Source organism: Ursus arctos, unplaced genomic scaffold (assembly GCF_023065955.2).
Source record: "Ursus arctos isolate Adak ecotype North America unplaced genomic scaffold, UrsArc2.0 scaffold_6, whole genome shotgun sequence".
Lineage (NCBI taxonomy): Eukaryota > Metazoa > Chordata > Mammalia > Carnivora > Ursidae > Ursus > Ursus arctos.
This window is the reverse complement of record NW_026623078.1, coordinates 76,765,877-76,837,965: the sequence shown is the minus strand read 5'-3', so window position 1 is coordinate 76,837,965 and position 72,089 is coordinate 76,765,877. Positions and strand designations below refer to the sequence as shown.

Sequence of the window (72,089 nt, the reverse complement as noted above, 5' to 3'; positions counted from 1 at the left end):
ATCTACACACTGAGTATTAAAATTACGAATTTGTAAAGAGCAGTCATTTTAAGGTTGTTATAGGACTTCTAGGTTCGTTTGCCTAATTTTTTTTAGCCAGATCAGTACTCTACTCTTACTCAGGTGTGGATAATGTTTCCCCCACTGTAGAAGTCCACCACGATATTTCGTGCTGCAGTTTGGAGCGTTCAGTCCCTCTGCCGGGAGTTCCCTGCCCTTGGCACGCACCTAATAGACACGCAGGCATTCTACTAACACGACTATTGCAGATATCATCATGAAATATTGAAGTGATCATTTAGGCAGCATTTGGGCCTGGGAGGAAGGTAGTTGAGCTCGAATTTGGATGACAATTGCATAGGAAGATGTGGACACCCTGCCTGAAATAGTCTGCGTGTTCTTTCATACCTTCGGATGATCTCTGTCAATTTGTTTTTATAAATGCGGCAGCATATGCCTTTTTTTAGGCTGAAAGAATGAGAAAGGAAGGAAATTAGCATTTATTGAGCTTCCAATATTAGGCGGGTACTTTACACGTAGTAGTTACTGAATGCTTATTACAGCCCTGCGAAGTTCTGCTAGCATCATTTTACATGCTTGGAAAAGTTAAGGAACTCATGCAAAGTTATGCAACTAGTACGTGGAATAAGGAAAGCTAAGGGCAAAGAAAGGTGGGAGAATAGAATGGGGAGTACATAGGGAATGAATCAGTGCTTAGTGGGGCAAAAATGCATGTATGTGTGCATGTGTGTAAATGTGTGTGTATGTCCAAAATTTGTCCTATTTTTTTTAAAGATTTTTTATTCACCCATTTATTTGAGAGGCAGCGCAAGTGCAAATGAGGGGAGGAGCAGAGGAGGACAGAGAAGAGAGAGAGACTCTTTTTTTTTTTTTAAGATTTTATTTATTTATTTGACAGAGAGAGAGACAGCCAGCGAGAGAGGGAACACAAGCAGGGGGAGTGGGAGAGAAAGAAGCAGGCTCATAGCGGAGGAGCCTGGTGTGGGGCTCGATCCCATAACGCCGGGATCACGCCCTGAGCCGAAGGCAGACGCTTAACGACTGAGCCACCCAGGCGCCCCAAGAGAGAGAGACTCTTAAGCAGACTCCACCTGGAGCCCAATACAGGGCTCAATCTCATGACCCTGAGATCATGACCTGAGCTGAATTCAGGGGCAAACGCTTAACCGACTGAGCCACCCAGGCACCCCTAAAATTTGTCCTCTTTGATTCCTTACATATTAAATAACTGTATCACACATATTAAGCACTTTTGTTTAAACCTAAGAGCAACTCTTGTTGGTATGTTACTCTTATTAGTACCAGTTTAGAGACAAGGACTCTGAGGTTCAGTAAGGTTAAGTAACTTGCCCTGAATCACACAGCAAATAATTAGAAGATTTAATATTTAAAACCAGATCTGTCTATCTCCACGCTATTTAAAAGACATAAATCCAAAAAGGAACAATGGGTTTCATGATGATTTTGCTTTATTTATTTACTTGCAAATTGTCTTTCCCTCTCCCCACATCAAAGTAATAAATTAGGCATCACACCCATGTTACCGGTTGGTATAATCCCAATGTATAGCACAATGCCCTGATCATTGTGGTCACACAATACGTAATGTTTGAAGAAATGTATGCACCACAAGAATATAATCAAGTTAGACCGTCGCATTCAGCAGCAGTTCCTTCCAATATAATGGGTCTGCGGTATTGGACTGGATCAGAAGTTGGTAAATCACACCGAGAGCCAGGGCACCTGACATGTTTGGCTATTGTGCAGGTATAGGCAAAAGAAGGGTGTCCAATAGGGTGCAGCCAGCCCCAAAACCCCATGAGAGGGCCCTGGTGACAGTGGGAGCCCAGCTGTAAAGCACAAGGTTTCTCCCCAAAGAGAGGAGCATGAAGTGGAGAGGGTCGGTGTCTCGTCATCTGTTTCCTTTATTGGCTGCGTGACCTCTGCTCGTGACAATGAAGACGACAAGACAGTCTCGCGGTGGCCTTGATTCTGCAAACTAAGCATCCTGTGCAGAAGGACAATGTCCAGATGCATAAGAAGACTGGAAAGAGAGAGACAGAAGAGAGAGAGAGGGAGACATTTACCGAATCATTACTGCACACCAGACACTATTAAGTTAGTTCGTGTGCTATTCATGGCAGACCCATAATGCAGATATCATCTCCATTCTACTTACAGATACTCAGGTTCAGAGAGGAACTTTATCACATTGCTACCAAGTGGCGGACTTGGGTTCAAATGCAGGGCACTCTGGCTCCCCACCATAAAAAAGCTAGTTTTATTTGTAGAGAACTCTCGGTGGGAGAGCCTGGGTATTGAGCTCACATTTAAGGCTCATAACAACACTGCAAAGTAAAAATTGAAATCCCTCTTTTATGGTAAGAAATTTGAGACGCAAAGGGCTTACCAAGCTTTGTCAAAGTCACAATTATGGCTGATGCTCCCAGGATTTGAAGACTGGTATTCCTGACTCCAAAGCTTATGCACTTCCCCCACCCCCCCTCCACGCCACCCTGCCATATTCGCATTCTTGCATATAATGTATTTCAACAGAAAGATTGTTGGGACTCCTAAGTGGCTCAGTTGGTTAGGCAGCCAATTCTTGATTTCAGCTCGGGTCACATCTCAGGGTCATAGGATCGAGCCCCACATTGGGCTTTGGGCTCAGGGTGGAGTGGGCTTGGAATTCTCTCTCTCCCTCTGCCCCTCCCCCTGCTTACACACATTCTCTCTTTCTCAAATAAATAAATAAATCTTAAAAAAAAAAAAAAACAGGCAAATTGTCTTTTAAGACCACAGCTGTCCTTTCCGAAATTGCAAGTATTTCTAGCCATCTCGAAGTCTTAAAAGCCAATGCCCCAGCCTTGTGTGTGACCTCAAAGCATTTCTTTTATTAATGATGTCATAATTTACTCCATGACCCCACTTTCTTAAGTTCCAGATCTGATGAGTGAAAAAAAAAAAGATTAAAGCCACTAAGAAGCTATCATATAAGAACAGAACGACCTCTTTTCACAGTGTAACTTTGAAAAACAAAAAACAAAAAAACCTGGCATTTTAGAAATAACAAGAAAATAAGAATTATAAAGCCTAACCCACACAGAATGTTAGACAGGAATCTGGAAAACCTGTAAGGGACCTATGCAGACTTACACGGCAGGCAAGAACTAGCCTCGATGGTACGGACCCTCCGTAACACACTTAGCATACTTTCATACTTGACAAGCTGAATTATGAAGATAATAGCACTTCTCTGCAATGCCCACACTGGGCCCCAGACAAAATGCTAAGTGTTTTCCATGCTTCATCTCCTTTAATACTTACAATAACCCTAGGACAAAACTGATACTCAACAAAGTTCGCTCCTTCCTTTCACAGCTGATAAATGGGAGAGCTGGGATTTGAACTCGAGCCTGCCTGGCATCAAAGCCCTGCACTCAAAATGCATACACCTGATTCCACCAGTCACCTAAGGATTATTCAGATATTTGTCTTCCTCAGCCCTCCGATCTATTGGCCTAGCTATTAAGAGCATAATGAGTAGGGGCGCCTGGGTGGCACAGCGGTTAAGCGTCTGCCTTCGGCTCAGGGCGTGATCCCGGCGTTCTGGGATCGAGCCCCACATCAGGCTCTTCTGCTATGAGCCTGCTTCTTCCTCTCCCACTCCTCCTGCTTGTGTTCCCTCTCTCGCTGGCTGTCTCTATGTCTGTCGAATAAATAAATTAAATCTTAAAAAAAAAAAGAGCATAATGAGTATATTCTTGGGTGAGACGGACAGGCTAAGCAAGTCACCTCCTTCCACTGGACTTCAACTCCCTCATGTATAAAATGGAGGGATTTCACAAGAAATTACCAGCGTCTTCCTCAAGGCAATTCGCGTGAGAGGCACGCGGGTGAAGCAAAGTGGGCACCAATTTTCAGTCACCTGCGAATGAGCTCTACCCCAGCTCTGCCGCTCTCTACCTGTGTGACCCCGGACAAAAGAGAATGTGTACCTGCATGCCTTCATTTCCTCAGCTTTAAAACAGGAAGGAAAATACCTCACCCGCGAATTCCTGGGTTCTTAATGAAAAAATGTGTCGAAACTGCACAGGGAGTCTCCCAGGAACTCTGACCAGTGTGTGGAGTGCTTGAAGAAGCTAAGAGCAAAGGGTAAGGGAGACAGAAGGCAGACTCTTGGAGGTGAATCACCCAATGCAGGCCATTGGCACATTAAATGTACCCGGCCTCCTGCCCTGGTTTTATTTCTGCTTTCTCTAGGAAGCAGAAGGAACGGAAATACATGTCGGACAGTGTGACTTGAGTGAGGAGAAAGAAACCCTGGAGGAAGATGACGAGGAGAGGAGGCCTCTGTTCCCTCCATTTTGCCCCGCGGGGAGACCCACCCCCCTCAGGCGAAGGCTGCATCTTCCCTGAAGAAATGGTAGCTGGGAACCTACTGAGTGCCAGGCCCTGTGCTGGATGGGAAGTCAGACACAGCTCCCGCCCTGACCTCAAGGTCCTACGGGAGGAGACGGGGATATGAGCGAAACAAGTTTTCATTTTCGTGCAGTGTGAACAAGTTCTCGTGGAGAGAGAGGACGCCTGCGCGAGGCCTGCCTCTGACGGGCCCCAGGCGCAATGGCGGGTAAGCTGAGAGAAGGTGTGTTTTCTCAAATCGAAAATGCAAGACTGTGGAGCCTTTGGCTGAGAACCAGGTGAATGGCTGGCAGACTTGCATGGCGGGGTGTCGCTCTGGATGTTTGATTCAGGGAACTCCTGGGAACTCCAGAAGTCCCATGACGTCATCAGAAGCAGTTGTGGCCACACCATGTGCAAACAGGCCACGTGCGTACAGGAGGGGGGTGTGTGTTGCACGTTCACACATACACCTGTGTGAATGTGAGAACAAAGTCCAGGTGTACGTGGCGTATCTGGTAATACTTTTCTATTGGGAGACCCCACTGCTCTGGGCTCTCACTTCCTTCTCCATCCGGGTCATCTATCCCTCTGTCCTTGGCCACTGTTTGCTCCCAAAGAGTGGTTTCCTCGGCCCTTCTCCTGGAGAACCCTTCTTTGTGACTCTGGGCCCATGAGCTTATTTGCTTCGGCACACGCTTCCAACATCACATTGTCTCACCCGCTGCCAGTTTTACTATAGCTCTCTCACGCCTCCCTTTGAAAGCTCTTTCGGGCCCCTTCATTTCTTCCCACAACTGCGCCCAAAGGCTGATATGGGTGAGGAATCGTCAAGAGGAAAGGTTAGTGGTTAACAGGCACAGCTGGAAAGGTTACATTAAACAGTCTTTTATATAAAGCCCAGGCAGCTTTAGGAAAATGAAAAATGGCCCGAGGACAAAATGGCCAGGTATGTCAGCAAGCCTGCCTCCTGGGGAAGATACCCCCAAACCACGTGCAAAATGGTACCCTCTTCTCTACAGGTTAGACTAAAACCACAGTACGTAATTACACACGCAAACACATACATAGAATGCACATACATATCTTATTTTAATTGAAGTAATGCATGCATGAGGTTTAAATATACACATACACACGTATATCTAACGCATATTTCATTTTTATTAAAGTGACATATTTACGAGGTTTCTTTTTTTTTAATGTTTTTTTATTATATTATGTTAGTCACCATACAGTATGTAGGAGGTTTCAATGGACACATGCATGCACAGGTGAGAACAGAGAGCAAGGGCTCTTTGCCCCACACCCTTTACCCCCACCCAGTCCCACACAGATAAGGACTTTCAATTACTTTAGCTTTCTCTGTATTTTTCTTCTACTAGTTAATTAGCTTTAAATATGTCTATGCTGTTGTTATCATTTCGAGATACATTCAGTTGACTTCAGAGTTCTAGGATGTTTCTACCACCTTCTTCCAGATTCCCCCTGCCTTCCCTGGCCCCCTGCCCATCTTCTCTCACAGACATTTCTCCTAATTACGTTCTTGCCTGTGGAATTACGTTTTGGCATCCACTTCTCGGAAGACCTGGATTATCTTTGTTTCTTTCGTAAATCCTTCTGCGGATAAAGTCCAAATTCCAACAGAGCATACCCAGCCCTGTACAATCTATTACCAGTCAGAGCCGGCTTTAAGGTATCCCTTCACACAGGGAGTCGGGTACCCCCCGCCCCGATGGGGACCCTCTCCTCAATTCTCTGTGTTTTACATAAGCCACTTCCCTTTCTCATTTCTGGAATTCCCCCTCTTCCTTGCCCACCAGGAGAACTGCTCATTATTTAGGAATCTGCTCAACCACACTCACCTATCCCCCACCTGCAGGACAGGGACGGGGATGAGGCCCCCCTCACTCTTACTGTGCTCTGCCGATGTCCACTGTAGCCTGACCAGAGTAGGGGAGGCTCTCTGTTTTGTCCTCGACTCGCCACCTGGATGAATGGTGTTAAAAAGTAGGCAACATCCCCCATATTGCCTCCCACTCCGTCAGTTGGGAACGAAGTAAGAGGCCGTTGTGAAGAGACAGACCTCGATTTCTATTCTGGCTCTACCACTTAATTGGCTGCTTGACCTTCACTTTTTGAAGGCTGTTTCTTTCTCTGTCAAGTGAGGAAGAACACCAAGGGGGCCATTAGACCTTTATAAAGAGTATCATGCTTAATCTTTGATGTGGAGATTCCCACATATGCCCAAACTCTAAGTCAGGCGTGATGTGCAAATAAATAGGACTTGGATTTCCCCCTTGGCAGGGAGAAGAGTGAGAGTATTTTGTGTGCCAGAAGGAAAGTGAACCAAATATTTGGTGATCCAAAGAACTGTGGGCCTTATTAGTTCAGCCCCTCCAAATATTTCTGGGTGTCCTTTTCTTCCCGGCAAATGTCAGGATTGCACTTCCTTGGCCCCTTGAAGGTAGTCTGGCCATGTCATTTGCCTTGGTCAATGAAACATCAGAAGGGATGTGTGTGCCTGCTGGGCAGAAGTGTGAAGAACTAGTGTGCAATCCACAAGCTCATTCTCATTCCCACTGCTGAGCAACTGGCGATACCACAGCTGGGGGCAGCTGCTCCATCAGTCTGTTTCTAGAGCGAGGCCATTGCAGAACAGGGCTATAGCCAACCCCCGATGGACTTGTTCATCGGTGAGAAATATGTCTTTATTGTTTCCAGTCACTGGAACCATGGGGCTGTTTGTTACATGTGGTAGAAAGAGTTCTAGATGGCCCCCATACACTTTGTGCCCTGGTGTTACCCCCATGATCACGGTATCTTAGACAGGAAAAGGGCTTTTGCAGGTGCAATTAATACTAGTAAGCGGAACAGAGGGAGATTCTCAGGGCAGGTCTAGTCTAACCACACTGAGTCCTTGAAAAGCAGTTTTTCTCTGCCCTGGTGGCGGAAGTCAGAGAGATGTGAAGCAAGAGGGAGATGCGGTGAGGAGGACATTCTCTGCTGGACCTCTGGTAGGACCTAGAAGAGCCCCTTGTTGCCTAGAGCGACTCCCAGCCAACAATTCCTTGCTGGTGTTGGATTCTGCCTTCGATTTGAATGAACTTGGAAGTGAATTCTTCCCCGGCGCCCCCAGACAGGAGCCCCACCTAGCTGACACTTTGGTTTCAGCCTATGAGACCCTAAACAGAGAACAGAGGCTTGCCCAGATCTCTGACCTACAGGGGTGTGAACCAACGCATGGATGAGCTTTAAGCGGACACGAATTCATGACAACACCATAGCCTAGCTCAGCCAGACTGACACGATTCAGATTTGCAGTGAAGACCAGTGCGCTATGACATTTTTGAAGGCAGAAATTGCTCTTCCTCCAAGCCTTTGTCTCTCCAGAGCCTAGAAAAGCGTCAGACACATGATTTTTATCAGACCAAAAAAACAAGATTGATGTGATGTCTGTAGCAAAGTACCTGACGTGTACTTAATAAAAAGGTTTTTTTTTTTTTTTAATCATGTTGTAATTATCACTCATGCAAACTGGAAAGTCTATCACAGCTCTGAGAAACTGTTAGAGATGATTACTTTTTTCTCTATTCCTTCCGAATCACATAGAAACATTCGAGTAAATAAAGTGGGAATAAAAAAGCTGCCTGCTGGGGAGTCCTCGACCACTTGTGTTTCCACCTCTTCCAGAAGATTTCCCTGAATCCTCAGACGAGGTGGGAGTCTTCTTGTTACATTTGTTCAAAGAATTCTCTGTTTCTGTTTCAAAGACATTTTTCTCAACTATAATCAGATAATTATTTGTATAATTGATTGCTTAAAATCTGTCTACTCTCTTTGAGGACAGAAACCATGCCTGATTGATTGGAGTTGTTTCCCTAAGACCTCGCATAACTCCTAAGGTAAAATAAATGTTCAGTGCAAAATTCCAACAGAAAGCAGAAGCAAGCCAGGAGGAAACTGAGCCAATCTTCAGTAATATAAATGCTAGAAGGGGAAGGACTTATTGTTCCAAGGAGATGGATACAGATAGAGGAACACCTACCAGAGTGCTCAGGTATTAGGTTGTCATCCTCTGAAGAGGATCAAGCAAAAGCTAATTGCGTTTCTAGAGCACCAATCCAAATAGTTGGGGTTCAGGGGACTGAAGGACAAACATAGAAAGTCCAAATGGTAAATTCCAACCATCAGATTGGGCTGGCACAGTGAGACTCATAGGGAAGCCTGGTTGGGAACCATGTGGGCTTCCAGACCAACTCATTCCAGAGAGCATGGTGTCAAGTCTGGTTGACAACTGAGCCCTAGCACCACAGAAGCTAATTGATATGGGATCAAGGTATCAGGTATGGGTCTGGAGAAGGGAAGTAATTCAAAGACCCATAAGGTACTTGATAACCATAGACTGCCCGTACCTCGTACTGATTCTGGGTTTGGAACACTTGAAACACTTGACATGTGTTGTCATAACTCATTTGCAGAGCCACTCCTAGAGATAAGTGCTAATATGATCTTCATTTTAGAGATGAGAACCTGAAGCACAGGTTCTCAAGGTCACAAAGCCAGTGCCAAGGTCATAAGGCACTGACGTTCAAACATTGGCAGTCTGAGCTCTGAGCCCATACTCTTAACATTATGGAAGCGTGAAGTGGTAGAAGGAAATGCGTGTGTGTGTGTGTGTGTGTTGGAGGCCACAGCTAGAGTTCAAATCTGACCTACCATTTTGCAGCTGGGCCAACTTGAACAAGTTTATTAAACTCTCTGAGCATCAGTGTCTGTTTTTACAAAGTAGGCACAATTACACTTACCTCCAGAGGCAGTGATGGGGATTATCTGATGATAATCACGACAGGTGTCAGACAGAGTAGCTTCTCGATCTGTATTACATCCGCCCTTCACCTTTGGCCTCTTTTGTGATAAACGTGGCGCCAGAAAGGCTTTGATCAGCTGTGAAGGTCCTCAGGACTTGCCCCAGCTGGGAGGGTCAGAGAAAGAGAGATGTGAGAGAATCAAACTTGCCTGCCTTACTATTTCTGTGCCTGTTTGCTCTCTGCTGAATGAAGATAATAGTGCTTAGCTCACAGGGTTTTTATGAAGATCAAATGAAGTCACTTTCGTGAGCGTGCTCTACAAATGCAGTGTAAGAGCATGTCAGAGATTATTGTTCATTCCATTCTGTCTCATTCAACAGAATAAAGGCAGGAAGAATCCCAAAGCCTAAGCATTGTTAGGAGACAGATTTGTGTTTTCAATTGTTCCTCTTGGAAATTCTAAAAGTACTTTCAGCCTGAATGAGTATCGAAGCGATTTCAATTTCCCTTTAAATTCAGAGATGCCAAAACCCTGTGATTTAGGCTCCCAGAGAACACCACTGGAGCTGTCTGCCTGCTCTCAGTTTTAATCAAGTACTGGTACTTAGCTCAAGGTGATGAAATAATGTCCTCAATCGTGGTTAAGCCTTTTAGCAAGAGAGGCATGCTTCCCTATTGAGATGCCGCTATGGTTTGAAAGTCCAAATTCATTAGCATGGTTTCCAAGGCCTTTCAAGCGGGGTCTGAAACTTGTTCTGTCTCTTTCCCTCTGCTCTCCTCCTCCAGCTTCCAGTCCCAACTCTATCTCCTCTGATCTGCTTGCCATCCAATTAATACATCATTAAATTCCAAAGCTCTGAGCTTTTATTATACTTTTCCCTCTGTCTAGAATGCTTTACCCCCACCAGCTTCCCACCACCACACATACAATGTGTTTGTGCTGAAATCTTACTCACCTTTTAGATAGAACTCAAACACTCCTTGTACTGTGAAGTCTCCCTTCTCTGTCTTACTCTCAACCAAACTTTATGTCTTCCTCCAGTCTGTTTCTCTTGAAGTCATTTATGCATCCATCCATCCCTCCTTCCTTCCCTCTATCCATCCATTCCTTCTTTCCTCCCTCCATTCCTCCCTTCCTCTATCCCTCCTACTCTCCATCCCTCCCTCTGTCCATCCATCCATCATCCAACATCTAAGTGTCTTCTGTATTCTAGGCACTGTCCAAAACTTTAAAGTCCTTAAAAAAGGAAAAGGTAACAAACAAACAAAAACACTGGGTCTCGGTCTTCAAATATCCCTTTATTTAAGGTTGAAAATTTCAAAATATTATGGTTACATTGAGTAAATGCAGTAATGGTAACAGGTGAGGATGGAAAAATGTTTGTTTGTTTGTTTGTTTGTCTGTTTGTTTTTTATGGGCAAATCAAAGAAGACCTCAGATGGAAGGTGATATCCACACTTACCTGTTTCAAAAGATGAATAGGAAATGGCCATATGGGGCACCTGATAGCAGCAATTTTTATACTGTCACATGTTTACTTGTATATGTGACTTCCTACGTCTGTTATTCTGGAAGTCATTGGAGGCATAAATCATACACTGTTGTTCCTTCTTAGACCTTTGAGGAATGCCTGGAACATTGACATGAATGAATGGATAGCTACTATGGTGATGTTTTAGGAAGAGGAGAGTATTTTCTTTTTTTGGCATAAAAGAGCTCGTGATAGCAAGATAAGAAGAACGCTAATCTTAGAGGCAAGCACTATAAAACCTAATCTCATGCTACATTGTGAAGCAATATTAATTAATGCTTATTGAGCATGTAATATATTCCAAACATTTGCTGAGTATTTTTCCTGTATTGTTACGGTCAATCTACAAAACAATCTTGGCACAGAGGGATTATTATTATCTGTATTTGAAGACGGAAAAACTGGCAAAGAGGTAAAAGACCTCACCCCAAGTTACAGTTGTGACTCTGCTGAGATCCAATTCTGGTTCTGGTTCCAGAGCCGAAGTTGTTGGCCACTGCATGACCCTACCATCCATGTGGTCCTTCCTCTCCAGGGGGCCAGCCTCGGGCACCACGGGGGAAATTCCACCTTTACATCAGAGCAGGTGCAGCTCTACCTAAAAAATCGGTTCAACTTTAGGAGACACTGTGAATCACTACTTGGTACATAAAATCTCTTCCCTGGGATTTTGACTCATAGCATACTAATGGGTGGCATTCTTTTTTTTTTTTTTTTTTAAGAGAGGGACGGAAGGGGCAGAGAGAGACTCTTAAGCAGGCTCCATGCCCAGCACGGAGCCCATCTCATGAGTCTGAGATCGTGACCTGAGTCAAAATCAAGAGTCGGTTGCTTAACTGACTGAGCCACCCAGGTGCCCCTGGGTGACATATTCTGTGTTGCATTGTGGTTAAGCATTGTCACTGATGCTAGATACCCCAGAGTTCAAATAAAAACTCTTCCATGCTTCAGAGATCTCGGACCAAAAAAAATTCTTTTTAATCTATTCAGTTAACTCGGCTTACATTTCGTCGTGTATAATAATATTATAATGACACCTAACGTGTTAAAATTATATGAGATAGCATACGTTAAATGCTCAGTATGGTACCTATTGCATGGTTAAAGCTTAATAAATATTGATTAACACTCACTATTAATAGCTGATCTAGATATATATTTTTATACAAATATAAAATGCGGAAATTATAAATAGTACATAATATGCATTATACATTATGTATTATGTAATAGATATATATATATGTTTTCCTTTCATTTCCATCTCATCTTTTAGTCGCTGCAGTACAGTGTACTTATTATGAGTGTAATTTTTGGAGTCTGACTGCATTTGGTTGAATTCTGTTCTTTCCATTTATTACCTCGGTGACCTTAGACAAGTCCTCAAACATTAACAAGAATGATAAGACTAGTCTATCTCCTTGGCTGTTATGAGGATTAATTGAGACACAAATCACTAAACAAAATATCTGGAATGATCCACTTGAGATACAAAAATCAGATTGGTATTCTTAAAACAGAGAGGACAGAAGGCAATTTGTGTTACCTCCTTAATGATTTATTGATTTCTTGTAGTAGGAAAGATTGACGCATTTTTGAAAGCCTATGTATCTGGCAGAGAAGTGCCCATTGAGTAGACAAGAGAAGAGAAGGGTTGATCAAGACCACAAGGCCCCTGAGAGGAGGGGAGGCATAACCTTAGCTAGGAGGAAGCATGGAGATTCTGTTGTCACAAAGAGAAGCACAAGACGATAGAGAAATAGGTAAGGAGAGAAAAGACCTACGTGCCATGCTTACTAATTAGTATTTTATCCTGGAGATTACAGGCAGACAATAATATCCTGGTTTTCTCTACTGGCCACTCTGGAGCCCATGCCCAGACTATCCTTGGGACTCAAGAGGGCGCTGCTGCAGTGCTCCAGGTGAAAGAGAGGTGCTCACTACAGCTTGATAACTGATTGTCTCGGGTGGTGGAGCAGGGGTAGGGGAGGCCTTCGAGGTTGCTTCTAGGCCCTGCTTTGGGCAGTGGCAGATGGCTATGTCTGGATGAGCAACACTGACAGCGGGAAGATGGTGGAGATGCCTGTGGGGTACCAGTTAGAGATGTCCCCTCTGGCAATTATTTATATGGGCCAGGAGTTAAGAAGGGTCTGGCCTTGAAATAAAGACTCAGGTGAAATTAGTAAACACATTGTAATTAAAGCCATGCATCTGATGGAGTAGCCCAGAGAGAGGGCGGAAGTTGGCACGTGCGAATGGCGGCAGGAAGGGACCGGCAGAGATGAAGGAGGTGAAGACAAATTGAGAGTAGAGTCAGTTCACTGAAGCAAAGCCCCTGAGAGGGGATGACATTTACAACGCACCGAGCAGATGAGCTTTCAGGAGTGAGGAGCCAATTGTCTGCCATGACAGAAGGGAATGAGGAAGATACAGATGTGGATAGAGGTGAGATGTGCGGGTGATGTACGAAGACTGAGACGGGAAGGTTTGAAGGGTCAGAGGTTTGAGAAAAAAAATGGGTCGTTGAAATGGAAGGGTTTCAAGGCAGGGTGCAGGACTTGGTGAGAATGTTAGGGGGGAACACATTTTAATTTCGGGGTGACTGGCATGTGTGGTAGAGATGACATGAGAGAATTTAGGGTGTTTGGTCACCTGCGCCTTCTGTAGTCCATGATTTTAACAACTGTCTTGTGTTAGTATTCCGCAAGAAACAGAACCATGGGAGGGATATGGATACAGATATGGAAATCCAGGTGTAGATGGAAATTTATTTATTATAAGTTATTGGCTCACACAGTTAGGGAGACTGAGACATCTCATGATCTGGTGTCTGCAGGTTGGAGACCCAGGAAGGCCAGCAGGGATCGCTGGAAAGCCGATAGGTAGATTTTGGAGTCTGAAGGCTGGAGAACCAGGAGCGCTGAGGGCAGGAGAAGGCAGGTGTCGTCCCTCAGCTGTCAGGCTGACAGGGAGTGAAGCAACCTTCCTCCATCTTCTTGTTCTCTTCAGGCCCTTGATGGATGGGATGGTGCCCACCCACACTGGGGAGGGACCCTCTGCTCGACTCAGTCCCCCAATCCGGAAGCTAACCTCTTCCAGAAACATACTCACAGACACGCTGAGAAATAACATTTGGTCAGATATATGGCATGTTGTGGTCCAGGTGATACAGAATGTAACCATCGCGTGCCTCATGCAGCCCCCAGGAGTATCCAGCCACCATCATAGAAGCTTTGTGTGGTAATCACACCCACTTCCAGAACATCGAACCCTCATTCCTACTCACTTCCAGACTCCAGCTCCCTCTCGAAGCAGCCCTTGTGGGACATTTATAGGAAATGAGAAACAACAGAGCCATCATGTTGGCTTAATGTGGGTCTTCTTCGTTACCCCCTTAAGTAACGGGACAAGGCTTATCTAAAATTCTTCAGATTAATGCACCACTAGGTTAAGGCTCAGTCATCACAATGTAGGTAATTAGAGGAGTTTAAATCACCTTAAATCCGTATCTCTGTAAAATCAAGAAACTCTATCTTACTATGGTCTTTAATTCCATGGTCAATTAACACAAGAAATTGTACAAGTTCTCTGAGCTTTGTAATTAGCTCTGAGTCGGCGTCCCGGCTTGGCCACTAACCAGCTGCGAGACTTTGGGCAAACTACTTCATTGCAAATCCAGCATAGCTTCATTTCCTCATCAGTAAAATGGGAGTGTTGAGGTAAGCCTTGGAGTACTGTATAAAAGATCAGAAGAAAGGTATTTTAAATGTCTACATTAGTACCGAGTAACAGGTACTTCACAATACCTTCTCTTCATAAAAAGAATAAATCCTTCTATAAGGAGGTGATATACTCATTAAAAAAAAATGATGTAAATACCTTGCTTATCTGAGAGAGAAGAGAATAATATCCGCTGAGTCATCATAAAGTGGAGGAAATAGATTTTTTTCCCCTGTCCTGGAAATCAGAGTTCTGAGGAGACAAATTGAGGCTTAATGTGGTGGTTAGCCAAAAGAGAAGAGATGTCCAGCTAAGACTCTTCGGCTGGTCACAGAATCTAGCTACAGTTGGATAACATCCTCCTCTCTTTGCTGTTTCATGTTTGTTTCATTCATTACGTTATTTTTAACTTTGCATTTCACTTACGGTAAGCGATTCTTATTTTCCGTTTAAGAGGGCAATTGGTGTTTATAGTATAAAGGGAGTGTCTTAAAGAAGAATACTGAATCATAGTATTATGTGCAAGCATTCTGAAGGCAAGGCAGAAATGCCTGATGCTTGGGACGTTCTGACTCGATGAAGGAGCGGTCTGCCTGCTCTTCCAGCCTTCAGCCACCATGGTCTGCAGTCACAGGGGAGTCCTACGCCGTGCTTGCCACCTTGATGGCAGTGATTCTCAAGGGCCGTGGTACAACTCCTCAAAGTGCATTCGGAGGAGGTCTAGGATGCATTTTTGTTTGTCGCAGGAATTGGGCATAGTGACCCATCCTGGGGGCTGAGGACGCGAGGTGTGTGTTGTCAGGGACAGTCCCTCACGCAAAGAGCTGTTTTACTGTTTTACATCCCATAGGATTTTCAAAGATCCTGCTGTATAGTCATTAATAAATTGCTGATCCTGATTACAGACACTCACCGAGCATGCTTTTCATGGATTTAAGATACAATAATTGTCGAAGAATGTAACTTCCATGTAAAGTGAGAAAAGACCTTCATTTGTTATTTTTAGACTGTGGTTACCAAGGGCTGTTACCCATTGAGAAAATCACCAAGAGTAATAACTTTGTGATATCTGAGTTCCCTAAGATTCTGTGTACTTGCAGCTGTCGCATTCCCGGCCAGCCTGTGACACTGGCAACATTGGACAATTTGCTGTCTTCCAGACTGTTCACATGTCAGTAATTATATATAATACATAATAAATAATAATGAATAACTATGTATATAATAAAGCATTTATAATGTGGTAGTAGGTTTTACTTATTGAATTATAGATTTTATTTTATGGTAAACTAATTTTATTTCTTTTATGTATTACATTCAGGTATTTCTGTTGGCTTTTCTTAAAATCATCTGGAGAGCTGGGTTATATTATCTATGAATTCATGATCATTCATTATCTATTCTTCTCATGATTTTACAAGGAGGACTTACAAAATATTTTATAGTAAGTGGAAGTAGGGGGACAAACAGTGTTGGGCAGCCTGCCTCTCACATGTCTTCCCCACTTTCTCCCTGGGTGATTTCGGCAACCCTTAATTTCAGAGCCTTCATTCCTATCTGCAAGGAGGGGACTCTATGAGTGGACTGAGGGTTATATCAAACCCTAGAAGCGTTTAGCAAAGCACCAGCCACATGTTAAGCCCTCAAAATATGCCAGCCTTTCTTTATACATTGTAACTTTACATGGATTACTTATCCCTCTTAGCCTGGCTTATAAAATGGGCTATAAACATTATCTCAGAGGGTTGTTCACAGAGTCTACTGATGTAATGTTTGCAGACTCAACCCAGTGCTTGACAGATGATGGATCTTAAAATGTGAGCTTGCTTTTCTTCAGGTGTGTTAATCCTAACTGTACAGTCACATCATTCTTGTTCCTAAAATCATGGTCCTAAATAAGGTGTGAAGGACATAGAAGGCCCTCTATACGTTGATCAGATCGAGGAATAGATGACAAATAATGGGTAGGCAACTCTAATGCTGACTTTTATATTGACAGTTGTATTTCTAAAACCCCTATGATTCTTTTTGTCTATTTGCAATGGGAAGAGTAAGCTTCAGATATAAGAATCAGATTAGAGGCTTTCAGGTATACACTGTCTGCATTTTAGGTCATGCATGAATTGAAATGGCAATCCAGAAGGTAACCTCAAGATCAAATGGAAGGCATGTGCATTTTTCCACTCGAGCCTCTCCAGAGCATCTGCATTACTCACACACTTCGCTGGAGCTCGAAGCACTCTGCAAATTACAAACGTGCTTGTACTGTGAAGAGTCTCAGGTCTGCAGTAAGTAATACAATCGTTCATATCGCACAATTCACCTGTCTTTCCCCCAGAGCTGGGCACTGGTGGTGCAGAGGCTGCCCGGATGACACCAGTGCTGATTAGGGACCCCGGGAGCATAAGAAACTTCCATGATCATGTTCTCTAGACTGCCTTTTCTCCTCCTGCCTCTTCAGCCTTCAAGGCAAAATCATAAAGAGTAGCTATTGGGCACCAGGGCGGCTCAGTTGGATAGAGAGTATCTATTCTCGGCTTAGGCCTGGGTCTGAATCCTGATTCCAACATGAATTAGCCATGGAACATTGTTCAGGCTCTCATGGCTTTGATTTCCTCACCTGTGACATAGGGATCTCATACCGTTGCTGTAATTAAATGAGATTGTAAATAAGAAATGAGAGCACATGACATACAAGCCTTTACCCAAGAAGGTAAGTTATTTCCCCGAATGATTTTTTCTTTACCTTGAAATCCATCCCCTGACAAAGCCAGGAGCAACTGCTTCTTCTTAACGTGTATCTCCAAAAGTTAGCTGCACTTATGAGACGCTCAACACTGTCTTCCTGACATGAGAGTAATTTCTGTTTCTTCCCCTCAAATTGTCCGCAGTAGAGAGGAAGCTGCTCATGGTGACCATGTCTTGTATTTGTGTATTCTTGGCCCTAGAGGTTTCTGGCATATAATGAAGACAAATAAATGGTAGGTATTTTACATATGTATTGCAGACATACAAGAATAGCTAACCGACAGCAAAATTAAATATTCAAAAGAATGCGTGTTGGCCGGAAGTATTAGACATCACCTTTAATTTGCACATCAGTGGATGGTCTATTGAAATACTTTTCATACAACTAGTACCACGTTCAGACAAAAATTAATATTCGCAGTTGGTAGAGGGAGAAACTGAGAAAGGTTATGAGCAGATCGCCCGGTGGGTCTCCAGCAGCTGGTTAGCGGCTGCATCAGTTAGGATCTTTCGGCAGCGAGGGGCAGAAAATGGGATTCAAGAGATCTACAGGAGATGGGGAGTAGATGCTCATGGAAGATGCCCAGGAGCAGATCTACTTTAAAGGAGTCATGATCCTGGGTCCAAATGATATCACCAGGCTCTACTTGTCCAGGTGGAGCTCATTCACGGGTTCTGCCTGGTGACTCCAGTGGCTTCAGGCTTACCCTCATTATGGCATCTGTTCCAGCAGAAGAAACTGTTTGCTTCCCTGAGCGTGCCAACCAAAGTCAGAGAACTGAGTCTTGGTGACAGCGAACAGCCTAACTTGGGTCATTTCTCTACGCCTGCCACTTCAGTCTGTGGCTGCAGGGCTTGAATGCACTGACAACACAGCCTCTTCCAGGCCCCACGGGAAAGGTAGAGTCAGCTTTGTCTACCTCATGCATGTGGACCAAAAAAGGAGTGATTGTTCTCTCATAGTAAAATCAGAATATTACTCTCCAAATAACAGTACTCTGATAAGAAAAAATAATAAAATTCTACTCCAGTGGCAGAATCAAGAGAATTCCCTTCTCATGAGTGGAGATATATATCCAGGCTAACAGAATGGATCAGGGAAAGGACAACTGTATACACACACACACACACACACACATACACACACACACACACACATTTATGCATGTATATAAGAATATACATATATGTAAAACATGATAAGGACTGCCATTAGGCTAAGAGTATTGCCCAGAATACTTATATCACCAGTTCCTTTGAAATAAAACCTCAAAGATCAGAGCAAAAGTGCAAATAAACTGGGTATATAGGGCCAAAAGACTAACTGTTCACCAGAAAATGATCGTCTATAGTCTATAGTTTAAAAATCCATAGTCTAGGGCACCTGGGTGGCTCAGTCTGTTAAGCGTCTGCCTTTGGTTCAGGTCATGATCCCAGGGTCCTGGGATCGAGCCCTGCATCGGGCTCTCTGCTCAGCAGGGAGCCTGCTTCTCCTCTCCCTCTGCCTGCTGCTTTGCCTATTTGTGCTCTCGCTCTCTCTCTCTCTATCAGATAAATAAAATCTTTAAAAATAAAAATTAATAAAAATCCATAGTCTAAAAATGATAATCGAAGATTGTTGAGTGAGGGAAGGACACTAGTGACTACTAGGTCAATATTTATCCTTCCAGGTAAAGAAGGCTAAAGTTTCAATGTCTCACTTGTTATTATATAGTTCTAGATTCTGTTTCCCAAGTTACATTACCAGAAACCTAGTTATGAGCTATATTGCTTTTGTTTGCTGTAGACTTAAAAATTATTATTTATTAAAAGTTAATATTCTATAGAATTAAAAGTTAATATATTTATATTCATAATAGCCATTACACTGGCTTTTAATGTTGAATAAATATAGGTAATAATTGCCTAAAGAACACTTCTGAAATTTCAAGTGTCAGGTCCATTGGTTGTCTTCACCCATGGTCCCGAGATAAGACTTGTCAGATTAAGTGGGGCACATTTCTCTATGGGATGAATGACAAGTCAAAGAGTTCATCTTTCATGAAAAATTCATTTGAGTTCCTTTTATTAGAAAAAAAGAGTTCTGCATGATGAAAATTGTATTCATGGTCAAGCTTGGTGTTCACTGTAAGTGGTCATCCACTCATTGAACAAATATTTATCGAACGTCTGAATATGATTTTAGGAAATATGAACAGGGCAATGCTGAAGGCTAAAGTCTCTGCTCTGTTGGAGATTTCATCCTGGTGGGGATTAAAAGTTATAAATAAGTACGTAATATATATCAAGTAGTAAGAAGCATCTAGAAGAAAAGATGTGCTTAGCCTGGGTTTGTGCAGTACCCACTTCTTCCCTAGTACCTCACTGACCTCTTATAAAGTTTCTCAAGGTTTATCATTACTTTGAATCCTTTGAAGTATAGATTTTTGATTGGGAACTGCCTTTTTTTTTATATTAGTCTTAGCCTAAATGTAAATATCTCCTTAACTTGAACCAAATGGTTAGATTGGTTCCTATTGTATCCAATATAATGGGCTCACACAGAGTGCCTCCTGTGTACTGAGCATGGGTGCTAGTGGGGAGAGATACAGGGATACGAATAATCACGATAAAATGTCATGTGTTGTGCTAACCAGAAGAAAGAGGAATTCCAGAGACATGCGAGGGCCCTCTAGGTAGGCAGAACAGCACACCCACTATGCGCTATTCACCTGTGCAGCACCTTCATCTGGAATACGGGGAGGTGAGATGGGGTGAGGAGGGAGCATTGGAAGATGCTAGAAAGTGGTAGCAGTGACCAGATGGAGATGAACTTTGAACGTCATACTAGCAAGCTGACGCTTGACCCTGTGGGTTTAACGTCAGCGGTAAAACCTGAGTGAGTAAAACGATAACAGAACTGCATGCAGATGATGTCAATTCATTGCTCAGTCTGCTCAAAGTCTTTGACTTTCTCCTGGCAATACACAGCTGTCTTCATCAGCCTTCTGAATCACAACGGACCTGGTCACTTCTCTGCCCAGGGGCCTCCATTTCACATACAGTAAAAACCAAAGGCTTTGTGACAGCTTGCAATGCCCCACATAATCGGGCCTTCTGTTATCCCCCCCTCTCCCCTTGCTCAGTCTCCTCTTACCACACACACCAAACTGGTACTTAACATGCCAAAGAATCTTCTGCGCACCAGCCTTTCCTTTTGCATGCGGTGCTCTTCCCCTAGGTGTTCACCAGGCACGCTTCTTCAAGTCTTTGCTCAAACATTATCACTCAGTGAGGTCGGCCACATCCACCCTCTTTAAAATTCCAGCACTCCTCTCCACTCTCTCTCTTCCATATCCTATTTGATGGGCAGCCATAACGCTGATACCCTCTGGCATACTATAAAATTTACTTCCGTATCACGGTTCTATCCCACCTCACCCCGCTGGGATCCCAAATCCAGAAAGGCAGGGAGTTCTGCCTTGTTACCTTCTGCTGTACCCCTAGCAGTGCTTGGCTCTTGGTAAGAGGTTAACGAATATTTGTTGAGTGAATGAAAGAATAAGTGGATCTCTCCAACTATACATCTTTCCTCACAGTCACCATTCAAGACTAAAGAACCACAGTGGCTTTCATCTGCCCTCCTAAATTCCTATTTCACTGCCATTCATGCTGAGGCTAGTTTTTCATCGCACACAATTTCATGGTTACGATTTCACCATGGATGACAAAATTGCTGAAGAGAAAGGAGCATGAGAAAAATGGACAAAGGTTTCATGCACACTTTTGAGGTGGGCAATTTCCACTTGAACCATTTGTCCCTTTTTAATCAGGAATTGGTGATGTACATAAAGCGATCAACAGATCCAGAAGAACTCAGGGGGGTCACAAAAATCAATATGCCGGTACCCACGGATGCATTTCCTGTATGTTAATTACTGTCATTTCTTAGACCCTAGAACCATTCATTAAGTGCTCGGTTCGATGGGCCTTTTCCTTTCTCCAGGTTGTGTAATGACTTTTTTCTCAGGCGCTCATCTTCCCCATGTTCTTGTTTCAAAATGATCTCATGCTTTTTCTCTTTCCAGAACAATGCATCATACTCCCTGTTAATGCTGTCTTTAGTTCCCTCTCTTCATTTTTGGAGGCAAGTAAGGATATCTTTATTTTAATTCCTCCCCCAGAAGTCGTTTTGTTTTGTTTTCCTTTTACTGTTAAATGTTTTGTTTGTTTGTTTTTTTAAAGATTTTATTTATTTATTCGACAGAGATAGAGACAGCCAGCGAGAGAGGGAGCACAAGCAGGGGGAGTGGGAGAGGAAGGAGCAGGCTTCCCAGCGGAGGAGCCCGATGTGGGGCTCGATCCCAGAACGCCGGGATCACGCCCTGAGCCGAAGGCAGACGCTCAACCGCTGTGCCACCCAGGCGCCCCTTTACTGTTAAATGTTGATGCTACTTTTGGAATAACCGCGTAAAAGGCATAGCCAATCCCTATCTCCAAAAATCAACATAAAAACCAGACCACACTGACCAAAACAACTATATCAAGACTCTGGACATGGATCAAAAGCAGACATCAAATTGAGAAGGTTTTATGCAAGAAAAATCTACTACAAAAAAATCCACTAAACCTGGGTAAAAGCAGTGATTTACCTTTCTTGTTTTCCCTTCGTGATCTTTGTGACTCACCTCACCTCTCCTTTCCCTGGTTCCACTAGGCAGAAGGAAAGTCTGTACTTGATCACATAAATTTTACTTAATCAGTTAAGAGTTGTTAGCCGAGTTTCAGCTGCCATTTCCACACATCTTACAATAGGGCAATCCTCTTTTGGCAGAGCCAAAAATAAACAAAATACACTGGAGAACAGTGTATAGAAACGTGGGTCACTTCTGTAAGTTTTGACTTCCTACCATAGTTTACCCACTTTTGTTTACTTTTAAGAATTATAAAGTCACTGCTCTTGAAATTATTCCAGAGTTTTTAGTTTTAATTACTGGAGGGATGGGCTGTGGAGCATGTCACGTCTCCAGAGCGCAACAGAAACTGCTAGATCAAAGGCTGGCAAAATTTCTGCAAAGCTCCGTTAGGATAAACATTTTAGGTTTTGAGAGACATACATGGACTCTGTCACAGATTCTTTTTTTTAAACAACCCTTGAGAAATGTAAAAACATTCTTAGCTTGTGTGTTATTTAAAATATGGATAGGATTTGGCCCATGGTCCAAAGCTTGCCAAAACCTACTTAGGTCTTTGACTTTTTAAAGATTTATTCATTTATTTGAGAGAGAAAGAGAGAAAACACATGTGTAGGCACTGGGTGGGGCAGAGGAAGAGAGAGAATCTCAAGCAGACTCCATACTGGGCATGATCCTGACCCGGGGCTTGATCTCACGACCACAAAATCACAACCTGAGCGGAAACCAAGAGTTCGATACTTAACGAACTATACCACCTAGGCACTCCAGGTCTTTGCCTTTTTTTTTTTTTTTTTTAAGATTTACTTACTTTTTTGACAGAGAGGGAGGGAAGGAGGTGAGGGGCAGGGGAGAGAGGCAGAGGGAGAGAAAGAATCCCAAGCAGACTACCTGCTGAGCGCAGAGCCCGACCTGGTACTCGATTCCATGACCCTGAGACCATGACCTAAGCTGAAACCAAGAGTTGGACATTTAATTGACTGAGTCCCCCAGGCACCCCCAGGTCTTTGCTTTTTTAAAATTAAGCCTTTTATTTTGGGAATCACCATAGCTACATACATAGCTCTGAGAAATAATACAGAAGAAGCTCTTGTACCCTTTAACCATTTCCCTTCACAGGTAACGTCTTAAAATTTTAGAGCAGAAAAATCACAACCGGGATATTGATACAATGAAGAAAAAGTCATTGAGTTTCAAAGCTTTCTACTGATACTTTTAATATAAATATTTAGAGTTCATTGTTTTCCTCTAAATGGGGTTTGGCTGCATCCCATAACTTTTTATGTTTTGCTTTTATTATCACTCATTTTGCAATATTTTTTAAGTTTCTTTTGTGAATTCTTCTTTAACCCACGGACTAGTTATATGTATGTTGTTTAATAATATAAATTTGGGGACTTCCTTCAGAATATCTTATCAATAGCTCATTTCATACTGTTAAAGTCAGAGAAAATGCTCTGTAGGATTTTAAACATTCGAAAGTTAATTAAACGTCTTATGGCCCATCATCTGGCCTATCTTAGATGGACATGAACCTGCCATGTGCATTTCAAAGTTGAAGATTCTGTAGTTATGCACAACTTAACTATGCACGCCAGTTAAGTCAGGTTGATTGATACCGTCATTCAGGTCTTCTGTGTGCTTCCTGATATTTTTATATATTTCTGTCATCTAAATGGAAGGATAGTAAAGTCTCCCATTATGAGAATGGACCTGATCCATTTCCACTTTTGTCATAACCGTTTTGCATATGAATTCTGAGTCTTTGTTACTAAGTACAGGTTACTTGTAATTGTTCTTTCTGAAAAAATTCTCCCCTTCATCCTTAGGTGATGCCCCACTTTATCCTCTGTAATACTCTTTCTTTTGAAGTCTGTTTTCTCTGAAATTGATACAGCCAGCTCAGTGTTCTAATCAGTGTTGGCGTGATGTATCTTTTGTCAAGCTTTTATCTTCCACTAATTTGTAACTTTTATTTAAAGTACATCTCCTATAGTCAGCATATTGTTGGGTGTTGAGTTTTTATCTAGTTTAACAATCTTTCACTTTTGAGGGAGGGTTTAGCCCACATTCAATGTACTTACTGATATGATTGGATCTGTCTACACTCTTTCATTGTTCTTGAGCTTTCTTTCTCTGTTGCTTCTTTCCTGCACTAATTTGTGTGTCGGTGTGTGTGTGTGTGTGTGTGTGTGTGTTTAGTGTTCCGTTTTATTCTGTCTCTAAGATTCTCAGCTAGACTTATTTTTAGTAGTCCCCCTAATGTTAAAAATATGCACCCTTGGGGCGCCTGGGTGGCACAGAGATTAAGCGTCTGCCTTCGGCTCAGGGCGTGATCCCGGCGTTATGGGATTGAGCCCCACATCAGGCTCTTCCGCTGGGAGCCTGCTTCTTCCTCTCCCACTCCCCCTGCTTGTGTTCCCTCTCTCACTGGCTGTCTCTATCTCTGTCTAATAAATAAATAAAAAATCTTTAAAAAAAAAATATGCACCCTTAAGTTATCAAAATCTGTTGAGTTAAAAAAATGTGTAATTGTGTCGTGATGATGTTAAGTAGACTTATAGTGGTGATCATTTTGCAAAAGATACAGATACCAACTCACGTTGTACACCTGATACAAACGTCAATTCTATCTCAAAGAAATCTATTGAGTCAACATTGGGTCATCACAGGCTACACCACAGACTCTTCACACCTGTCCTTTGCACTATTCGTTTTACAAATGCAAATACCTACAATACTCTAATTACTTTTCCTGCTTCTCCCATCCTTGTGCTGCTGTTCTTTTATCTTTTATATATGTTATAAACCTCACCTGGAAATGCAATTATTTTTGCTTTAAACAGTTAGTTATCCCTCAAGGAAAATATCAGAATGAAAAATAGTGCTTTCTATTTACAAAGTTTTGTGTTATTTCTGGTGACCCTAGTGTTCCTCCCTGTGATCGGACTTTGCACTTGGCATCAAGGTACCTCCATCTGAACAACGTAATTTCATATCACTTGCAGGGCAGGCCAAATGCCAATGAATTCTTTCAACGTTAATTTTATGAAAATATATTTATTTCAGTTTTTAATATATTTTTACTGAATATAGCATTCTGGGTTTCTAACTTTTTTTTTTCCATTTTAAAGATGTGAGTTCATCTTCTACTGGCTTCAGTTTTTTTTCTGAGGAGAAGGCAGAAGATAATCTTATTAGCATTCCCCGGTAATCCTGTTGCTTTAAATTTCTGTTATCCTTGGTGTTCAGCGATTTGACTGTGAGGTATTTAGATAGAGTTATCTTTGTAGTGTTTCCTGCCTGGGGTTCACAGAGCTTTTGCATTCTAAGTGAACATTATTCTTCAAGTATAGAAAATTGTCCATCATAATTCCTTCCTACAGTTCTGCTCTAAGCTTCCTCTCTTCTGCAGCTCCTGTTTTCTGTAGGGAAAACAACTTAATACTGCCCGCAATTCCTTGCTGGTTCATTCATCTTTCCCCTCAATAATTTTTCTGTTTCTTTTGAGATTGGATGATTTCTACTGCTTTTTCTTCAATTTCACTGGCACTTGATTAAATTATACTTGATATACACTAAAGTAAATATAGTTTGAATGCATAATTGAATGAGTTTTGTCATATCTACACACCCGTAAAACCACAGTTAAGAAAATGAAGAGATTCATCACACTCAAAGGTCCCCCCTTCCCTTTTGCCCATCCTTTCTTCCAAATCTGGTACTCTCTCACTGTCATAGCAGTGCCTTTGAACGATTAATTTTCATGAGAGTTTTAATATACAGATTGTTAATAGTTCAAGCATTCTGTGTCATTTATAAGATATTTTTCCTACTCTCAAGTTACTGAGCTATTATCCTGTTGTCTTCTAGAATTTTTATAATCTTGGCCCTTACATTTAGGTATAAGACCCACATGGAGTTATTCTTTCATATACGGTGAATAGTAAGATTTGATGACTTTTTTCCACATAGGCTCCCCAGTTTCGTCAAATGCTTTAATGCATCTCTTGAGATGACATATGAACTTTTCCCTTTTGTCTCTTAATATGGTGAATTATAGGGGCGCCTGGGTGGCGCAGTCGTTAAGCGTCTGCCTTCGGCTCAGGGCGTGATCCCCGCGTTCTGGGATCGAGTCCCACACTGGGCTCTTCCGCTGGGAGCCTGCTTCTTCCTCTCCCACTCCCCTGCTGTGTTCCCTCTCTCGCTGGCTGTCTCTCTGTCACAGAAATAAATAAAATCTTTAAAAAATATATGGTGAATTATATAGATTTCCAAATGTTAAACCCGTCTTGCTTTTCTTTTTTTTTATTATTATTACATTCAATTAGCCAACATATAGTACATCATTAGCTTTTGACGTAGTGTTCAACGATTCATTAGTTGCATATAACCCCCAGTGTTCGGATAACTCCTACACAGTCAGGGTGCATTACCCATTTTGAATATTCTTTCATTGGATTTGCTTAAAAAAATTGTTAAGAATATGTACATTTGTGTCCATAAGGGATATCAATCTATAATTTTTCTTGTAATTTATCCTTCTTACTTTAGTATAAACTATTTTTTCTGCCTCTACCTCTCTCTTCTTCTGTAATTAAATTACATGTACATAGACTGTCTGAATTTATCTCATGGTTTACTTTTGCACTATTAATATTACTAGACTCTTTTTTTCTCTGTGTTTTTCACTTTGGGTACTTTGTATTGCTATGTATTGAAGGTCATTAATCTTTTATTTCTCAATGTCATATATGCTGTTAATCTTGTCCAATGCCTCTTTCATGCCTAGATATTTGATTTAGATGTTTTTTATGTCTTCATGTTCTTCTTAATATGTTCATGCTTTCCTCTTTCTTCTTTTTTTCTTTTTTTTTTTTTTGTCTTATTTTTCTTTTAACTCCTTAATCCCCAGCACCGATTTCCCCCAACCCTCCACCCCTCTCTCCTCTGGTAACCATCGGTTTCTTCTCTGTAGTTAAGAGTCTGTTTCTTGATTTGTCTCTTTCTTCCTTTGTTTGCTTGTTTCTTAAATTCCACATTTGAGTAAAATCATATGGTATTTGTCTTTCTCTGACTTACTTATCTCATTTAGCATTATACACTCTGGTTCCATCCACGTCATTGCAAATGGCAAGATTCCATTCTTTTTTATGGCTTAATAATATTCCATTATATATATATCTCTCCCATATCTTCTTTACCTATTCATCTGTCAATGGACATTTTGGCTGCATCCATATCTTAGCAGTTGTGAATAATGCTGCAATAAACATAGGAGTGCATGAATCGCTTCGAATTAGTGTTTTTGTATTTTGAGGGTAAATACCCAGTAGCATGATTCCTGGATCATAGAGTAGTTCTATTTTTAATTTTTTGAGGAACCTCCATACTATCTTCCACAGCGGCTGCACCAGTTTACATTCCCACCAACAGGGCAAGAGGGTTCCTTTTTTTCCACATACTCGCCAGCACCTGTTGTTTCTTGTGTTGTTGATTTCAGCCATTCTGACAGGTGTGAGGTGATATCTCGTAGTTTCGATTTGCATTTCCCTGATGATTAATGACATGAAGCGTCTTTTCTTGTGTCTGTTGGCGATCTGTATGTCTTCTTTAGAGAAATGTCTGTTCATGTCTTCTGTCCATTTTAATTGGGTTATTTGGTGTTTCGGGTGTTGAGTTGTATCAGTTTTTTTACATATTGTGGACACTAACCCTTTATGGATATGTCATTTGCAAATATCTTCTCCCATTCAGTGGGTTGCCTTGTTGATTGTGTCCTTCACTGTGCAGAAACTTTTCATTTAGCTGTTGTCCCAATAGTTTGTTTTTGTTTTTGTTTCCCTTGCCTCAGGTTTTCCTCTATTTTCTTAAACATATCAAACATTTATGAAAATGTTTCCATATTCTTGTTTACTAATTATATCATCTGTGTTACTTCTGTGTGTGTTTCCACTGATGGGCTTTATACTCTCATTGTAAGTTATGTTTCCTGCTTCTTCACATGCCTGGAAATAATTGACTGTATGACAGACATCATTAATGTTACCTGGGGTGGGATGGAGTATTTTCTTTTACTTTATTAAACTACTTAGAAACCATTTGGGGGCTCCTGGGTGGCACAGCGGTTAAGCGTCTGCCTTCGGCTCAGGGCGTGATCCCGGCGTTGTGGGATCGAGCCCCACATCAGGCTCCTCTGCTATGAGCCTGCTTCTTCCTCTCCCACTCCCCCTGCTTGTGTTCCCTCTCTCTCTGGCTGTCTCTATCTCTGTCGAATAAATAAATAAAATGTTTAAAAAAAAAAAAGAAAAGAAAAGAAACCATTTGACTGTTTGAAGCTTGATTTAAGGTTGTTAGTTGACTTAATCCTTTAATCTGTGGCTAATTCTGACTACTGAGGTCTCACTGAGGCTTTAACCTTCTGAGTGGTCCATTTGGTATCCTCTATGTTATAAATTTTTCTTAGTTTAATTGGTAGGAACATGAACTATTATTTCTGTGTGAGTTTTGGGTTTGAGCTTTCTGCTTGTTCTTTTCCAGTGATTCTTTCTCAGGCCTTGCCTTTTTTTTTTCTCTCAAATATGCACTTCTTGGTTCTCTGCTAAAGGCAGGAGGATCCTTTGAGATCTCCAGAGCCTCTCTCTGTGCAATTCTCTCCTTTCATTTCAGATTTCTTCTCTCCTATACTCTTACAAGAAAATCCTAGCGTTCTTGGCCTCCGTAAATCTCCAATTCTCTTTGCTGAATGCAAGGAATCTGCTGGGCTTTCGGAGGGGGGGGGTTCCCACTCCTTGAGCTGTGTCCTTGATCCTGTCTTTAGACAGTGAGCCAGAATACTCATAGCACTTACCTTGTTTGTTTCCTACTATCCCGTGCCGCTGTTGTCCAGTGTATGGCTACCAGTGTTGCGTATCACTTGTTCGGATTTTCAGTCAATGCAGGTGATGAGTACATCTGATGCCAATTACTCCACCAGAGCTGTAAGCAGAAGTTTACCGAAAATCAAGGCCATTGTAATTTTTTTTTAAGTCAAACCACTAGTTAGGGCTAAAGCTTTCACCAGTATTAAAGAAAGCAAGGGACTGATTACTATTTAACTTAACTGAAGGGAATTTGATTCCTTTGGATGATTCAGAAAACACTGCAGTGTTTTTCCTCAATGTTGCTTGATGAACATTAATTATCATCGTATTGTAGCTGTGAGGAAAACTGGCTAGGAATATTATGTTTATGATAATGTTCGGTAAGAAATTTAACTTCATATATTCTAACTGTTGCCCATCAATGAAAACAAATTAGTGCATGTGTGTTCTTATTATTACCTCCTTAATCCAATTGTACATTTGGTGCTCAAAGGAGTAAAATCACAAGGATGTGAAATAGAGAGGCAATCTTAGGATCTGCTAGCTCAATTGCTACAGGAGTATTATCGACATAAAAAGAGAAAAGTCAGGGAAGACATTAATTTTTATTAAGTGCCTACTCCATGCTACACATCCTTATATGTATTATTCCTTTGCAGCAAATTATTACCAATTCAAAATATAGAAATGTGCTCAGGCAGAGCTACATAGTAATAGATGCAAGGTATACATTTTATTTTATGTTATATTAAGGATTTCTTTATTTATTTGAGAGAGAGAGAGCAACAGTGAGTGTGAGTGGGGGGAAGGGCAGAGGGAAAGGGAGAGAGAGAATCTGGAGTAGACTCTCCACTGAACAGGAAGCCTGACACGGGGCTGAATCTCATGACGCTGACATCATGACCTGAGCCGAAATCAGGAGTCAGACGCTTAACCGACTGAACCACCCAGGCACCCCGAAAGGCATATTTTTTTAAAAGATTTTGTTTATTTATTTGACAGAAAGAGAGACAGCCAGCAAGAGAGGAAACACAGCAGGGGGAGTGGGAGAGGAAGAAGCAGGCTCCCAGCGGAGGAGCCAGATGTGGGGCTTGATCCCAGGACCCTGGGATCACGCCCTGAGCCAAAGGCAGACGCTTAAAGACTGAGCCACCCAGGCGCCCCAAAAGGCATATTTTTTAATCTATAATAATTATCTAGATCATTGCAACATATGGAAATAAAATAAAATAATGAGTTATTATTTGTTTATCATAACAAACTCAAGAGGTATCAATTATTATTTACTTTGGGAATGCTTATTCCTCATTATGTTTTCATGGGAAGAAAATTACACTGGAATCACACTCAAGAATCTTTTTTTTAAATTGATAATCTGATTCTAAAAATCATATAAAAATGCAAAGGACTTAGTAAAGCCAAAACATCTTTAAAAAGAAAAACAAAGTGGAGGGCAAACACTACCTGGTTTCAAAACGAATTACAGAACTACAGTTATCAAGAGAGCGTGGTTCTGACATCAAGACAGACAAATACATCAATGGAAGAAAGTAGAAAGTCCAGAAATAAACCCACACATATATGCACAGCTAATTTTCAGCAAAGATGCAAATGTAATTCGGTGATGAAAGGACAGTATTCTTAATAAATGGTACTCAAACAATTAGACATCCATATGGAGGAATATGAACCACGATTCATATTTTGTGCCATCTATGAAAAATAACTCAATAGAGATCATAGACTTCAATGTGAAACCTAAAATTGCCAGTGGAAAACATAACAGGAATCTGTTACTTTTGAAAACCATGGCAGGCAGATTTTTTTTTAATTGGTCCTTATAAAATTAAAAACTTCTATTCACCTCTCATTAGCCAGAACTTAGTCACATGGCTTCACAAATTTGCAGGAGATGTTAGGAAACTGAGTTTTAATTCTGGGATGCAATGTGCCAGATAAAAATTCTATTACAGAGGACAAAGAAATGAATGGGTAGACACAGAACTGGCAGCCTTGGTCCCAAATACTAAACATGAATTAAGAGTAAGGAAGACAGCAAAGTGATGACATTATTCTATATGAATTCTTAAATACTTTGGTTGAAATATTAAGATAGTCTTTCTGTTATTTAAAAATTCATTTTATATCTAACTTAAAATTTAAAACGAAACAAAAACCTGACAATACTGTCCCATAGTAAGAGCATTTGCCTCTTTCGTCATGTAACTTGAGTATTGAAAGAAGAGATGAGTCTTTTGCACAGTTTGAAACACATGTCTGCTCAAGGCTTTTGGGATCTCAGATGTTAGGAGCGCTGTTTGCACACCTCTTCTTTTGACCTTTGAGTGCCATTCCTGCCTAACTAGCTTTGCACAGAACCTGGCACAGAGGATTTGCTCAATAGATATTTTTCTAATAAGATCATGAACACATCTGACTGCCAAGAGTAAAACAATGGTTCAAATAGAATTGTTTAGGCATCCACTCCATGGCAGGCATTGCCTGATATATATTACAAAAGGAAACTCATACAACCACACAGAGCAACTCTAGGGTAGGTGCTATTGTCCCATTCTATAAGTGAGGAAACTGAGTTTGAGAATGCTTTCCTTACTTGACCAAGTCTGCCATGCTAATAAAATGTGGCAGTCAGATGTTACTGACCGAACATTGACCCTGGAGAACCTAAGTACCATAAGTGGGTGAATTTGGACAAGTCCTTTTCTTTATCTGAACTTCATTTTGCTCATCTGAAAAATGAAAGCTAAGGACTGTGCTGTGTATTAACTCTATGACCATTTGCAACTGGTCAAAAAAAAAAAAAAAAAAACCTAGGGCTTTCAGCTTTTCCCATTCCATGTGACTTAGCCTATCGATGCCTTGAGAACTCTGCAAAAGGATTTTTCTTTCATCCATCTTAGAAACCTCAGCCTTGGGGTGCCTAGGTGGCTCAATCGGTTAAGCATCTGCCTCTGGCTCAGGTCATGATCCCAGGGTCCTGGGATCGAACTCTGCGTTGGGCTCCGTGCTAAGCGGGGAGTTGCTTCTCCCTCTCCTCTCCCCCTCACCTACTTGTGCGTGCGCGCTTTCTCTCTCTGTCTAAATAAATAAATAAATAAAACCTTTTAATAAAAAGAAAAGAAAAGAAACCCCGATCTTTTGTTCTCCATCATCCACATCTTCTCCTGCATCATGGTTCCATAACGATGTGTCCCTTACTCTCTTCTGCACAATCTTTGGGACATTGTGCGAACAGTGCTCCTAACATCTGAGAACCCAAAGCCTGGAGCAGAGACATGTTTCAAACCGTGCAGGGTGAAAATAAATCTTTCCATTTTAAAAACTGACTGCAAGGAACAGCCTGGGAAGAATATAAGGGCGACAACCAGTCTGATTCTACGTAAAGAAACAGATAGGCCCGTTCTTACCCCATTATTGGATATGCCAGTAGGACCCTCGACCTCAGGCCAGAAAAAAAGAAACAATAAATAATGCGATGTATTGTGAAGCTGATGGCCTTGATAAAAAGCAGCATTGTGACATTTACAAAGGTTCTTTTATTTATTTTTTATTACCTTGGAAGGAAAGGAAATGTCCCTGGTTCCTCTTCTTTTTTGAAAGCACTTGGACAATGCCCTTCTGAGGTGGGGCAAACTAGGGTGGGGCAACCCAGGAGTCTACCTTTGACTTGGCCTGTTGTGATTCTTGGAACGGTTACAATCAGATTTTTTGTTAAGAGCCTCTGAGTTGGAGCATACAATGTTTGTGAGCTGGATAGGAATCAGATTAGCAGAAGGACAAGCACTCAGGTCTGATCCAGAAGGGGACTAGAACCACAGAAAGAGCTCGGGACGTGGCATCAGAAGACGGTGGCTGGCTCCTGGGCTCTGGGGACTTCGAGGACCACGAACAAGTAACCTAATTAACTTCCCTCAGCCTCTGCTTGGGGAAGTCCACTGGAAGGACACTTGGAAGTCAGATACCCTGAAATTTTGGTTTATTAAACAGAAAATAAGTTCATATGTATTTTTTCTTGTAAAGATAATTTTAGCACTGATTAAGCCCTCACGGCATGCCAGATATTAGGCTAAATACATGTATTGTCTCATTTTTTTTCAGCTTTCCTGACATATAATTGACAAGTAAAATGACAAGATATTTAAAGATACCGTGTGACAATTTGATATATGCATATACATGGTGAAAGGGCAGCCCTCATCCCGTTAATTAATACATCCACCACTCCCATAGCTACCCGGTTTTTGGTTTTGGTTTGGTTTTGATGAGAACATTTAAGTTCTCCTTCCCTAGCAAGTTTCAACGATACCCTAGTACACTGCTTTCAACTATTGTCACCATGTTATACGTTAGATCCTCAGATCCTTTCTCTTTTACCTTTAACAAGAGTAAAACTCTGCACCCTTTTACCAGCTTCCCCCTACTTCCCCCAGCTCCCAGCAACCACTTTCCTACTGTTTCTATTAATTCAACCTTTTTTTAATGTAAAGATTCCATATATAAGGGATACATGCAGTTTCCATCTCTTTCTGCCTGGCTTATTTCGTTTGCAACATGTTGTCATTTCTGTGTAATTTATTGTCTCATTTAATCTTCTCAAGAACTCTGAAAGGTAGGTATTATTCTCAGTCCCTCATGTTAGTGATGAGTCTGGGGCACAGAGAGGGAAGTAATTGGCCTCAAGGTCACACAGGGAGCCAATTGGTGGGACCTAGATTTGGATCCAGATAACCTGAGTGAGCATGAAAGGGTAACTAGGAGACTCCACAAACCACTATGGGGCACAGAGGAGGGAGGCCTAACAGTGTCCCGCAGAGTGTGTCTTGACACCCATATGTGCACGCCAGCTTTTCTCAAACAGCACTCATTCTTTATGTACCTCCCCGTGCTTGCATTTCCTCAAGTAACCAGGTGGTCTTGGTGACGCTGGGGGTCTGCATAAGCATCTCAAGACTGCATTTTCCTGGTCCCGAGTATTAATATCTGTAAAATTAGGGCTTAAATATGTATAGGTATAAATATTTTTAAATTTTTTAATTTAAATTCAATTTATTTAACATATAGTGCGTTATTAATTTCAGGGGTAGAATTTAGTGATTCATCAGTTGCATACAACACCCAGTGCTCATTACATCAAGTGCCCTCCTTAATACCCATCACCCAGTTATCTCATCCCCCCAGCCACCTCCCAGGTATATATATATTTAAAAAAAAATTGAATAGAATTGTTTAAAAAACCAGTTAAAGCATACCCATCAAAAACTGCCCTTCTACCAAAAATCATCTTGGATATAAGCTCTGTGCTTTGTGGAAGCCCCAGACTCACTAGTCATAAGCACTCGATAAATATCTGTTAAATTGCATTGAATCCATTGTGAATTCGCAATGAAAGAATTTGGGCCCAAATTCAGGATGTATGTTGCCTGCTCCGAGTTACACTCTCTCCCTCACACACTCCACGGGAGAGCAAGCTAGACAGAAAGAAGGGGTCAGATGCTGAGATTATGGAGGGACAGGTGTAACCAGAAGTTGACCTCGAGAGCAGAAAGCATTTTTCAGTGAAGGTGGGACAGGGAAACTGAAGGAACCTCATGGGGAAAAAAATTGTTTTTTGGCTCCTTTCCTGCTTCTCGTCTTCCTAGGATCTGCACTTGCATCTTAAACAAGCCCTAATGTACGGCCTCCTCGTCAGGGTCAAGGAGTTGATGATGTCTTTGGAGTCTTCCAGCACTATACAGAACCTCTAAGGAGTGACCGGGTGGGTTATCATGGACGTTTGTCAAGACCACTGAGCTTAGACCCCTTAATAACAAGACCCCTGGCTCCAGGGCACAAGTGACTTATGGAGGACATCTGAGCACTTGTCCTTGTTTCGGCCAGTTCCTGAATACCTGACAGGACACGTCCATCAGCGTATCATCCATCCTCAGTAAAATCCCCAGACCCTAAGCAAAAATGAAACTCTCTCTCCTTTCTTTTCTGAGTTTCCCAGACACTCTGTCTCTATCTGCACTCTCTATCTTTAATAAACTCTGCTCCCACTTTCTCTCAGCTTGCGTTTGATGTCTATCCTGCGGGAAGCCAACGACCTCTTGGCTGCTCCTGCGGGACCCCCTCTGCATCCTCAAACCCAGCCAGCCTGCATCAGAGTGCAACCAAGAGTCAGGCATTTGCTAGAGTTATTGGAAGAAGTGACACTCTAGTCACAAAGCCAATTAAAGGTGAGCGTTGCCCGAGTGGGCAAGTGGAGACAAGGCTCGGTGTATCTTGAAGAAGTGACTTTCCAGAATAGACCAGCAAGGGCAGAGTGAGACTGAAACACAAAGAGCTGATTCATTGTACCGGGAAGATGTCAAGGTGGCTATCTTGAGAAATCAATCTTCTGCTAATTCCTTAAGGAGGGGTAGCTCTTAACGTTTACAGCACGTCATCCCATGAAACCTTAGTATATGGGTCATCAATATTTGCCTACATGAACCAAATATGAAGATATATTGAGCCTTCATCCCAGAATGTGGATAGCAAAATCTTAGTTACTTTTTATAAACTCTGGGATTGAAGAAACCCTCAAGGCATCATAGACAGATATGTCAACTGAATAAAATGTAACCTCATTGCAGACAGACTTGGTTGCAGTGCCCAGAATTACATCAGTTAAGAAGTTCCCTGATATTAAAGAATAAGACTATTTCTCCCTGGATTTGCCACACACAGCCCCAATAGGGTAGAAAGTACCAAAGATATAAGAACAAATTAAATGTAGGGGCATTTAGGTGGCTCAGTTGGGTAAGTGGCCGACTTTGTTTTCGCTCAGGCCATGACCTCAGGGTCCTGGGATGGAGCCACACTTTGGGCCCCCGCACTCGGCAGGAAGTCTGCTTGCAATTCTCTCTCTCCCTCTGCCTCTGCCCCTCTCCCTGTTCATACTTGCTTACTCTCTCCCTAGCTTCTTCTCAAATAAATAAATAATTTTTTTAAAAAAAGAACATTTTAAGTGGAAGAAAAAGGAAAAGAAATTTTATTTGACTTTGATTTATACAAATTGAGAGAAACTAAGTCAGAAAGCACTGCTTACAAAGTCAAGATTGGGAGTCCAACCTGGTGCGTTTCTGACTCAACCATATTTACTACCTGATCTTCGCTCATTACTGAGCTTCTCCAAACGCCAATGATCACAAAATAACATCCAATCCCACAGAGCCCTGGTGAAGTTTAAAAGAGATGACAAATGAGATGAGATTCTTAGTAGAGAGCCAGCAAATAATCATCACCAGCTAACCACCCATTAAATGCCAAGGTTCTTTGACTTCTGCATCAGAACACTTTGGTCCACATGCTGGATCAAAATTCCAGAGAAACTTAACATGCAAATCACAATGATTGTTATAGCAATGGAGTTCTATAACTTTATAAACAGCAGTGCCTTCTCAGGTAACTTTCGGAACATTTGTGAGAATCACGAGGAGGAATCAATGATAGCAAAGATGATACAACATTGCTTTTTACCTGTTCTTACATTTCAAAGCACTTTCTAAAAAGATTTTGTTTATTTATTTGAAAGAGCAAGAGCACGAGCGGAGGTGAGAGAGAGAGAAGCAGATTCCCCACTGAGCCTGGAGCCCAACATGGGGCTCGATCCTAGGACCCCAGGATCATGACCTGAGCCGAAGGCAGACACTTAACCAACTGAGCCACCTGGGTGCTCCTCAAAACACTTTTACACCTCTTATTTAGAAGGATTTCAAATAAATCCGGAGGCTTGGAACAGGTTTGATCCTTCCACTTCGCAGATTATATGAGTTGATTCAAAGCACATATAAAGTCCGGAAACTCAAAAACTCAAAATGACCTACCAAAAACTACTATCAGTAAAGGGTAAAGCTGGAGGTGAGATAGAAATGAGAGGAAGACACTAGCAATTCCTCTGAGCTCATCTAAGACTCCAAGTTCCATTTCACAGATGGGGCACTTGAAGCTCAGAGAGGATAAGCACAGTGTTCTGGTCTCTGGAGCTGCTCTTCCTGGGTTCAAATCACAGCTCCTACTCCTATTAGCTGCATGACCTTGGAGACATAAATTTAAATTCATGTGCGAACTGGAGATAAAGTTAATCTCTCTGTTCATACACTGCTAGGAAGCTTAAATAAAGTACTTCTTTTTTAAAAGATTTTATTTTTATTTATTTGAGAGAGAGTGAGAGCATGAGAGCATAAGCAGGGGGAGGGGGAGGGACAGAGGGAGAAGCAGACTCTCCCACTGAGTAAGGAGCCCAACAGTGTGGGGTTCAGTATCAGGACCCCAGGACCATGATCTGAGCTGAAGGCAGATGCTTAACTGACTGAGCCACCCAGGTGCCCCTAAATGAAGTATTTCATATAAGACTCTAGAACAGCACCGGGCACATGGCAAGGGCTTCATAAACATCAGCTGTTGTCCGTGTTACTTTATTGCCAGTGCCCACGGCAGGTTTTCCTTCTAGAGCACCAGTTCCCAGTGCAGTCTGTGGATCGCCCACATCATCTGGACACTTGTCAGAAAGTTTAAAAACAGCAGATTCTCAGCCCCATAGCAGATCTATTGAATGAGAAATTCTGGGGTAGGAAGCAGTCTGAGTACCAAGAACTGTACAGGTGCTAAAGTTTGAGGACCACTTCAGGGGAAGTCTGAGCATCTTCCTAGATGCCTTCATTTTCCACCTGTAACTGGAAGGAGGAGGCAGGTAGAGGGCCCTCATCCGTGTACCTGGTTTAATACATGGATTGAGAAGTCTCTGTATGTCCAGCATCCACACCCCTCTCCAGACATGCCTATGTGTACAAGATCTTGATTTATAGTTGGAGAAATTCTCCAATCTAATTTCTATTTATCATAAACTTGCCCAGATTCATGAAAATTGATACATTAATTCTCATTTACCGACCGTACTAGGCTTTATGCTACATCAATAAGACTGTTGGAGGAGAATGGTAAATATCTAACACAACCTCATTAATATTTACTGTTCTTCCATTCCTCCTGGCAATGCTTCCCAGGGGAACAGGCTTTAACTGCTCTCTCTGGTCTTCTTCCAGGAGGGTGAAGAAACACATATATTATTCCATTGAAAATGCCCTCTGGACTTACAAGAAAGATCTCACCTACAGACAAGTATAAAGAAGAGATATATATCACCTAATTAGCACAATACAAGGGTTTTGTGGGGGTTTTTTTCCCAATAAGTTTTTTTGGGGGACGGGGAGAGAGAGGGAGAGCAGGAGTGGGAGGAGGGGCAGAGCGAAAGGGAGAAAGAATTTTAAACAGGCTCTACACTCAGGACAGAGCCTGACACAGGGCTCCATCTCACTACTCTGAGATCATGACCTGAGCCAAAATCAAGAGTCAGGTGCTTAGCCGACTGAGCCAGCCAGGTGCCAACTGCCCAATAAAAATTTTTTAGATGGAGACTAAAAACTTTAAGTGAACATACAGAGAGAAGACAGAGGTCCTACTATCAGATGACCCTGAAAGATATTTGAAGGAAAAACCACTTCAGAATTCAAGACAGATCTGATTTTCAGTCCCATCTCCAGCACCAAAAAACTGTAACTTTGAGCAAGTCAATTGTCCATTCTGCTCTCCAGTATCCCTACATATAGAAACAGGACCTCTTAAATTGACTAGTAGCCGTTGCCAAACTTTTAAGGAAGAAGTGAAGTTATAAATGACAGGAATAACAAAATACCACCAAAATGCAGAATTTTATTATCTATTTCAGGAAATTGGACAATAAGAAAGGTTTGTATGCAGTAGAAAGATTATAAAATTTGGAGTCAAACTTAGGTCCAAATTCTGGGTTCATCCCCCAAAACTATGTTATCTCGTAAGTCATTTAACACCACTTAGCCTTATTGTTCACAATATTCCAACACCATGTCCTGGAGCTGTTATGATGTATTATTTGATGGCCTACAATTGTGTGAGGCCCAGAGTGGGTACTCACTGAAGATTAAGTATTATAGAAATGTGTTAAATGTAAATAAAAGACAACATAATGTAAGGTGGGGTAAACATTAAATGTAAGGCAGGGAGGCAGAGTGGAGAACTAATGCCATAATCTTATTTGTAAGAACCTCACTCTCCTTCCTTGAGGAGTAGATGACTTATTATGGAGGGGAACATGAACTGGGGGATGTAAAAAAGAACCTGATTTCTTAATACTTAAAAATGATCTCCTGATGGTATGAGGCAAGAAGTGTTCCTGTTTAAACAAAATTAAAATTATTAAAAAAAAAAAAAAAAAAGAAGTGTTCCTGTTTAAAAGCTAACATCCTCCCAGGAAAAAAAACCTAAGAAATGTGAAAGAGTCCAAGACACTGATCTTGGGAATAATGAATTGGGTGACCTTGGGCAAGTTCTTTAAGCTCTTTGAGTCCAATTTCCTTTAAACAGACACTCTACCTGCCTCCAAAGTTAGATGTGTAGGTCACATATAATCATGTTTTTATAAGCTCTGAATATAATGGTGAAAATCCTAACGTTTTTGGGTTGTGGTGGTGCTGGTGTGGTGGCCGTTGCTATTTTGACTATTGCCTTAAGAATTCTATAAACAGGGGCGCCTGGGTAGCGCAGTCGTTAAAGCGTCTGCCTTAGGCTCAGGGCGTGATCCCGGCGTTCCGGGATCGAGTCCCACATCGGGCTCCTCTGCTGGGAGCCTGCTTCTTCCTCTCTCACTTGCCTGCTGTGTTCCCTCTCTCGCTGGCTGTCTCTCTGTCACATAAATAAATAAAATCTTTAAAAAAAAAAAAAAGAATTCTATAAACAGAAGACAGGACAACATTTCACCTATATTTAGAAATTATTCAAGGAGCCATAGCCAATCTCTCTAGGTTGCCATGATTAGGAACCATAAATCCTTCAGGTCTAAACAGATTACATATTAATAGAAGAAAAATAAATAAAAGTCACAACATACTTTTGTAAAGGAATAAGATAAGCCCACGAGCCTAGTGGAATCACAGACTCTCTGGGATGGAAGGAAGAATGTGGCCAATTATAAGAAGTGGCCAGCATTTTTCACTTTTCCACCATCCACACCCTTGCAGTAAGAGTCTGCAGTTCCTCTTATCCAAGAGGCAATCATTTTCCCACCCCTCAAATCTTGACTGGCCTTGTGTCTTATCTTGTTCAATGAGATGCAATAAAATCTCAGTTTTAGGAATAGGACCCAAGAGGCCATGAGTTCCTTTTTTTTTTCCTAAAGATTTTATTTATTTATTCGACAGAGAGAGAGACAGCCAGTGAGAGAGGGAACACCAGCAGGGGGAGTGGGAGAGGAAGAAGCAGGCTCGCAGCAGAGCAGGGAGCCTGATGCGGGGCTCTATCCCAGGACCCTGGGATCACACCCCGAGGCGAAGCAGACACTTAACGACTGAGCCACCCAGGCGCCCCAGGCCATGAATTTCTTGTTCTCTTGCATCCCTACCAACACTACCTAAACAAATCTGAGCTAGCCCACTAGAATATTAAAGACCTCATGAATGAGCACCAATTTGTCCCAGCCAGTGATATCCTCAACCAGACTATAGCCAATCACTCCCAAATATATGGTAGTGCTCAGTCCAGGTCAGCAAAGCCCCTGCACCATTCGGCTGTCCCCCAGACAATGTGACCAATAATACATACTTAAAGCTTCAAGCCATTGAGTTTTGAGATGGTTTGTTACACAGCTATTGCTAACTGATACAGGAACTTAAAAACTCTAATCCAATCTCCCACATGGTATCAGAGACCCATCTCCAGCATAAATGCTTATCTGGCCTTTGTTAGACTATGACCAGCAACATGTCTTTTTTGATGTATGGGTCCCCTCTCGATATAGATCATTCCATCTCTGGGCAACTCTGACTTATGTAAGGCTTTCTTTTATGTTGAACGAAGAAACTTCTATCCTTGGACTTAGTTTTCCCCTTGAGGTTGCCCCAGTGAAGTGGAATGGCTGGCTCATCTATATTTCACCTAACTGAAAGAATTCTCGGTTAAGATTACAACTAGAAGTGTTTTGAGCCAGCCCCATCTCCCTGGAGGATGAGGAAAGTTTGCTTTGTTGTGCCTGTTTTCACTTTATTCCACTTGGTCTGGTTTCCGCTGTGAAAGGAAAATTAAAACATTCCGGAAAGTGTTTCTTTCACTGTTGAAGCCAAGAGATGTGCGAATCTTCGAACTAAATCTGTCCTGGTGAAACGAAGGAAGGCAGCTTCCTATGGATCAAAGATGAAGAGCCAGCAAAGACAATTAGTGAGGATAACCTGACCCTACTGACCTTTGAGAGGTGAGCGGGCCATCTAGACTGCTAAGGTTCTTCATTAAGCTGCTTTGTGGACCTGGGAGAGAAGAGATGCATGAAATGGTAGGGACTTCTGCTGGCCCATCCAGTAACCACTTCCTGAGCTATGCCAACCAAGGAAGTTCCTTTGACTGTAGACCCAGCCTTACTGACCAATCATTCCAATGTTCTTGTGCTGGGTTCAGCTCTGGACATTCCCTCATTCCTTACCTGGACTGGACAAATTCTCATTCCTTGAATTCACTTCCTGTTCATTCAATTGGATTTCTGCCTCAGTTTTCTGTCTAGCATTCTACTTTCCAATCCTCAGCCTACTTTGCTTCCCTCATACATGGGACCTGGATTTTTTCCATCTTCATACCTATAGCCAGAGCTAGAGTCTGCTGCCAGTGAACACATATTTCTAAATTAAGACTTCTTGATGATGTGAGTACAACTTCACCAATATCTGGGAACACATCTGCCAGCATTAATGTAGAGTGATGGAAAGTAACAGGATATGGAAAGAAACAGAGAAGTTTTTACCACATTTATGTTACCTGTGGCAAGCCACTTGACCTCTTCAATTACTCAAATCCCTCTTTTTTTAAAGATTTATTTATTTATTTATTTATTTATTTATTTGAGAGAGAGCACTCGCTCAAGTGGGGGGTGAGGCAGAGGCAGAGGGAGAGAGAATCCTCAAGCAGACTCCCTGCTCAGCAAGGAGCCTGACATGGGGCTTCATCCCACGACCCATGAGATCATGACCTAAGCTGAAACCAAGAGTTGGATGCTTAATTGAATGAGCCACTCAGGAGTCCCAGATCCCTCTTTCGTTAAGTAAGGATCATAATTACTTTTTTTTTTTTTAAGATTTTATTTATTTATTTGACAGAGATAGAGACAGCCAGCGAGAGAGGGAACACAAGCAGGGGGAGTGGGAGAGGAAGAAGCAGGCTCACAGCAGAGGAGCCTGATGTGGGGCTCGATCCCATAACGCCGGGATCACGCCCTGAGCCAAAGGCAGATGCTAAACCGCTGTGCCACCCAGGCACCCCAAGGATCATAATTACTAATTCATGAAGATACAGTAAAGAGTAAATGTGATACTATAGGTAAATCTCCTTGTAAAGAGCAATAGGTATTTAACATCTGAGAGCTGATGTTGGTATCAATATTAGAATTATTACTAATATTGATATTATATGGATTAACCTTTCACAAAGAAATCAAAACTGTTTATTTTTTCAAAGATTTTGTTTATTTATTTGATAGAGAGTAAAAGCACTGGAGGGGGGTAAGGGAAGAGAGGAGCAGACTCCCTGGTGGGCATGGAACCCGATGTAGGGCTTGATCCCAGGACCCCAAGGTCATGACCTGAGCCAGAGGCAGCCACTTAACCAAATGAGCCACCCCTAAATCAAAGCTATGTATAATCCCAAAGCTTTCAGTCCTGGTTTTTTGATTTTTTAAAAGGCTCATATACCTAAGACTGTCTCAAAACTGAGCTCATTTGAGTCCCCATGAGCTTAGTGGATGCAGGGTACACATGGAGAATGTCAAGCCCCTATAACGATACCACACTGTGTGGAAGTGAAGCAGTTAAGGGCTACTTTTCCCCAAAGTCACTCGGAGTCCTCTGTGAGTCACAATGCAATACTGGTGCAAGACTTTGAACTTCAGGCTTTCCAAGAATCAGGAATGCGCAGAACAATAGACATGCCCACAATAAGTTTCATCAAATTAAAACCCAGTCATATAAGTGGTGGATTTCCAGCTTAACAACCCATATTAACTATAAAATTTATATTGAGACATGCCTGAAGGCAGCTCAAGGACTCCAGGGAGACCTGGGAGGGAGCTATTTGTTGAAGGACCAAGAGGCATCATGGAATATAATTTGTCTAGAGGAAAAAGAGTGGGAACACATGTGTCTGCTCCAAGGCAATGGGGGGACTGTAGTGATTCCTGAATACAGTTCAGGAAATATTTTAAAATGTCTGAGAGCCTTCTCTCACGAACACACTCCTGGCTTTTATTTAAAAAAAAAAAAAAAAGAACTGCAATAAAAGAAATAAACCCACATAGACCATTGGAAGAACAAATAACAAGAGCACATTCACCAGTTTCTTGAGAAGGGGTGCCTTCAGCAGAAGCGGGAGACCCCCAAGGCTTCCCTCTGCACCCCAGCCATGTCCCTGATAATGCAGGTATATGACTTCTATTAGTAAATTAATAGTAATTAATTAGTTAATTAATGCTTACTTGTGGTCATCATTTTACAGTACATAAATATATCAAATTAACATGTTATACACCTGAAATTCATACAATGTTACATCTGCATTAATCATTTTTTTACATATGTGAGGTGATTACCTACAGATACCTTATCAATAATATAACTGAATATTATAGCTTTCATTACTTTTTTCCTGATTATATGAACCACATATGTTCTTTGTAAAGTTGTAAGAATAAAGAAAATTATAAATAAGTTGGTTAGCATTTTTAAATTTGCTTTTAAAAGTAATATGAAATTTTTCTGTGTAAGCAGGATAGAAAAGACTTCCAGAATTACAGTACAATGACCAATAAAATTTAAAGTAAGACAACCATGGGGCACCTGGGTGGCTCAGTCGGTTAAGCGTCTGCCTTCGGCTCGGGTCATGATCCCAGGGTCCTGGGATCGAGCCCCTCATTGGGCTCCCTGCTCAGCGGGAAGCCTGCTTCTCCCTCTCCCACTCCCCCTGCTTGTGTTCCCTCTCTCGCTGTGTCTCCCTCTGTGAAATAAATAAAATCTTTTTTAAAAAAATGAAAATTTAAAAAATAAAGTAAGACAACCTTTATTTTTAGTAGAATTTCATCAATAGTAATGTCCACATACCAAAAACGTTGAGCATTTACAAGATAAAGAAAAAGCTAGATTGGATTGAAGAAAGTGTCAACATGACCAATACTTTGCCACATTTCAAGAAATGAGATGCTTAGGAATTGCAAACAGGGACCCACATGATCTGAGAGAAGCCCTCTAGCATTCTCTTCATGGAAAATATACAGCCCTCAGCGGCAGAGAAGGAGACAAAGAAAAATCAGGGACGTGAGGAAAAATACCATAGTCCAAAAGATTCTGAAAATGGATAATAAGGAGGAAAAGGAGGAACATTTCACATCCTTAAATTAATCTTTTCAAGAGTCAAGGACCTAAGAGGTGCCTGGGTGGCTCAGTTGGTTAAGCATCTGACTCTTAGTCTTGGCCCAGCGATCACAGGGTCCTGGGATGGAGCCCCAGAGCAGGCTCCATGCTTGGCAGGGAGTCTCCTTGACGATTTTCTCTCTCTCCCACTCCCTCTGCCCCTCCCCCCACTCACACTTTCTCTCTCTTTCTCTTTAAAATAAATAAATAAATAAATCTTTTTTTAAAAAGAGTCAAGAGATCTTTAAATCTTTAAAATAAGAGCTTTCGGTCATAAAAAGGAAATAATTTCATTTCAGGAAAGACTAAAGGAGGTGAAAAGCACCTTCATCAGAGTAAAAGAAAAATGGAATTAGTAAACGTTAGTTTGGACTGAAAGAGAGAACGAGTCTACAAATTGTGCCCAAATTCAAATCCAGAAATAAAACCAAGATGGAATTCACAGTAGAACACAAATTACACGAAAGACAGAAGAAAGTTAATAACTTTAATGATAAAATAATAATAATGATAAAGAACTTCCCCAGTTTAAAGAAAAATACAAGGCTTGCACATGAAAAGTACCCACCAGGCGATATTAATAAAAGGACACTAATCCCATAACACAACTTGTCCTGATTCTTTTTAATTTCCAAATATAATTAAGAAAAATGTCCTTCAACCACTTAGGAAGGAAAGAACAAAACAGTTTCTCTACCTACAGAGGAACACAGGTTGATTTGGCCTCAGAAGTCCCTTCTACCACAATTGAACTTTTATACATTTAAATATAATATAGTCTTCAGTCCTACTTTAATTATGCATGATTTCCAGTCCCTCAGCTCACCTCTCGGAGAATTGTTAGAGCTGGGAAAACCCAGGATGTCTCAAACAGTGTGAAAAGTAGTTGGCATGCACAGCTGAACAGCGCCTATCTTCCTCCTCAAGGATTTCACGGAACACTGGGAGACGTAGAAACAGACAAAGATACAACCAAGGGCGGAATGCAAGGAGGAAGGTAGGCTCAGGTGGTCGATGGGATCCAGAGTAGTGGCGTCTAATCAGATGGGGGCTGGGAGTGGGAGGGTGGAGGGAAAACTCAGACGCAGGTGATGCCTGAGCTGCATTTAAAAATTGGTAATTAATTAATTAATTAAAAATAGGTCTGAAGGTTAATCAGCCAAAGAGAGCACCGGCAAAGGGAGGGCAGCCCACACAGAGGACCAAGCGTGAGGGCTACTGGAGGTTGATGTCAAAGAAGCAAGCAGTCTGATGGAGCGTTCTTAATTATGCCCCACATTCACCAAACCTCTCTAAGCCTCCATTTCCTCATCTGTAAAACAAAGGACAATGCTAGTATTTTTGTGAAAATAATTGAATGTAACCTTCTTAGACTAGTGTCTGGCACTTGGCAAGTATCTGATGCTCTTACAGTGATGGTGGGGGTACTCTTCTCATCTCCATCATCAACATCTTCATCGTCATCCTCGCCTTCCAGTCCAGCAGCTGTAGATCGAGATATTTGAATCTCACCATTTCCACTTCCTGGTTAACTTTATTTTTTTTTTTAAGATTTTATTTATTTATTTGACAGAGAGAGGGAATACAAGCAGGGGGAGTGGGAGAAGAAGAAGCAGGCTCCCAGCGGAGGAGCCTGATGTGGGACTCGATCACAGAACGCCGGGATCACACCCTGAGCCGAAGGCAGATGCTTAATGACTGCGCCACCCAGGTGCCCCCACTTCCTGGTTAACTTTAGCAGGTTGACCTATTTCTCTGTGTCACAATGTCCATCTTGAAAACAGTATGGAAGTTCCTCAAAAAATTGAAAATAGAACTATCTATGACCCAGCAATTGCACTACTAAGTATTTATCCAAAGGATACAAACATAGTGGTTTGAAGGGGCACCTGCACCCCAATGTTTATAACAATGTCCACAATAGCCAAATATGGAAAGAACCCAGACGTCCATCAACAGCTGAATGGACAAAAAAAAGAGGGGATATGATATATACATATATGACATATCATATACACACACACACATACACACACAATGGAATATTACTCAAGCATCAAAAAGAATAAAATCTTGCCATTTGCAAGAATGTGGATGGAAGTAGAGGGTATTATGCTAAGTGAAATAAGTCAGTCGGAGAAAGACAAATACAATATGATTTCACTCATATGTGGAATTTAGAAACAAAACAGATGCACATAGGGGAAAGAAGGAAAAATAAAATAAGATAAAAAGAGGGAAGCAAACCTTAACTCTAGGAAACAAACTGAGGGTTGCTGGATTTTGGGAGGTGAGTGGGGGGATGGGGTAACTGGGTAAGGGGCACTAAGGAGGGCACCTCAGGTAGTGAGCACTGGGGAATCACTAAATTCTACCTCCGAAACTAATAATATACTGTATGTTAACTAAATTGAATTTAAATAAAAAAATTTCACTATGAGATGAAAATCGAAAAGGCTTGCTATTAAAACTAACATTAGAGGGGAGCCTGGGTGGCTCAGTTGGGTAAGTGTCCAGCTGTTGATTTCGGCTCAGGTCATGATCTCAGTGTCTTGGGATCGAGCCCTGCATCAGGCTCCACTCTCAGCACAGAGTCTGCTTGAGATTCTCTTCCCCTGTCCCTCCCCGCACTGTCTCCCTCCCCCCACTCCCTCTCTCTCCCTCTCTCTCTCTCAAAATAAATAAATAAATAAATCTTTAAAAGTAACATTAAGTATCCCCACAGTATTGTTTTCTGTGTTCTTTCTCCCCTGTAGCTGTTATTTTTTTCTCTAATAATAATCATCTTTCCCTTGCATTTCGGTAGAACTGCTCAAGTTTGCCTCCCACATTTTGTGTGTTACCATCGCTTTGTCCCTTCACTATCTCCAATAGGGATTTTAGCTCTGCTGTTGAATTGCTGGTTTCTCCGCAGCCCTTCCCTGTCTCGGCTCTCTTGTCTTCCCAGTCTGCTGTCTTTGTATGTCTACTGGCTCTCTGCTTAAGCTTTTCTGCTCCTGCTTTACAGAGGCCGTCACTTCCTGCAGTCCATCAAAGCATTTAGTTTCCTAACACTTTCCTCCACTTGTTGTAAAAAAAAAAAAATATATATATATATATATATATATATATATATGTATGTATATGAAGATATCCTGGGTGTTCAAAGTATTTTTTTTCACTTGTTCTGCAGTACATTTCATGTTTATTTTCCACTTTATTCACTTTCAAGTGCAATGAGATTTATCTATACTGTGTTGCCGTGCTGTGTATCTATACGCTAAGTGTTTGCCAGCCCTAGTTTCCAGGCACTGTTCATTTGGGTGATGGTTAAATGTCATTCTCAAAAAAAAAAAAAAAAAGGAGATTAGGCACCTCTAAAGCCACCTGCAGGTCTGCTCGACAGAGACTGCAGTTTTTCCTATGCCCACTATCTGGTTCATTGTCCTTTGAACCAATGGACTACGGTGGGGACAAAAATCACAGAATAACCCTGCTAACAAGTCCCTTTTTCTGTTCCCACCCATGAGTTTTTACTTGAAGTGCTTCATCTTCCAAATACTACATATCACTGCCAATTGTCTTTTTGGTTTTTAGCTGTAGTTGTTTTTGGTGGGGTTTTTGTTTTTAATGAGTGAGGGGATGGGTGTAGTCCAAGAGCAAAGCAATGTCGAGCACATCGCTGTCCCCTAGGCTCTCTGTTACGTATTGAAAACACCCAGATGAACACAATAGACATAACCCCTGCCCTCCTGGAGCCCATAATTTACCTCAGATCTGGTTATTCACCACAAACAAATGTGACATGTGCCACCTATGCTAGGGAGAGCTAACTTCAGACGAAGAAGAACCGACTGGAAATGATGGGAATGGTAGCTTCATGGTGACTGCTTTTAATAGAATATTCTACATAAAAGAGAGAGCTCCTTTTTTTCATTGGTTTAAACTTTACATTTCAGAGCCACAGACGATAAACTAAAGAATTTTCTCCTATTTTTTGTAGAAGGGTAAATTTGATGTGTTTCTATTGACTATACAGGGACTTGTTAAAAAAAGTGTTTTTCTATTATTTTAATCTCTGGTAATTTGTTGAAAGTGATTTGGATTCCAGTAATTTTTAACAGTTTTAAAATTTGATGCTGTTGACAAGTTTTATCTTTTTTTAAATGCATTTTCATAGATATTTTTAGTGAAAAATTGGAAGTAACTGCAGCAAGGAGTGATAGCTAGAATCCATTTTAAAATTAAAGTGAGAAGTCATTTTAAGAGATGTTTAAGAGGCCAATTCTACAGGGACTGGTGATAGATTAAATTGAGAGAGGGAGCAGTTTAACAAGACTCAGGTTTTGGCAAATAGATATATGATGTAAGCTCTAGGAGAAAGCCTAGGCTAGAAATAAGAACTTGAAAGCCATGTCCCAGTCAGTTGCCATCTGAAAGCTGAAAGTCAAGAGAAGACCCCAAAGCATTTATTCTCCTCACATGTTGAGTCTTGAAATATGTCAAAAAACAATCAAATTTTGTTCTATGTGTCACGACTTACACTTTTTAAAATAACAGTAATGACTGAATTTCTCCCATCCCTTCCAAGGATCTCTCACATCACCCGTTTTTTCCTTAACCACACCCCCTGCTCAAATAGAATCCCATTGACCTTGAATTCTCATGTGCTTTATTAATTTGGAGTAAGTCGTTTGGTTTCCCAACATTATAAAGTGGGGACTTCAATGACGAGGTGACATTGTAGCAGGGCATGGTGCACAGCATCGGGCTCTGGGACTCCCATCCACTTCTCACCACCCTCCTTCCCTCCCTCCCTCCCTCCCTCCTTCCCTCCTTCCCTCCTTCCCTCCTTTCCTTTCATTGTCAGAGTCTCATCTCTTTGCACCCTTATTATTAAGATTGTCTCTTATTGGTCTCTCAGAATCTGGCTTTACTATTTTATTTTTTAAGATTTATTTATTTATTTGAGAGAGAGAGAGACAACATGAATGGGGGAGAGACAGAGAGAAAGAATCTTTCAAGCAGACTCCACGCTGAGCATGGAGCCCATGTGGGCCTCTATCGCAGAACCCATGAGATCATGACCTGAGCTGAAACCAAGAGTCAGATGCTTAACTGATTAACTGACTGAGCCACCCAGATGCCCCTACTTCTTTCTAATCCATTCTTCACCACCTATTCGATTTGCTCATTTGTCTTTCCTAAGGTGGAATAATGAGCTCAAGGCTTGGTTCTCACCTTAACCATCAGGGAAAATCACAGCCTTCCCCGGAGTCTTCGTCCACAAAAATGGGGAAAATTCGATTGCCTTGCCTTGCATCCTTCATAACAGAAAAGAGTAAAGGAGACAAAGTATATGCAACACAAATTCCACACATACAATGGTACGTTACACTAGTTAGAGTAACACTCGCAGTGCAAGAGAAACTCGGGCATCCCAAGAGCTTATCAAAGTAAGATTTATTTTTCCCTCCGCAGGGTAGGACTTACATTGATCCAGGGTCCCTGGCTTCTTTCTACCCAGCCTTCCCCAGTGCCTCATAATTCTTCACTCTGCCAGCAAACAAGAAAGGGGACAGGAAGAATCACCCGTGGGAGGCTTTTAAGGGCAAAGATTGCAAACCATGTATGTCACTTCCAATCCAGGTGATTAGAATTCAGTCACATGGCCATACTTAACTGGAGGTTGGGAGATTTTGTTTAGCTGTCTACACAGGATGAGGAATGAAATGGACTTCGGTGAACACACAGCAATCTGCCATTTCATGACATTCTTATAATTCTACTGGGTGAAGGGGGTACCAATGTAATAAATATCTGTCTTAAAAAAAGCCTGTCATTGGGATGAACCAAACATACAAATGATCAGCTAGAATTTAAGATAAAATAAACGCTAAGTTGTAGGTGCAAAGTGCTAAGGACTTGCAGTACACCAGAACCTACTAAGAGCCTACTAATGGCCACAGCCATTACTGTGTACTTATGTATTATACACCATCCTTATATTTATAGAAGGGAAACAGTCAGGTTCAACTAAGTTGGATTAGTCACCAAAATCCGAATGACTATATAATGTCAACTCAAGCCCAAGATGAAGGAAGGACCGAGTTTGCCTGGGGATTTGAGGGAAGAATGTTTGATGGAAGAAACATTTCAAATTGGTCCTGAAGGACGAGTACATAACTGACAGAGTGAAAAATGTTTAAAGTAAATCAGAACTTATTACTCCCAGCTTAAAAACCACTGATGCTTCCATCACACCTGGAATGCAATCCGAACTGCTGCTGGCATTGACTTGCAAAGCTTCTGTGTCTGGTTTGGGACCACCCCTATGACCTCAACTTATCCCCCTCCCCCCCCCCCCCCCCCCCCCCCCCCGTCATCACCATTCCAGTCCCCCACCCATTGTAAATAACTCAGTTGAGCCAATAGTACCTTAAGGCCTTTGAAATAGCTGTTTCCTTTGCCTGGAATGCTCTTGCTCTTGACCTTAACGTGTTTCAGAGGCCTTTCCCTGACACTTCATTGTTCTCTATTATCTCGCTATGTTGTGATCCTCTTCCCAACATTTATCATTATCTGATACATCCTGCTCTCTCCCCCTCTCTACTTCCTCCTTCCCTCCCTCCCTCCCTTCCTTCTTTCTACCCTCTGCCACCAGAACGCAAGCCCCTTGAAAACATGAAGCTTCCCTACCTTGTTCACTCCCAAACCAAGACAATATGGCTCAAAATTATTTGTTGAAGAAATGAGTCCTATTTTGACAGGTTGAGAAATGGGGAAAATAAAGATATTAGAGATGAGGGTAGCTTCGAGAGCCAAGGCAAGTTATATATCAACATAAGGGGTTACATGCTTTCAAACCTCACATTTTTCTCTTAAATCTGAATATGACATATTCTCCTGTTTTATAAGACCTGGGGTGTCTGTTGATGGAAGATCGTGTGCAATATCTGGTACTTGTTCTTTCAGAAAAGACTTAATGATGCTTGGGATGTCTCTAAAAAGGGCAAGGGCCAGCAGAGGCTGCTGTAAAATTCCAGACTAAAAATATCAGGATTGTTTTTGCCTTGAAATATTAGGTTGAGAAGAGGTGGGAACAAAATCTGAAGTGATTTGGAGGAAATAAACATAGTTTTATTCAGTAAAACCCAACATCCTATTTTTCAGGCTCCTATTAAACCTTGAGAGAAGGCACATTTAGGGCAAAAAAAAATCATAACCCTTCATTTGCATAACACTATGTTTATAAGATTTTTTCTCTTTTTTTTCCTAAATATGCATACAACATCTGTATGCTGAGTATAATTATTCCTATTCTATAAATTGAGGACATCAAGGCTCTGAGATGTAGTTTGCCTGAATTTCTTGAGGGAAAGAATCCTGGCTAATTTATCCTTTTAGTGTTGTTTCTAAATTTAAAAAAGAAAGAGGAGGAAGGAAGGAAGGAAGGAAGGAAGGAAGGAAGGAAGGAAGGAAGGAAGGAAGATCAACAAATGTCTATTAAATTGAATTGGAGATGAATCAGAAATAGGTTTCCTAAGAATGTCTTGCCACTGGGTACCCATTTCTTCATCATTAAAGGTGAAGAGAGATAATTTACTTTTTTTTTTTTTTTTTTTTTTGCCCTGAAGTCCAAAAGGCCCTCAGCCCTGAAAAATAATGAGCAGAATTAACTCAGAAATTTAAATTGCAACCCAAAAGATGTTAACATCTCTAAACTGAGTCTGGAGGAAATTAGTCTTAGAAGAAAAGAAGATCGAGAGCTCCTTGTTTCAACATCTTGACAAGATGATGGAATAACATAAGATCCTTTTCCTCAAATCAACCCTGTAAAATCTAAGCAAGAAGAGGGAAGCAGCAAACTCAAAACTGTTAGTTTTGGTTCTGGCCAAGATTGAGTAAGCACACTTCGTCCTGTCTCTCCCACTCCATGCAATGAAAAACCCTGGACAGAATGCACAGAGTAGCTATCTGAAGAATATTTATAAAAATAAAATAAAAGTGGTAACAGGCAGATTGGGGAAGGAAACCAGAACTCGAAATAACACCAAACCAGTGATGACTTTCCTCTTTTTCCTCCTCCGGTATTTCTTAGCCTGGATTCAAAGACAGCCTAAAAACTCGTAAGTATACACCAGATATGAGCTCTGTATTAGTTGGCTAGAGCTGCCAGAACCCAGTACCACAAACTGGGCGCTGGAAAAAAAAAATCCATATTTATTATCTCACATTCTGGAGGATAGAAGTTAAAGATCAAGGAGGCAGCAGTGTGGGTTCCCTCTGAGGGCTGTGAGGGAAGGGCTTCTTTCAAGCCTCTCTTTAGCTTCTGGATGGCTGTCTTTTCACATCCTCTTCCCTTTATATGTACTGATGTCCAAGCTTCCCTTTATATGAGGACACCATCATGTTGGATTGGCAGACCACCCTACTCCAGTGTGGCCTTATCTTAGCTGAACTAATTACATCTGCAATGAGCCTATTTTCAAATAAACTCCTGTTCTGTGGTGTGAAGGTTAGGACTTTGACATAGGAATTGAGGGTGGGGGTATGGTTCAACCCATAACAAGGTTTTTTAAATGAACAAAATAAAAACACCTTTTCTTTCCGGTCCAAGGAGCAGGAAAGAAGGTTCCTGTGGGTCAGAGAGAATAGTAGAGTCCCCTGCTTTTGGTTTTGTCTTGTTTTTCCTTCTCTCCCACCCCAGTCTCCAGGCAATGTCATGGCCAATAGTAGTGGGAAGACTGGCAGCCATGCCAGGCAGATACCTATACCTCTAAGGGAAAAGAAGCTGTACTGACCAGAAAACTGTGGCACTAAGGGGGGGGGGTTCCTTCTTATTCCATATACCCCGGCTCTTTAGCTCCTGCTGTAGACTCAGTTTCAGGAAGTACATGGCAGAGCTGGGGACCTACAGTATCATTTCTTAGACAGAAAACAAAGGTAGGGGTGGAGTGGGCTGAATGGATGGATGGGATGGATGTTGGGAGAGAGAATTATCAGGAAAATCACCAAAAGGAAGTAAAGGGGTCCCATAAAGTCTAAGGACTCTTGGTCTCACCTTCAAGCTGTGCATTCATGAAGCTTGGTCCAAAATTTCATATGAAAGTCTTTGAGAATTGAACTATGGGGTCAATCCCCATCCAGGTCCCAGATTAGACACCACGTGATACACACACAGGACAGATTTTTGTGAGCCTCCAAAGGCCTTGCAAATTAAGCCTACATTGAACCACCACCCAGAGAGAAGACCAGTAGGAATTTGTGGCCTTAACCTAGGATAATTCCCTGCTGAAACGAACAAACAAAATTCTCTATAGGATTTAAATAAGGCTCAGAACCTTGCAATATTTAAAATGCCCAAGATATTATCCAAAATTATAAACACGAAGAATGAGGAAACCATAATATCTTGTAAGAAAAAAAAAGTCATCAACAGATATTAACCCTGAGATGATAGAGATGTTGGAATTATTATAGACAAAGGCTTTAAAGCAATTAATTTAACCATGCACTGGAAAGTAAGGGTAAACACTTTTGAAATAAAAGAAAGTGGGGCGGTTGGGTCGCTCAGTTGCTTAAGGGTCTGACTCTTGATCTCAGCTCAGGTCTTGATCTCAGAGTCCCGAGTTCAAGCCCTTTGTTGGGCTCCATGGAGCCTACAAAAAGGAAAGGAAGGAAGGAAGGAAGGAAGGAAGGAAGGAAGGAAGGAAGGAAGGAAGGAAGGAAGATGAACATATCACTAGATAAATGGAAGTTATAACAAAGGATCAACTGGAAAATGGAGAACTGAAAAATAACACTTTTCCTGAATGGGCTCAGTAGCAAAATAGAGATGGCAGAGGAAAAAGTCAGTAAACTTGATGATAGATCAGTAAAAATTATCCAGTTTGAACAACAGAGAATGAAAATGATTGAAAAAGAAATAGAACCTTAGGACTGGTGAGACAATACCAAAAAGTCTAAGAGTTATGTCATAAGAGCTCCAGATGGAAAAGAGAAAGAGTGTGGGGAAGAAAACTCTAATAAGAGACAATGGTTATTACCTTCCCAAGTGTCGCCAAAGACTTAAACTTAAGTAATAATTGTAACATTGAATTGTTTATTATCATTGTTGTTATTACTGATATTTATTGAACACTTTGTTCTGGGATTTAAGTCCTTTACATACGGATTTAGTTTTCAAGGAGTAATACATTGAAGTTCTTGCCCAAGATCCCAGAGATATTAAGTGGTAAAGACAAGAAACAAATTCAAGAAGTCTGTGTCCAGTGAACGAGCTCTTAACCACCATGTAACATACTCTCTGGCTGATATACGGGTCAGTCTCTCCTCTGCACCCACATTCTCGATGGCAGTTACTTTATTGTGCTGTACTATGATTTTTTTTTCAAGTATGTGTAGTTCTTCGTGTAGTATTTAATACATGGAAGCTTAAAACATTTGAGGGAGGGGCGCCTGGGTAGCGCAGTCGTTAAAGCGTCTGCCTTCGGCTCAGGGCGTGATCCTGGCGTTCCGGGATCAAGTCCCACATCAGGCTCCTCGGCTGGGAGCCTGCTTCTTCCTCTCCTGCTCCCCCTGCTTGTGTTCCCTCTCTCGCTGGCTGTCTCTCTGTCACATAAATAAATAAAATCTTTAAAAAAAAAAAAAACATTTGAGGGAGAAAAGAACAACTATAATACAAGGTTGTCTTAGTCTGTCTGGGCTGCTATCACAAAATACCACACACGAGATGGCTTATAAACAATAGACATTGTTCTGGAGGATGGAAGTCCCAGATCGGAGTGCCAGCATGGTTGGGTGAGGGCTCTTTTCTGATTGTAGACTTCTCATTGTGCCCTCATGTGGCAGAAGGGGAAGGGAGCTCTCTGGGCCCCTTTTTATAAGGGAACAAATTTTATTCATGAGGCCCCTAAATTCATGATTTAATCCCTTCTTGAAGGTTCTACCTCCTAATAACCCCACGTTGGGCATTAGGATTTCAGCATATGAATTTAAGGGGGACCTAAACACTCAGGCCATAGCAAGGGTGAAAGTTATTTGTGAAATGATTTACTATCTAATAAGACTAATTATTTTTAAGATGTATTTATTTATTTATTTATTTATTTATTTATTTATTTTAGAGAGATTTGAGAAAGAAAAAAAGGGCACGTGAGCAAACAGGGGGAGGGGCATGGTGAGAGGGAGATAGAGAATCTAAAGCAGACTGCCTACTGAGCATGGAGCCTGATGTGGGGCTTGATCCCATGACCCTGAGATCACAACCCTAGCCAAAATCAAGAGTCAGATGCTTAGCCATGTGAGCCACCCAGGCACCTCTCTGCTGACACTCTTATATCCCAAAGTATCTAGAATGCTTCTGGTACCTATAGCTGCTTAATTTTAAAAATTTTGTAGTTTGATGAACTAGGCATAAGACTACACCTTCTGTAAAAAAAACTGTTATATAAAGATGCGCTGCCTCTAATGGTAACTAATTTCCTACCCTTAAGAAAGTCACTTAACCTTTGGAGACTCAGCGTCTTTTCTAAACACAAGGAGAGAACGTTCCAGTGCCCAGCAAGGGTAGATTGTGAAGATTGATGAGGTTGTGTATGTGAAATGCTTTGGAGAGCACTGTGCAAATGACATTTCATTTGCTTCAACTCATCTCAAGGCAGACAGGAGTAAAGGAAGCGCACTAGACAAAAGAGCTTGACAGTCTAGGGGAGGGAGAGACTAATTCCAGCTGGGAGCATGGAAGGTATGTGGGGAAAGACTCAAACAAGCCAGGAAGGAGTTGTTTCATAGCACGGAGGCCAAGGCCAGACTTACAGAGAGCTGTGTCCTTGCATGGCGAGCTCCCACCTCTGGAACTTACTTCTGACCTCCTCTTTCTCCCTGGAGCTTGGAAGAGATATGATCTCAGGGAATATGCTCAAAATCGCGGCAAGCATTTGGAACATTTTGTAACCAGGAGAGAGAGAGAGAGAACACCACTCAGATGAAAAGCAGGAGACGGGAGAGGTTTGGAGATGAGGAGACTTTTGATAAAACATCTTTGATTTTTTATGTATTTTTTTCATTTGGGGGGGACTTTTCTTCTCCAAACTGAACCAAATTAGATTCTAGTCCAGTTGGGGAAACTAACAGTTGTGTCTTCTACTCTATGCTTTAGCAAGGATTTCATGCCAGTGTTTTTCAAACTTCAGTGTGAATAAGAATACCTTGAGAAGCTTATTTAAGGGGGCGGGAAAAAAAAAAAAAAAAGGACTCCCAGGCTGCATCCCCAGGACTGTTGATGCCGAGGCTACCTGGAGTTGGACCACAGTTCTTCCTTTTGACACGTAACCAGGTGCTCTAGATGTAGACGGTTCATTCTCACTGTGGACAAGACCAAAGATCGGTCCGTGCCAAAGCTGAGGGCGTACTAGTTGGCACTCGAAGCAGTTCCAACATTGCTTAGACTCCCTTCCAAGAAGAGCAGCTTTGGGATGTTCGGAGAGCGAGATTTGAAATCCATGTTGGACTTTTCCAAATTCCTTTATTTTATTCTTTGCATTTTCTTCCATTCAGAAGCAAGAGTTTAAAAAACCAGATCTTGGCTTTGCAGATGCTGCTGGCCCAGAGCCACCTGTACCGCCCCGCCATAGTCAACCCAACCCCGCTGAGTTCTTTGACATCCCCATGGATGGTGAGCCCTCAGACCACATTTCCCTTTGAGCTGTTTGCAGGCGAAGTTCCCAAGGCAGCAGCAAACTTTCATGCTCTGAGCCCTGGGGAGAAAGGACTTGGTTATAAAGGATCGGGCTTTCGCAGGATTATTCTGGGATTTCTGTGCCAGGGTGGTTACATCACACACCGTAATGGCACGGACTGCAAGTCTGTCTATGGGGAGAAAGCTGATGATGAGAACTTCATTCTGAAGTATAGGGGTCCTGGCATCTTGTCCGTGGCAAAGGCTGGACCGCACACAAATGGTTCCCGGGTTTTCATCTGCACTGCCAAGCCTAAGTGGTTGGATGACAAGCAGGTGGTCTTTGGCAAGGCGAATGAGGGCAGGAATATTGTGGAATCCATGGAGCGCTCTGGGTCCAGGAATGGCAAGACCAGCAAGAAGATCACCGTTGCTGACTGCGGACAAATCTAACAAACTTGACTTATGTTTTATCTTAACTACCAGACTGTTCCTTCTGTAGCTCAGGAGAGCGTCCCATCACCCCCATCTGCTTGAAATATCCTGTAATCTTTGTGCTCTTGCTGCCATTCTCTGGGTTCCATGTTTTTTCTTACTTCCCTCCAAGTCTTAGCTGGATGGCAGAGTTAAGTTTATGATGGTGAAATAAAAACTAAACAACAACAAAATCAGATCTCATTAGTTAATTTTTACTTTAAACTCACTTAAGACCTTGGCCAATGCACCACCCAGTCCAGGAAGCAGTATAACGATGGTCTTTAGAAAGCAAGTTGAGGACACAGTTTTGTCTTCATACCAAACCAAATGCAGTATGCAACAGTCTCTTTTTTGACCTCCCCCTCCGAAGAAAGAGAGGAAGAAACAATCAAGAACTAAACAAATAAAATGAAAATTACCTCCCTTTTATATTTTGGTGATGAAAAATGTTTCAAAGCCAAGGAACACTCACAGAAATGATAATTACCTTCTGTTTTCCTGGGGTAAGCATGGGGACATTTGGACTGTAATGGTCTCATCAGAGTTGTATAAACTGCAGCATAAGCAATAAAAGTTCCCTGAACATCTGGGCTCTGTCTACCCTTTAAAGAGTTTGTGAGCATCAGATAAAGAAGCCGTTAGGATGTTTTTATTTCAGGCCTTAGGGTGGTAACAGTGGTCCCATAATGAAGTTACATCAAGTCTGAATTTCCGGAAGTCACCTATGAAAACTACTCTTCAAGAAGCTCATGACCTGAAGTCAAAGATGTGCCCAACTGAATCACGTCTTTCCAGGAAAAACTAATTTCTCAGCCCTGCAGCTCTGCTTACTCCAGTTCTCCTTGTGGAGAGGACACCAATACCAAAGAACATTTACCTGGGGCCAAGGAGTGTGTTGGGAACTTTACAATTGTCATACGATTTCATCCACCCTACAGGCCCATGGGGCTGCCATTACTACCTCTATTTTATAAATGAGAGAACCAAGATTGAAACAGGTACATAACTTGCTTAATACATATGGGTAGTAAATGGCAAGACAATAATCCAGAATTGCCTGATTCGTGCCCAAATTGCAAAATTCCACTTCGCCATCACCTTGCAGGAAAGTCTATTTAACCCTGCCCCCCTCAATCGGAGTAGACAGTCCTTTTCCCCCATTATAGTGTATGTGTAACTAACAAGAACCACGGTCTAGAAAGTGTTATAATTTGGGATTCATTTAATTGTTCCTACCAGTAGGCTATAAGCTGGAGAGAAGAAATCACATCTGATGATATAGCTCTTGGCATCAGACATAGCAAAGTACATATTCTGGTTCCAAAATTTACTACCTATGCCTGCCAGGCAAAAGTTTTTGTCTGTTGTTGTTTTAACTTTTTTTTTTTTTTAAGTAGACTCCATGCCCAGTGTGGAGCCCAACACAGGACTTGAACTCACGACCCTGAGAGCAAGAACTGAGCTGAGATCAAGAGTCAGATGCTTAACTGACTGAGCCACCCAGGTGCCCCTGTTTTACATTTTTGAGCCACCGTTGTCTCATATGTAAGGCGGGAATAATGATCCTGCCTCACTGTATGTTTTAAGTGAAAACATATGAAATGCATCTAGAATATACTTGCTACGGAGCACATGCTCCACAAATCGTTTCCTAGCAACTTCCTTTACGGACATAGTGCTGGGCGCATAGCAGGGATTCAGTAGGGGCTGTTGTCTGACAAATACATTCGTATCGGGGAGCTGAAGGGACCCAGTAACCGACGTTCTTCTTTCTCGCACAAGTTCTAAACCAAATGAAGTACAAGACAAAGGAATGAAGTTCATGGAGGCCAACACCCCTTGCTTAGTGATAAGAAGATGATATTGGACAATTCAGCTTATATGTTTAGGGCAGGCAGGCTTAGACTGAACTAAGACTGAGCCCCATGATCAGGTATATTTACTCACTCTTCCATAGGCAAGTGCCAGGGCCACAGGCTTGCCAGGCTGAAGCTACAGTACAGTCCCTACAGGAGGCAAGAGGAAGGGGCGGGCCCATTTGTGTCCAGCTTCTTTTCCAAAACCATTGATCAGGTGACTCTTCCGTCCTCGCTAGTGGATGAGCAAAGAGTGGGCCATCATCTTGAAATAGCCAGGAAAGGTTTTTCTCATGGGGACCATGAGGGCAGAGGAAGTCTGCAGCCCAACAACCCAAATGACTGCATGAATGCCCGCATCCTTCCATTATCCCTGTGTCTCCCTGCTTGCTGGACTCTTGGTGCCCAGACCCCATCCCACTCTCCTTCACCAACCCTCTCAGTTGGAAGAATTTCCGGTGCTAATGTGGGAACTCAAACTACCCTTGTAAGGCCTGACTCTTACCATGTGACTCAGTCACTGGCCTCAACTTCTGTCCTCCTAACCAAGTCCTCACTCCATGTCTGATTTTGGATAATCGGAACGCTACTCTATTCCCATGACTGAGACCCTCTCCTGCTCCTTTTTATAACAGCTCCAGTATTCCCAGGCTGGGGTCATACTTGCTGATGTGAAGCCTTCATGATGCTAATGCTCTCCCAACTAGGGGCTCTTAAAGCTGGAAGGCATGCTTTCTAGAGAAATGAAGCAAAGACCAAGAATAGAGGGATCTACATGATCAGGGAGCTGTATGCTGGAACTCAGGCTTTCTGGCATCCGGGTCAATGTCTTTTGAATCACCGATTTAGAAGTAAATGGAAGAGAAGGTTGGGCCTCATTCCCACCATTTGTGCAGCCTGATAATGGAATTCCATCAAATCCTGGGTGATGTCAGCAGATATGAATACTGACCAAGCAGGAGACTTCTTAAAGAAGGTTTCCTGAGCCTAAGGCCACTGAGGACAAAACATACAGTGAAACAGGATTATTTTCCCATTTTACATATGAGACAACTGTGGCTCAAAAATGTAAAACAGGGGTGCCTGGGTGGCTCAGTCGGTTAAGTGTCTGAGTCTTGATCTCAGCTCTGGTCTTGATCTCAGGGTCGTGAGCTCAAGCCCTGCACTGGGCTCCACACTGGACATGGAGCCTACTTAAAATAGCAACAACAAAAAAAGGTCAAACAACAACAGAGAAAAAGTTGTGCCTGGTAAGCATAGGTAGTAAATGTTGTCTTGAAAGACACTCCAGTCTAATAGAGGAAACCTGGCACTCGTTCATTCATTCATTCATTCATTCACACATTGAATAAATATTTATTGAGTGCTGTATGTGCCAGGCACTTTTGTAAGTACTGGTCACTTAACAAAGATGAGGCCAGACAAAAATCCTGCCCTCACGGAGTCTGCATTCTTTCAGGGGAAGACAGACAATACACCAACACAAGTCTAATATGCTGTAATATCATAAGAAGCACGGAATTATAAATAGAGAGTTCTGAGAGCAGTGGTGGTTATTTTATTTATTTCTTAATTTTTTTAAAAGATTTTATTTATTTATGTGACAGAGAGACAACCAGCGAGAGAGGGAACACAGCAGAGGGAGTGGGAGAGGAAGAAGCAGGCTCCCAGCGGAGGAGCCTGATGTGGGACTCGATCCCGGAACACCAGGATCATGCCCTGAGCCAAAGGCAGACGCTTAACGACTGCGCCACCCAGACGCCCCTATTTATTACTTAATTTTAGTTCAGGTGTCATTAGCACACAGTGCTATATCAGCTTCAGGTGTAGAATATAGTGATCCAACATGTCCATACGTCCCCGGGACTCATCATGACAAGTGTGCTCCTTGATCCTCATCAACTCTTTCAAGGGCTGGCTATTCTAAATAGACTGATCAGGGAAGGACTCTGATATCTGGCCAGAGACCTCAAGGTGTTGATGGAGCAAACCCTGCAGATTCCAGGGAGAGGAGGGAGGGTTCTAGGAAAAAACAATAACAAGAACATAGGCTTGGAGGCAAGGGTGCGTGATGTGTTTCTGAAGCAGGAAGAAAACTAGTGCACCTGTAAGAGCAGCAGAAGACTGGGTTAGCATGGCTTCCGAGTACATACATAACCTGGGCGTGGGAAGACATAGGGTGAGATAGGAGGGTCATGAGTTTCACACGGAGCAAGGGAGTAGCAAAAGCAAAGGTACTAGTTACGCTCTCTAAAAAAATCCTGAACGGGAATTAGGAGACTCCACAACTGTGTAGTGTTATGATCTTGGGAAGGTCATTCTCCCTCTCTGGACCTCAGCTTCCTCCTTAAAATAAACAATCACAGGGGTGTCTGGGTGGCTCAGTCGGCTGGGCATACGACTCTTGATTTCAGCTCAGGTCATGATCTCAGGGTCGTGGGCTCCACACTGGGCATGGAGCCTACTTGGGATTCTCTCTCTCCCAACCTCTATGCCCCTCCCCCACTCCATAAATGAATAAATACATAAATAAGCAATTATACAAGCACATCTCCAAGTTCCCTTCAAATTCTGAACTTCTAAAACTCAATACTTTTACCATTCCAGCTCAGACAGAGGGGGAAAAGGCCAGGAAGAGAACAAACATTAGGGAAAGCATCCCCAAATGTTTTGCAGTTTCTTAGAAGTAGCTAAGTAGAATTCAAGCTCTGAAAACAAATTAATACCCATCCCCCACCCCCAGCTCCAACCACTGCCTGAGGGATCTCAGAAAATTAAAAACAGTATGTGCTCCCCCTTGGATTTATTTTTAATTTCTGAATGCAAATATCTGAAAGGAGAGGTTGAAAAATACAGCAACGATCTGTAAATCAAAACCCTTGTCTTCAGCAGGATATGGAAGAGCAAGTACTGTTGCTATACTCTGATGGCTGGTATGAGAGAGGTAGATAGATTGGCAGATGGGTACATGCCTGAACAGACATTCCCTGACTTAGGATGTTTCCCCTTGGGATTTTCAACTTTATGATGGTGCAAAAGAGACACCCACTCAGTAGAAGTCATACGAGTTTGGATCTTTTCCTAGGCTAGCGACATGCGGTACAAACCTCTTGCAATCAGCTAGCGATTATGAGTATAAACAACTGATACACTTACAAGCCTTCTGTTTGTCACTTTCAGTACAGTATTCAGGAAATTACATGAAATTTACCAAATAGACTCCATGTTAGATGATTTTGCCCAACTGTAGGCTAACGTCAATGTTCTGAGCATGTTTAAGGTAAGCTATGATGTTTGGGAGGTTGGGTGTCTTACATGCATTTTGGATTTAGGGTATTTTTCAACTTATGGGCTTACTGGGACATAACCCCATCATAAGGCAGGGAAAATCTGTATTTCTATAGAGAGAATGTGTGTGTTTGTGTGTGAAATTTTGCTGCTCCAAGTTACCCCATATTTGTCCTGGTTCCATTAACATCCAGCTCAGCTGTGAAAGACACTAGTTGTCCCTGCAGACGCTTCTACTATTGCTCTTACTGTAACCTACTGAATGGACATTCTCACTGATGCCACTCAGACTCCATCCCTGTGTACTTAGCTCTTACAGCTAGGCTTCCATGTCTCACTAGATAAGGTGAGGTGTAGCTCACGTGCCTGTTCGTTAGAAGAATACACACATATGTGCACCAACGCCTTCCTACTATTCTCGTACTTGACTATAAGAGAGTCAAGTTCCTCTGCTGGGACGTTCCTGCGGTACAAGGCCCATGGGTAACTATAAAGTTAAAACCCTTGCTGGCTGAAATAGAAGGCAGTGAGCTAGTCATTTATTGAGAACATCTCAAGTTTTAAGTACTTGGTCCTATGTTGTTGCATTTAAACCTTAAAAGAGAACTGTATAGTCTTCCTGGAGGGAAGAAAGGCATTCCAGGCCATAAGCACATGTAAAAATCCCGCATCCGCAAAGACCAAATGAAATAAAGTAGTGAAGTGCCTAGCACACAAAAGGGCCCCAGTAAACACCAGTTTCCCTAAAGCAGACATTCTCTTTTACAGCTGTTTAGCCATTTAATCTTGTTTTGTCATTAGAGTCTTTACCAAAGTTTTCTCCAGGAGCCACCTGATACATTCCAAACCATCCTTCAGTAACACAAACAACTGGTGTTCTCAACCTGGAGGGCTGCTCCCCCAATTCTAGAACCATTCAGCTATAGTCAGAAAGCTTGCATCAGTGGAGGAGGGCAGGACCATTAATTGGCCCCAAAAAGGAAAATTCTAGTGGAATCACTTGAGCTTCAATTACCATCTGTATGGCCGACTCCCAAATCTTTGCTTCAGTCCAGACCTCCGTTCCACATTCTAAGACAGTAAATACCAACTACCTCCCTGACATTTATACTTGAGAGCCCACAGGTCTTTCACATGGGTAAGGTCCAAAATAGAGCCATCTCCCTACCCCATTCGGTGGAACTGCATCTCCCGACCACCCTGTGTTTCCCACACGGTAGATGACACCGTCATTCTCCTGGTTGTCTCAGTTACAAGCTCACACCCTAAGTAAGACACTAGACGTCAGAAAGTTCCAGATGCTTCCACCTGCAACTTCAAATCCATTTGTTTAACAAAAATCTATTAATCACATACTGTGTTTCAGGAATCGTGCTAGATGCCATGGGAAGTGGCAAGAAAAATAGTTATTTCATGAATATCCTGAGATGAGGCTAAAGATAAGGAATGGGCTACTCATGGTTTGGGAACGTCATTGTTTCCCAACCCTGGGAACCTCAGTGTTCCATTGGGAACAATGGAATGGTTTGAAGAATTGAATTGGGAAGGGGTGGGGGAGAATGAAATACTGCACCAGTCAACAAGGGGTTAAGAGCTCAGGGTGTGTATGATGGAGGAGAAGACAGGCTTGGACTTCTTCAGGGGCAAAGGTAGGCAAGAAAATGAGCTCTGAGCTTCTCATGGAGGACAGTGTCCAGCCTTCCTCCTGCTCTGAGACCTAGAGATCTAATCTAGAAGCTTCACGAGAGAAACAAGGCAGCATCCTACCTGGCTACGCTCTCAGGCAACTCTCTGGGGCACCTGTCATTAAATCTGCCTCCTACAACTTCCAAATCTCTCCACTTCTCTCCAGAACAACTACTCTACTCCAGATCATATCAGCACTTGTCTATGATGGGGTTAGGACAGGCTGCCCCCTAATATGCCACTTTGGCGTATTGATTATTTTGAATTAAAGTTACTTAAGAAACAGCTAGTACAAGAAGGACACGCTGACCCTCCTTTGTCCTTCTGGAAGAAGGAAACAAGTTTCCCATTGAAAGGTGCCCTCCCTGTATCAGGAGAGAGAGAGAGAGAGAGAGAGAGGGAGACATCCTTATCACCAGAGAAAGGGAATTTAGGGCCAAATAGGCTGCGTAAGCAAACCTTGTTACTTCTTCACTAATTCGCTACTCTGAGCCCAAACTTCTTTATCTTGTCGTTCTTCGCAAATGTATTGTTTCTCTGGAAGTTATAAAAGCTCCCTGCTTTGTTCATTGCTTTGAATCTCGGGTTTCTATGAGTCCCTGTCAGTATATTTGCACTCCAGTTAATCTCATGGGACTGTGCTTTTAAACCTGTGTCTCCTTGAGATCTCTAGTAGTCTTTCATTTTAGTCACTTTTACTCGTCCTTCAAGTATCCACTGTGACACCACTTCTTCCAAAAACATCCCTTATAGGTGACATGCTCTGTGTTTCCCTTGTCATAATAATTGTCATTCTGTATTCTAATTGCCCATCTTTCCCTTCTTAACCTACTATTACATTGTGAGAACCTTAACATTCTTGATGCCTGAAAGTCTATCTTATTCACTATTGAATGGCTGATTGCTAACACATGGCCTGGTGACATTAGAGGTGCTCATAGCTATGTGTTATATTTATTCGAAGAGTGATGGGATGGGGCTGTCACTGATAGTCACAAAGGTGCCATTGGAAATTATACTAATATGGAAATTATATCAATCTTGTTTTAATCCCAGCATCTTTATTCATAACCTGGATGCATTTGGTTAAGCACTGAGCCCTAGTTTTCTTATCTAGAACAAGGGCACAACATTATGTACTCCATAGGGTCAGCATGAGGATTTAATGAAGTAATATGTATTAGGCATCTTGCAATAATTACTGTTCAAAATCAGGCAAAGATCTTTAATTTTTTAAATTTATTTTTTATTTAAATTCAATTAGCCAAGTTATAATACAGCATTAGTTTTAATACGATGTTCAATGATTCATTAGTTGAGATAACAGCCAGCGCTCATCGTATCTTGTGCCCTCTTTAACGCCCATCACCTAGTGCCATATTCTTAAATCTGAGATCTTTTAGATTTCCTAAGATCTTTCCACATTTGTTTTCCTTTTAAAGATTGTTCTTGCTTTTCATTACAGTCAGATTTCCCCCAAATAACCATTTGAATGAGAGTCCTGGGAGGTGGAAAATGGGTGGTTGGTGTGATTTGCTCCTGGAATAAAGAGTCCTCATACTAAATAAAATGAAGTTAACTTTCTCTTGCCTCTTGACATAGTTGTCACCGAGATTTCTGTCACCCTCTCCAAACTCAAGCTACTTTGTTCCCCTAAGTTTTAGGAAACTGCCTCTGCATCCAGGAAATGCCAGTGGCATCAATGTCATGTTAGGAAGCCTAGGACAATGATATATGACACATGAAGTCAGGCAGCCTCTGCCAGATGGATGAGGGGGAAGCCTCTTATTAACACGGAGGGCCCTTGGTCTGGCAGTCCCTCAGGGCCGGTTTCAAGGGCACCATAAAGACAGACAGAGGCAACCAGACAAATGGCTTTGGACAGAGAGGGCAGTCCTTTCCTGGTAGAGACAAAACGGGCCCAGCATGTGGAATCAGAAACACTAGGTGGATGGAGGAAGGCAAAAGCAGCGGGTTCTGAATCATCCTGAAGATTTGGTATTTATGGGAGCCCTGGGCCATTTTTCATATGCAATATACAAACCCTGCAGAGGCCATGGGAAGTGCAGATCGGAGGAGAGTATCTAGAGGCAGATGGGCCACACGATCTCTATCTAAGGCAACAAACGATGGAGTTTGGTAGAGAGAGTAGGAATGGAAAGCAGGGTTGGGTAGGAGAGAGAAGACAAAGAAAGAATCAACAGAGGCTGAAAACTGATTAGAGGTTCAGTTTAGAGAAATGAAGCCTCTCCAACTAGGAGAAAGATGGAACCAACAAACAAGGGAGATCAAGGTCAGGAGACACATCTGTACCAGTCACTATACTAGGAATATGCTGTGAGTTGACAACAGAAGGACAGGAGGTACTTTCATCTCCCTTGGGTGGCCACGGAGTCACATGGGACAGTGTCCACACAATGTCACGACATCCAGTCAGTCTGCTCTAAAATTCAGTCAAACCCTTAGTGTCACCACCTGTGGAAGCAAGAGGCTGATGGGATGAGCTCTGCACTTCCTCATGATTTCTCCTTGCCCAGACCTATGCAGCCTGGCTGTCGGAAAACGATAATCTGAGTCACAACAATGATGGCGCAGGACCTCGGGGCAGCATGGAGCATGTCTGTTTCTCAGGATCTCGACTTTAGGTGTATCAAAGGTTCGCAGGGTCGGGGGGAAGGGCGTTAGAGAAAGAAAAACAGAAAATCTAAGAAACCAAAGGGTGACATCCATTGCACTCCCTGCAGCAATGGGTCTATTTTTACATCTGCCGCATGGGGCAGAGGGCTTATGTTGTCATTTCAAGCACCACTTCCTCTTGACCAAGGCAGCATTACATGTGACAGCCCTGAAATCAGAACATCTCTCCGGGCAGCAGAGCAGACTTCTAATTGTTCTGGGTATCCAAAGTTACAGCAACCATCCCAGCTTGTCCCAGCTGCCTTGCAAAAGAGAGATCATTAGTCCCCTAGACAGAAAACACCGAGGTTTCAAAAAATGAATAAAACACCCTACAAAACAATGTCTTCATTGTGATACAGTCTGCTTGTGTCATAAAGGAGCTCAGGTCAGTCTTCGCAGATACTAGAATGATCTCTCCATTTTTTTTTAAGTGTCAATAGAAAGTAGGATCTAAGAGAGACAAAGAAAAATGTGTAAGACCAATATCTTGGGGCACAGAAAAAGGATTCTAAAAATAACAATCACTGTTTTGTGTACATTTCCTTTATTTCTCTATCCCCAGTGCTTGGTCCCAGGTCTAGAACATTAATAAGGGTCTGTAGGCTGAATGGGTTAATAAAGTAATAATAGTCTTATTCCCCTACCTGGAATGCCCTTCTCCCCTGTTTCTTTAACTAGAAAATTCCCATTCCTATTTTTTGTCATATTACAAATCCCATGTGAAATATCACTTCCTGGGAGAAATCGTTTCTGTCAACCAAGATGGGAAGTATCTCTCTCCATCATTACCTCTAACCCAGTGTTGGTTTACTGGAGGCGCCAGTAAGTGAGCTGTGTTTTATCGGTTCTCTTATTTGTCTCCGAGCAACCTAAAGTCAAAAACCACTTCTTTTTCTCTTACTCTCTCTCCCTCTCTCAAATGTCTGGTATAATCTGGCACATAGGTTCACAATACATTTGGGTTGACAAACTGCTCTGAGAGACATTGGGGAAAAAATCCTGTCAGAGATTAAGAACAGATGGAAGACAGGGACCAGGGCGAGGGAAAGGTCAATGATAAATAATCCCCGACAGAGATTGCTTCTGCCTTGCAACACAACATTTCTTTCCTTGACATCAGAAAGTGATGCGCGCATTCCTTACAAGCCCGATATAATCTGTCAGCCATGATTTCCTGCAGGAAGGCTTCCTGCCACGGAGTGCAAATAAAAGATAAAAACGTGAACGATGTCTTCAGTATGGTAGTTGCCTTTTTTATAATCTTCCCTGATTGTTTCTAAAGCCCAAATTTGTGGGTGGTCTTCTGGGGACCAGTTTTCCTGTCAAGAGCAGGAACAAAGCTCTGAATACCCTCCCCAATGGGAATCGTTCTGTGCAGCCAATTAGATCCTATTCTAGGCTTTCCTGTTTCCTCCTAAATCACCATATATTTTTTTTGAAGTGTAATGTGCTGTCTCATAGACGGGGGACCACTCCCCTTCCATAAAGCAAGTGAATCAGATGCAGATTTTCTCGGCACTTTTCCCTAAGAAAAGTCAGTCACATGCATGGACTTGCTTTGTCTTTTCCAGGGAACGACCCCTAGATCTGTCTGGATCTTCACGTCAGTGCATTCCACCTTCTCCTCCCCCACTGGCACATTAAATTCCACACATCTAATGTCTAACAACGTCTCCTTCCTCTACCCTGCCAAATCAGCTTCCCGTGTGGACCGCCTTATTCTCAGGTATGATGACAGCTCTCTCCAGTCACCCAAGCTCAAAGCCAGAGGCGTCTCGTGTCAGAGTGGAGCCTTCTGATGGATTTCTTTGTCACTAGTCCCTTGCACATCGCCTCCAGAATTATAGCCATGAAGCTCCATTTCTTTTAGTATAAATTCCAAACTACTCAGTCTGGCCTTCAAATCTCTGCAAAATTGACTCTTAGTTACCACTCCAGGCTATTTCCTGAAAAATCCGCCAAGAACATTCTACTGAGTCACCAGTTCCTGTTCTTGAAACAGACCCCAACCCTCAGATTCGTCATCCCGGATTAAATTGCCTTTATGGTTCTGGTTCTTGTCCCAGCGCCTGGGCTACTTAAGGCCTTGGGTCTGATTCCACTTAGAGCCCAGATGCTGGTTGCCAGTGTTTACCTTGACTCTCTACTCAGAAGCTCACAGGCCAAGCCAAGGCCACTTCCAGCCCTCATTTGATTCTCAGGACCCAGAGCAAGGTGCGCTGCCCAGGGTCACTGTTTGTCTAGATAGAAAGTTCAGAAAGTAGCCAAGTGAGGGCATCCTGGTATCTAAAGATGAAAGTGAGATCATCAAATGAAGAGAGAGTAGCACATCCTAAGATGAAAAGACACGAAGGAAAGATCTCAGACGCATTGCTCCATCTGGCTGAATCAATGGGTACTCTTTTGGTTACGACTGATAGAGATCTAACTCCAACCAGCTTGAGCCATAAAAGGAAAGAACTAGCTCATGTCACTTAAAAATCCAGGGATATATTTGTCTCCACGTTTGGTTGACTATAAGGGTACAGATCATGTCCTTTGTCGTCTTTCTCTCTCCACTGTTGGGTTCTGCTCTTCACTGTGTTCTCCCAGGCAGGACTTCTTGTGCGAGCAAGCTCTAAGCTCCCATCCTACCAGTTTAGCAACTTCAGAGAAGAGTGCCTCTTTTACAGCAGTTGTATCAAGTTCAGAATTGTTTCTCAGTGAAATGCCTGAAACCCAATCCCCCTCCCTGAATTAATCACTGTGGCCAGGGAAAGAAATATACCACCAGGAAATTCAGAGTACTGTAAGAAGGGGAAAATACTAGATGCTGGGTAGTAAAAACAACCAATGTCCACCATGATAAGAGAATCTAGGGGATACAGGACACGGTGCATGTCAGAGGCCTGAGTCTTGGGGATTGGAGGTGGTTCTCATCGCTTGTAGATCCCATGCTTGGTCTCTCTCTTATACTTTGGTACATGTGAGAAGGGTCATGGATGATGGTGAACCAGAGAAATACACCTTCCCCATCTCCATATACAGAGCACACACACACACACACACACACACACAAATCTGCTTCTAAGTGGAACTGCATCCTATTTAGATCAATATTCAGAAGAAAATCTATGCACTGATCAGCTCTCTGGGTCTACCAATAAAAAACTCTATCATAGTCTAGGTGGAAGGTTAGGAGAGTGACACATGGTTATGAAGGAACAGCCCCAGAGAACTTTAAAAGGCAAAAGACTCTTCCATCCAGGTTGTGAAAGTGAGCCCACCGATTCACCCCAGGCAACTCACTTACCTTTCAACAGATCGAGCTTCTTTAGGGAGTTCTTCTCACTCCAGCACCTTCTGTCTGGGTATGACTCCTCACTGACCACAATCTAAAGACTTCCCTGCTCTGTGCTGGGGACTAGGATTGAGGGGCCCTCTGATCCCCCCACCCCCAATCTAGGCCCTAGGTTAAACATATTCCAACACGTTTCTTCAAAACTCAGGTCAAATTCCTCTCTCTCCCACAAACGTTCCCAAGACCCTTATTTTAAGTTAGTTTCTCCCTCCCCCAAACTCCATGGCATGTTGTGTATTCTGCCCTGACAGCACTTATCACAGTCTGTGTTTGAATTAACGTTATTTATGTATGTGTCTGTCTTCACTGATACACTGTGAGCTCTCAACAGGTCTGGAATAGCTCTTATTCCTCTCCGTATCCCCCACAGTGTCAAGTGCAGCCCTCTGCACTGAGCAGATCCCCAACAAATGTTTGCTAGGTTGCTGAAACCAATCGTATTAGCTCCTGGCACAACATTTTTCAAAGGCCTCACATTAACTATAGCACTGCTTCTAACTTTTTAAAAATCTATGTTCCCTTTAAGAACTAAAAATCTGTTGCTTTCTGTTGGGATCGGAGGGGTCTGATAAATAATCCGTTCTCCTCTCCACTCATGTTCTGAACCAGTTAAAACATTAGACAAGCAGTAAAACAGGTAGGGATTTAAAGCAGCTTTATTGCTGATAAAAACTGAATTAGGAAGTGGCTACGGTAGACGCTTCCGAAGTCTAAACATGGGCTCATACCTTTTGAAATGCAGAGCAGAACATGAGCAGAGCAATAATTTGTGTGTATTGTGGATATGAGAATCCCAGGAGGGAGGCTGAGCTGTGGATGCCCGTTCTTTCTTCTCCCGCAGTCAACAAGCCACTCTTCTACCTGTGAGGGGGAGTGACAGATGGTAGAGACATGGTTTGAGGGTCACTGTCATGAAAATTCTCTTCCGATGGAAGGAAACATCAGGAGCAGTGAGGTTGTCTTCAACAAACACCTTCCTTCATTAGTTCGTTCACTAAGTTACAGAGTAAATGACTATTCATCAGCTGCTTTGTCCCCAGTACCACGCAGAACTTGACATACAGCGGTGAACAGGGCGGGCACGATTCCAGGGTCCAGGAGCCTGACAGTGTAGAGGAGTAAGACCCGATGGCAAACGTCGCCATCACAGGGGAGCGGTGGAAGTAGCCAAACTGAGAGGCACAGGAAAGCCTCCTGCAGTTGTGACATTTTGGCTGGGACTTGATGAATGAAGGTGAAGAAAACAGGAAGAGTGGAGACACAGGAGGGAGGAGAAGGGAAAGTAGAGGACAGAGTTCCAAAGAGAGAGAAGAGAATATACAAAGAACTTGAGGTTCTATGTCTATGTGGGCTTGACAAACTCCATTCCATAGAAAAATCCCATGCAAAAAAAAAAAAAAAAAAAATCCTCAATATCCTGGCTATTTTACCTCCAAGTTCCAACTTCCCCAAATATTTCAAAACTACATCCAGAGGCCCACGATGTACTTAGTATTGAATTTTCATCTGTTCCCCTCACTCTGCCTCATGCTAAAATAAAAAGTAGATTGTCAAAGTACCAAGTGCTATGGTGGTTGGAAATATAAAGGGGTTAAGCGACAGACAGACAGTGACTCTAGAGAGAGTATGGCTGAAAGAGAGAGCCAGGGAGAAAAACACAAAATCATGAGGACTGGAGGCGGGAGTATCAGCCCTAAAATAATTCTTAAGGGAAAGAGATAATTTAAACTTGTAGACATCCTTCATAAATCCAGCCAAATTCAAACAAAACCCACTTGGAGGTTTTGGCAGTATTTTTATTCTTGCTCTGGAAAA

General features: G+C 42.2%; 1 protein-coding gene across 1 annotated transcript; it reads left to right on the top strand.

Annotated features, from left to right (window-relative positions):
- The first annotated feature begins 20,007 nt into the window (after window positions 1-20,007).
- Window positions 20,008-57,401, top strand: LOC113252668 (peptidyl-prolyl cis-trans isomerase A-like). Its single transcript, XM_057307803.1, is given in 4 exon segments — window positions 20,008-20,100; window positions 21,046-21,138; window positions 56,828-56,968; window positions 56,970-57,401. Coding segments are annotated over 4 exon segments (759 nt in total).
- The last annotated feature ends 14,688 nt before the right edge of the window (window positions 57,402-72,089 follow it).